Below are 72089 nucleotides of genomic sequence, written 5' to 3' on the forward strand. Positions count from 1 at the left end.
GGGACTCGAGGGACGACCATGCCGTAGCAAACCGAGCTAGGCTCTCGGAAGCGTCCCTCAGGTTCCGGGAATGTTCTTCCCCGAGGGCGCCTTGGCGGCGTACCTCCATGCTTAAACTCGCTATGCGAGCGGCCAAGGAATCGGCTACGTCATCTGTGTCGGCTGGGTTCATGTTTTGGCCAGATCGTACTGTTACGGGCCAAGACGGGGTGAACTCAAACGCACGGCACAAATGACAACAGGACGAGATTGGTAGTAATTAACCAGTTTATTGCAACACAGAGGAGAATGTTCGTGGGGATCCGGAGTCCGCTGACCGGGTTGTCTGAACCGGAGTTGGTGGGTCAGGTAGATTGCCGAACAGGTAGTCACCCTCGATGGTTCGGAGGAACTGGTATTCCGGCAGGAGAGCAGAGTCGAATGACGGACGTAATTACGATGACAGGTAAGTATAGCTGACGATCTGGCGACGAATGGTTGAATGACTGGGGAAGATATGCAGGTGGATGTGATTGGTGATGATGGTCAGGTGCGGGTGATCAGCGTGGCTGGGTCGGGGAGTTGAGCAGGCCACGCCCCCGTACCTGAAACAGAACATGACGACAGAGACAGACAAGACTAACAGAAAACCAGTGGCAGCTAGGATCCGGTGGGAGAGACCGTGACAGTAGCGTTGTTATGCTCATATACCTTGTAATGTATGATTAGAATGAGGATTATAATCACAAGCAGACAGCAAGCCAACATTATCCGATGCACCAAGATCGCAAGATGAAAGTTGGACTCTAGAATCAGACAATCAACAATCGGGCATCATGAATCTGTAGAGATCATATTCTTTATGTTATCCGTACCATTACATTCAGAGTATTGCATTTGGAATTCAATTTTTCGCATACAACCTCAATCTCGCCCTTATATTCACATGTAATTATATTATGTATCTATTGTCTTCTTAATTCAATATTTAGCAGATAAACTGGATGCAGGAAATATAATATGTTAACCTGTTATGTCCAGCGTAGTTCCACTTCCAAACACAACTTCCCCACATGCTGCCAGGGCACAGTAGTAAGTCCCAGCATCAGAGGAGTCTGCATTGTTCTTGGGGAGAGTGTAGACACAGCTCTGTGGAGCAGACAGAGTACCAGAACCTTTCTGCCACCACTCCGGTTTCCGTTCATGTAAAAGGCAGCAGGGTGAGATAGTCCTGATCCAGATCTGAACCAGTACACCCTGGGTTCCCCTTGGCACTGATTACTGTGGTTTGTCCTCTGGGAGGTAATAGAGCACTGGAGAGCCACAGGGTCTCCCAGCTGAACTGATGCCGTCACAGGAGGTTGGACCAGTCTGGGAGACAAACTTATGGTTATTGGTATCTTTAAATTAAAATGCACCTATCATCTTAAAGTTCTTGAAATGGTTCTCATGATATTGAATATGAACAATGAAAAAGATTGATCTTACCTTTGACAGACAGAAAGGTGAAATGATGTCACTTGTCACCTAAGTATTGTTGACAGAAATAGTTTGCTTCATCACCTTTACTTACGTTTTGAATAATCAGATTAAAGACTGAAGCACCTTCTTCCTGTGTCATAATTAAAGTTACGTGGGGTTTCATTGTTTTTGATTCATACACTCTCGAAGCAACCATTTCGGGAAAATATCCAGGAGATTGCTTGTACCAGTATAAATAATTGCTATCCATTTGTTTAACGTCACAATGAAGGGTAACAGTGTCTCCAAGTCCTGCTGATTCCACAAATATTGAACAAATATGGATAGCGAGGACTCTCCTGAGCCAGAACCAGCACTAATAAATAAAAAGATAGATAAGAACGATGTTTAATTGGTCTTCAACATTCATACTTTAGGCTTTAGGTTGGTAAATTCATTCAAAGAAATAGGCATATGCTGCAATGCAAGTTAAATTCTCGCCAAACCCTTCTCGATCATTTTGGATTAAGTTACATGAAATAGAGAGAAATGGAATTTGAGAGGGAATTTACTTACGTGATGCACTCAACATCATCACGGCTACATTGTGATGGTTTGGCACTGAAGCTGAACTAGCGCTGTACTCACTCTCATGAAAGATGTGGACTGTGTGATGACCCCACCACTCCACTAGGGGCCTCTGTGTTCTTTGCTGCTTTGCTCTCCCTTTGCAGGTTCCAGGTCATGGGAGGGTCATCTTCTTGATGAGACACCTGGGCTGGTGTGGTGTCTATATAAGGCTCACTCTTCTGCAGACCTGGGGCTGGCCCTTGCTGCTGCAACCATTGCTTTTGTTCTATTTGTTTGCCACACACTCACACACATGCTTACACTACTGATTGCTGACATTAATATATATTTTCTGTTGTTTATAGTCTTGGGTTGTGAATAAATGTTTAAGATAATTTCACTCTATAGTCTGGTCTCCCATCTTTGCCACAGTCAAGAGCCGGGCTGTGACAACTGAAAATACATAATTTACATACCATACACCAACTGTGATTGGCTGCAACATAGAGACACTGAATAAAGCAAGCAAATGACCAACCTAGTTTTCTGTGAGCTGCGGTTTGAGTTAGGTTTTTATTGTGGCTGGTGGAAACAAAGGTTTGACAGGAAACACAGAACCAAGCCATCACTTATCAGAGTGTGCGTCAGGGTCAGGGATTGTCGACCCAACGAGCCAATAAACTGAGCTCATTGTGGTCCTCACCCTGCCAGGTTAACCACCAGCTGAGCCAGGCTCCTAAAAGCTCACAGACAGGTCTCTGTGGTATGCCAGCAACCTGGGTAAGGTGCTTGCTCCTTCCCACCTGCCTGCTGCTCCTGTGGTCACCATTTGCCCCTCCAGCTAACCGTTTACCCCTCAGATTAACGGTTTGCCCCACCAGCTGGGCTCCTTCATGACTTTGACATGTCCTTCCACACTTAAACTTCGGGGGACGGAGGGGGGGCGGGAAGGAATCTTTTTTTTTCCACAGCAATCCCTTGTCAGGTACTCGTTTTATTATTGTGTTTATTTGCTGCAGCTAGCAGTTGTAACCTTTTTGATATGTTGGCCACTAAAGGATTAATGTGTTAGAGGAAATAAAGACACAGTGTGTTCTAGAAAAAAATAATATTGTGTGGCCTTGTCTTGTTTAGATACGAAAACAACTTTAAGGGTCACCTCCTTTCTTGCTATTTTTTTTTACCACTGGGTTGGAAACAAAGCGCAAGGGCTCAAGCAGCAGATGAGCTGAGAGGCGGGGGCTGTGGTTGGCCTTGGTTTGACACACACCACCAAAACACGCGAGCATACATAGATCAGACTGCAGGTATCAACAGGATGTGCTGCAGCAGTTCTGCAGAAACCAACATTGAAATGGACATACATTTCGCATCACTGACTGAACCTAAACGGCGATATTTGTGTATGTGAACAGAGAATTTTCACTTGATTCACTTGCAATATTCATATAATTTTTTTTCAAAAGAGTAAGGTTAATTAATTCAGTACTTCAACAATTGTTACAATATTATAACAATGGTTGATTCAATTTAATACAGAGATTTGAAATCTCATCTTGCCGAAGATTCATCTTCGGCAGCAGGGAGCATCAGATGCAACATCAGTCCATTATACATCACCAATCCTTCATACACAACCACTGATGTCTGGTCAGTTGTTATGTGCATCACATGCACCCTTTGTTCATTTCCTTTTTTGGATTTGTCAGTTATCTTAGCCGTGATTGGTTTTACATATGGTCCCTATTTACCAGCCATTTCAAAGTGTGGCTCTTTGTGAAATCATGTAAGTGGGAGTTTCTACTCAGATGTTTGAAAGACAGACTCAGTTATGCCGACCAGTCTCTGCAGTCCAGTAGTCCACTCCTCCCTGCCGACTGGACACTCCCATATTGTGATGTAACAAAGGGATACATTCTGATATGATTCATCAACATGAAACCTTGTAGTAAAATAGGAACCCTTTATGTTCACGGATGCGCACCAACTCTGAACCTTTTCCTCCCCCCCCCCCCATGTATAATTTAACACATGCATAAGTAAGTAACACTTTTCATGAGTACAATATAAACACAACTGGTATATCTTTGACTCAATGAAAATGTGCGGCCAATATAGTGTCTAGCCACATGATCTACTGCTGTGACCGTTAGGCCTGTGGTTTTAGCTGCAAACCAGCACTTACCTTGTAAGGAATGTGTATCCTGTGTTAGTTGGGTCAGTACTGTGTTTAAAAAGCAGAAATGTACTGAACCAGAGGTCTCTAAATATCTCTCACTATGTCCCAATCAGTGTAAGTGTCTTCAGAGTCAGAGTCGGTGGGTCGATTCTCATCTTTTTTGCTCACTTCTCAGAATTTTTTATTTCGAAATAAATATATTTTAGGCATCAATATATGATTAATGTAAGAAATATATTCAGGGGTAAATCTGGCTACACACCAAAATAGGCTGGACAAAATACAGTACCACAAATGATGAGCAATTCAATGTTTATGATCCAAACAAAGCAACATTACTAAACATTCAAAACAATATACAAATGCTCTTGAGAATATACAAGTCTGTAACAATACTACCATTATCACCTCCTTCAGCCTCATGAGGTGACACAAACTCCCAGGTTGATGGACTTCACTGGCAGGTTTATCTCACAGCAGAATACAAACTCTCCTGAGTCCTTTCACTGTTCTTCTTTCCTCCTTTGGTATTCTGCCATTGAACTCCAACGCTGCATAGTTCAAACTATCTGTTTTAACACAACAACAGTTTTTTCTAACAATCTGTTTTCCTGTCCTACAACAGAGAACTGTGTATCACTACCAAACATCTGAGAGGATTCACAGTTGACACCACATGATATGTTTTAAAAGTCAACGAACAACCACTAATGCTCATGCACATACTTTTAATATTGTTCCAAATATATAAATATCTCTAGGCCTACTATAACTATTAAAATGAAATAATCCAAATTAGAATTTACTTCCAAATCAAAACTTCTCCATCAAAGCACTAGGAATGCTCTTAAACCTGTCCTGATATGAGTTATTGTGTTGAATGTGCTGTAGCGTTATTATGCTCACAAACCTGTAATGTATGATTAGAATGAGGATTATAATCACAAGCAGACAGCAAGCCAACATTATCCGATGCACCAAGATCGCAAGATGAAAGTTGGACTCTAGAATCAGACAATCAACAATGGGGCATCATGAATCTTTAGAGATCATATTCTTTATGTTATCTGTACCGTTACATTCACAGTATTGCATGTGGAATTCAATGTTTCGAATACAATCTCAATCACGCCCTCAGTATTCCATATACTTACATGTAATTATATTATGTATCTATTGTCTTCTTAATTCAATATCTAGCAGATAAACTGGAAGCAGGAAATATAATATGTTAACCTGCTATGTCCAGCGTAGTTCCACTTCCAAACACAACTTCCCCACATGCTGCCAGGGCACAGTAGTAGGTCCCAGCATCAGAGGAGTCTGCATTGTTCTTGGGGAGAGTGTAGACACAGCTCTGTGAGGCAGACGGAGGTCCAGAACTATTCTGACATCCACGCCACATTCTGACAACAGACAATAAATAAGTACATACACTTGTTCTCTGTGTTTATATGTTCTCCATTTGCTCACTCTTCAATTGGTCACCCCACTTAACTTAAGAAGGTATTATTGTAGCAAAAGTCGTTAGCACCTGTAACTGCAGATTTTGCATGCGTACACTAAAGTCACAAATGTGTAACAGTAAATGTGAAGCCTAGCTTCCAATTAAATAAGTTTTTGATTTGAACTATATCATGTGTCCTGAGTGTCTCTCTGCACCAGGGTCTCCGTACTAGAACTGTTACAATAGCAGCAGCAGTAGTAGATGTACTACTAGTCTTTCTAGCACAAACTTTATTAACTTTATTAATGATAATAACTGAATTCACACAGCACATATAATAAAGCACATTACAATTGAGGTAGGGTAGAATTTTAAAAACGGAGATAAACATTGAAAATCAGGTGTAGAAAGGCCCCTCTCTGTGATCTAGGACAGATGTTATAGAATTAGTTTGAATTTATGAGTACCATAATGTACCCCAGCTACAATGAGGTGGATGGTACATAATCACCAGTGTAAAGTGTTAATACAACAAGCCCAGGAAACATAACACTGAAAGTGTTGCTTCGTTTCATCTTTCCCCCTAGAGTGTGCGTGCTATTAACACTGCTGAGAGAGCGGCAGAAAGTTGAGAGGCGGGGGTGAAGGGAGGTCATGTCTTTGTTTTTGACATACCAACATCAACTCTGAACCATAAATGGAGCTGACGGTAGGTACAACAATAAGGTCAACAGGATGTGTTGCTAAGGCTCTGGAGGAACAAACCCTGAGGTTTTTATAGATCCCCATCACTGACTGGGCCTGAATAGTGTTTGTTTAGTGAACAGAGAAAATTTTAAATTTTATTCAATTATTTTTGTTTATATGTGCTTTTTTAATGAGTAAAGTAAAGTAGTGAAATTAGGTGTTCGCAACAATTTTGATGACAATCTTTATTAAATGTTTGGTTCATTTTGATTCAGAGATACAAATATCTTAATATTAATTTGGAATCCTATTGCACTGCAGTGACCAGCAGATGCAATATCAGCCATTTAGGAGCAACATTCTGACCTTTCGTACAAAACATATACAAGAATATATTGTCTCTGGCTTGTCTTAAATTCAGGGCATGCACTTGTTTGCGCCATGTTTGTTGTCCCCCCCCTTTTCTCTCTGGAGTTATCTCTCTACACAGATCCACACACCCACAAGGTTGGCATGTTTCAGGACAGCAAATCCCCAGCAACCATCAATACGGATTTATGTACGTATTTATCTACTGTATGTATGCATGTTTGAATTTCTGTTGAAAACCTGATGACAGTAGAGTAGAAAATTAGAGCAGAGAAGAGTCAAGTAGAGTCCTAGAGATCTTTATCATTAAACTAACCATGTATTTCTTATAGGCCTGCCGTGTTTTGTTATCCCTCCATGGGGAAGGACTAGGTAAATTACACCTTTATGTGTTTTTCGTTAAATAGATTTCTCCCTTTATACATCATTAGGCTAGAGGTGTGTACTGTCTGCTGTACTTTTGTGTGTATTATATGCAATTACAGAAGTAAGGGTTTTTGTTAACTTTTTAAATGAATACAATTTTCAAAGTTAGCCTTGTTTTGTAAAGTTTCTCAATCTTTCGTACAGGTGTTGACAAGCCATTTTAAAATCTAATTTCATGAAGCGGGAGGATTCACACTGATGTGCAGACGGATCAACTCAAGCCTACCAGCCGATGCAGTCCACCAGTCAACTCCTCCCAACACGGTGGAAACTCCCACATTGTTGTGTCACAAATGGAAATATTCTTATATGGCCCATCAACAGGAAACCTTGTGATAAAACGGGCCATTAATGTTTGTGAATTGGCACCACTTTCTGCCCTTTGCCCTGTTCCCATCCTAGATTGTCCTTGTTATTGTAAAATCGATACCAAGCAAAAAACAATGGTCTCTAAACATTTACATTTTATAGCTGTTTGTCTCATTTAGATTTGTGTAACATAAACATTCATCTTTACTTCCTTCCAACAACCAAGACAGCCATGGGGATTGTAACTTGAAACATGCATTTCAATAATCACGGCTGTGTTCATTATAAAGTAGAAACAAATATTTCCAAGCATTATTTTTAGTAGTTGAATTTATTTTTCATTGCAAATTTTCCAAAAAGCATTACATCTAGCCGAGTTGTTTGGAGCATTGGAGCTAATGTCGTCAAGGTCACAAGTTCCTTTTCCATTCCAAATAATATCAGTTAACACATTCTTGAAACAATTACACACTTAAGAGTACTAAGTCAGTATAAACTTAAAAGAAACTAATGTAAACACAAGTCGATCAAAGTTATTTGATCTCATAAAATGTAGGATTTTACTGAAAGATGCGCACAATGCAGGTGTATTAGGATTGTTTGCAATGACTGAAAATATCTACACCTGCTCGTCTCCATTAGTGCAAGCTGTGTCAGTACTGTGGTTTAAAAAGCAGACATGAACTGAACCAGGTCTTTAAGTATCGTTCATGCTTTTCTCTTCGTGTTTTACCTCGTTTTCTAGATATTGTTAGTTTGTATCTTATTTGATTCATTTCCTGTGCACATCAGACTTTCCATTCTCCTCTTTCATTCTTCCTATTTCACTCACTTCATCGTCTCTTCTTTTTTCTTTTGCGAAGTATAATTTTAGGATTCAAGATTATTTTAACGGCTTGGTTTGTTCCTTCATGGCCAAATCCTGCTGGGCATCAACCAAGATAGGTTTCACAAAATACGTCACAAATTATGAGCAATTAAATGTTTATCTTCCAACCGAATCAACATCACTAAACATTAGACAATCGACAAGTTCTCATGACAATATACAAGACCTGATCAATACCACCATCACTGCCTCCTTCAGCCTCATGAGGTGACACAAACTCCCAGGTTGATGGACTTCAGTGGCAGGTTTCTCTCACAGCAGAATACAAACTCTCCTCATTCCTTTCACTGTTCTTCTTCTGTCCTTTGGTTTTCCTGCCAGAGAACTCCAATGCTGCGTAGTTTAAGGAATATGTTTCCCCATCCTACAACAGAGAGCTGTATTACTACTAAACATCTGGGAGGATTCACAACTTTAGTAGACACCACATCTTCTGGATTGAAAGTCAAAACTACAATCATAATAGTGTATCGCAGTGTAATCATATACTGAGGTCTAGAATATGATGGTGTCTCACAATAACCAAACGCTAGAATTGTTAATTTTACCAAGTAGATACAATTTGTGCAGGAAGGTGGTCCGATATTGCAAAAAAATTACAAACTATTAAACGTCATTACAATACTTTTTTGCAAATCCTCATTTTAACCGTTCCGATAAGGATATAAATTGACATATGTGCCTCATTCTTTAAATACATTTTTTAATTATATATTTTTCCATTAAATAAGCAAACAACATTTCCGCTCGATAACGATTGATTTGAAGAATTGAAAAATCGATTAAACGAAGCGTGGTAAGTCAATGTCTACCCATGCAAAACAGATTTTAAACAGATTTACTTGTTGTTCCTGATTCCCTGAGTCATGTGGAACTTGGTTGGAAGCACTCAGTGTTCCTGAGAATATGGACAGAAGAATACACATTTTCCGATTTCAAACAAAAGATACATACAACTTTATATGTCTGTAAAAACACAATATCTCACTGAATAAATTCTGGAGAATGTACTGTACCTTCGCGATGATCACAAACATACTTTTTATTTCTTGTTAGAAACAGGATTATAATCACAGCAAGACAGCAAGCCAACAGTATTCCAAGCACCATGGTAACTAGACGCCAGTTGGTTTCTAGAATCAGATAATCAACATTTGGTCATCAGAAAGTCTTGTCACTTCTTTTCCCGGCAATTTCCCCTGGAATGGGCCTCTTTAATCATAAGATGTATAGCCATAAAAATAAACATATAGAGTTCTTGTAAATCTATATATAATTAGATTTTGTATTTGCATCATACTTTTCGATGATTTTTGTACTTTGAATTTTTCTATGTTTGTTCTGCCGATAAAAAGTAAAAAAGACTGCACTGCAGGGCTATAATGTGCACAGGCTGTTCACTTCCTCTTCTGAAATGATGGTTGCGAAAAATAATGCCAGAAATTTGTCCATTCCCTCATTCACTCCATCTAAAAAAAACACCAATATATTAACCTGTTATGTCCAGCTGGGTTCCACTTCCAAACACAACTTCCCCACATGCTGCCAGGGCACAGTAGTAAGTCCCAGCATCAGATGTGTCTGCATTGTTCTTGGGGAGAGTGTAGACACAGCTCTGTGAGGCAGACGAAGGTCCAGAACTATTCTGACATCCACTCCACCGGTTTACATTTATGTAAATGGCAGCAGGGTGTGATGGTCCTGATCCAGATCTGAACCAGTACACACTTCGTTCCCTTTGGCACTGGTTACTGTGGTTTGTCCTCTGCAAAGTAATAGAGCACTGGAGAGCCACAGGGTCTCCTAGCTGCACTGATGCCGTAACAGGCTGTTTGACTACAGTCTGTGAGACAAACCTATGGTTATTGGGATCTAGGAATGAAAATACAGCTATCATCTAAAGGTTCTTGAAATGCTTCTCATGATATTGAATATGAACAATGAAAAAGATGGATCTTACCTTTGACAGACAGAAAGGTGAAATTATTCCACTTGAAACGTGAGTATTGTTGACAGAAATAGTTTGCTTCATCACCTTTAGTTACGTTTGCAATGATCAGATGAAAGACAGAAACACCTTCTTCCTCTGTCAATGTTAAATTAATGTGGGACTTCAAGGTAATTGATTTAAACAATTTTGAAGCGACCATTTCAGGAAAACATCCAGGAGATTGCTTATACCAGTATAAAGTACTGCATTCCGGATCTTCAGATTCACAATGAAGGGTTACAGTATCTCCAAGTCCTGCTGATTCCACAAAGACCAAAGGAGGATACTCTTTGGCCTGAATCAACCCTAAATAAAAAAGAACAAATAAGATCAATGAATTATTGGTCTTGAACATTCATACTTTAATTTGAGGCTTGAAAGTTTGTGATAACACTGATAAAGAAATATACCTATTCTGCAATGCAAGTTATATTATAACGAAACACCTCTTGCTGATTTAAATGAGTTATACAATTAAAATAAATGGAATTAGAGAAGGTATTTACTTACTTGCTGTACTCAGGATTATCATTGCAAAATACATTGTCACGTTTTGGCGCTGAAGCTGAACTAGCACTGTTTTCGCTCTAATGAAAGACTTGGACTTAAAAGACACCATTTACATAGCATAGACCAACTGTGATTGGCTGCAGCATAGAGACACTGAATGAAAAAAAACAATGATCCACTTTGTTTTCTGTGGGTTGCAGTTGATGCTGATATTATTGTGGCACGTGGAAACAACGGTTTCACAGGAAACCCAGAACTAAGCCATCAGTTATCAGAGTGTTGGACTGGGTAAAAGATTATCAAACCCAACAATCCAATGAACTGAGCTCATTGGGGTCCTGATCCTGCCAGGTTAACCGCCAGCCATGGGTCCGGCTCATACCAGCTCACAGGCAGGTCTCGGGGGCATGCCCGCAGCCTGGGTAAGGTGCCTGCTCCATCCCACCTGACCACTGCTCCTGTGTTCACACAAGGCGCCCCGGATGTCAGATGGCTTGATGGCCCTCCTGTTCCCCGTTTGCTCTCCAGCTGTGGTTTGCCCCTCCGGCTAACCGTTTACCCCTCACGCTAATGGTTTGCCCAACTAGTTGGGCTCCTTCATGACTTTGACATGTCCTTCCACACTTGAACTTCGGGGGACGGGAAGGAAATATTATGTTCATAGTAATCCCTTGTTAGGATGTTGTTCTAATATTTGTGTTAATTGCTGCAATACCAGATGTGACCTTTTTGATATATTGCCCATTTGAGGATTAACGTGTTAGAGGAAAGAAAGACGCTGTGTGTTCAAGCCCAAATTAATATTGCGTGTCCTCGTCCTGTTTAGATTCAACAACTACTTTCAGAGTCACTTCTTTTTTTAAAATTTACTTTACCACTGAGTTGGAATCAAAGCGCAAGGGCTCAAGCAGCAGAGGAGCTGAGAGGCGAGGGCTGTGGTTGGCCTTGTCTCTGTTTGACACACACCACCAAAACGCATGAGCATTTATGGACCTGGCTGCAGGTATCAACAGGATGTGCTGCAGCAGTTCGGCAGAAACCAACAATGAAATGGACTTACATTTCCCATCACTGACTGTACCTGAACGGCGATATTTGTGTATCTGAACAGAGACAGTTGACTTGATTTATTTGTAATATTCTTTTAATTTTCTTCAAAAGAGTAAAGATAATTAATTCAGTAATTTAACAATTGTTACAATCTTATAACAATGGTTGATTCAATTTAATTCCGAGATTTGAAATGTCTTTCACATGGGTCATATTGGGCAGCAGGGAGCATCAGATGCAAAGTCAGTCCATTATACATCACCAATCCTTCATACACAACCACTGATCAATAATAATAATAATAATCAACCGTCTGGTCAATTATTATGTGCATCACATGCACCCTTTGTTCATTTACTTTTTAGATTTGTCAGTTATCTTAGCCGTGATTGGTTCTACATATGGTCCCTATTTACCAGCCATTTCAAAGTGTAGCTCTTTGTGATATCATGTAAGTGGGAGTTTATACTCAGAAGTTTGAAAGACAGGCTCAGTTATGCCAACCAGTCTCTGCAGTCCAGTAGTCCACTCCTCCCTGCCGAGTGGACACACCCATATTGTGATGTAACGAAGGGATACATTCTGATATGGCTCAACATGAAACCTTGTAGTAAAATAGGGACCATTTATGTTCATGGATGCGCACCGAATCGGAACCTTTTTCTCCCCCCATGTGTAAGAAAGCTTACACACATGCATATAAGTAAGTAACAGTTTTTATGAGTAAAAGATAAATATAACTGGTATATCTTTGTCTCCATGAAAATGTGCGGCCTCTGTAGTGTGTAGCCACATGATCTACTGCTGTGACCGTTAGGCCTGTGGTTTTAGCTGCAAACCAGCAGTTACCTTGTAAGGAATGCTTATCCTGGGTTAGTTGGGTCAGTACTGTGGTTTAAAAAGCAGAAATGTAGTGAACCAGAGGTCTCTAAATATCTCTGATTTTGTTCCAATCAGTGTAAGTGTCTTCAGAGTCGGAGTCAGTGGGTCCATTCTCATCATTTTTACTCACATCTCAATGTTTCTTGAATTTTTTATTTAGAAAGAAATATTTTAGGCATCGATACATGATTAATGTAAGAAATATATTCAAGGGTAAATATGCCTGCACAAGAAGCTAGGCTGGACTAAAGACAGCATCACAAACAATGAGTAATTCAATGTTAATGATCCAAACAAAAGAACATTAGTAAACATGTACAAATGCAGATACAATAAACAAATGCTTCTTACAATATACAAGTCCTCCAACAATAACACCATTATCACCTTCTTCCGCCTCATGAGGTGACACAAACTTCCAGGTTGATGGACTTCACTGGCAGCCTTATCTCACAGCAGAATACACACACTCCTGAGTCCTTTCACTGTTCTTCTTCCCTCCTTTGGTATTCTGCCATTGAACTCCAACGCTGCATAGTTCAAACTATGTCCTACAACAGAGAACTGTGTATCACTACCAAACATCTGAGAGGATTCACAGTTGACACCACATGATATGTTTTAATAGTCATCGAACAACCATTAATGCTTATGTAAATAGTTTAAATTTGGTTCCAAATGTATAAATATCTCTTGGCCTACTATAACTATTAAAATGAAATAATCAAAATTACAATGTACTTCCAATAATCCAATATGGGAGATCTTGCACACTGAAACTTCTCCATCAAAGCGGTGGGGATGCTCTTAAACCTGTAGTGATATTTGTTTTTGTGTCGAATGTGCTGTAGCGTTATAATGCTCACATACCTTGTAATGTATGATTAGAATGAGGATTATAATCACAAGCAGACAGCAAGCCAACATTATCCGATGCACCAAGATCACAAGATGACAGTTAGGCTCTAGAATCAGACAATCAACAATTGGGCATCATGAATCTGTAGAGATCATATTCTTCATGTTATCTGTACCATTACATTCAGAGTATTGCATGTGGAATTCAATTTTTCGCATACAATCTCAATCACGCCGTCAGTAATACATATATTCACATGTAATTATATTATGTATCTATTGTCTTCTTAATTCAATATTTAGCAGATAAACTGGAAGCAGGAAACCAATATATTCACGTGTTATGTCCAGCATAGTTCCGCTTCCAAACACAACTTCCCCACATGCTGCCAGGGCACAGTAGTAGGTCACAGCATCAGAGGAGTCTGCATTGTTCTTGGGGAGAGTGTAGACACAGCTCTGTGGAGCAGACAGAGTACAAGAACCTTTCTGACACCACTCCGGTTTCCGTTCATGTAAATGGCAGCAGGGTGAGATGGTCCTGATCCAGATCTGAACCAGTACACACTGGGTTCCCTTTGCCCCAGGTTACTGTGGTTTGTCCTCTGGGAGGTAATAGAGCACTGGACAGCCACAGCGTCTCCCAGCTGAACTGATGCCGTCACAGGAGGTTGGACTAGTCTGGGAGACAAACGTATGGTCATTGGTATCTAATTAAAATGCAGCTATCATCTAAAAGTTATTGAAATGGTTCTCATGATATTGAATATGAACAATGAAAAAGATTGATCTTACCTTTGACAGACAGAAAGGTGAAATGATGTCACTTGTCACCTAAGTATTGTTCACAGAAATAGTTTGCTTTATCACCTTTAGTTATGTTTTGAATGATCAGATGAAAGAAACAATGTCATAGCCAAAGCTGTGGTGCTGTGTGTTCGCCCCTGTTTCGGCCACACCCCCTGTCTGTCTCTTTGCTTTGCCTGCCACTCTCAACTGCTTACAGCTGGCCTGCATCAGCTCATCAACTCCCCTTCAAACACACCTGGTTTCCCTGCAGTCTTCGCCAGATCGTACTTCAATATACCGTGGTAGTTATTTGTACCTGACTCCAGTATCTACACTTTCTAGTTGTTTCTCCTGCTGAAATCTCGTGCCTCACCTTTTTTCTCTTTTGCTCATAGTTTTGTGGATCTACACCTCCAGCCTGCTTCACTCCCTCCAGCCTGATGCGCCCCACTCTCCAACCTGCCCCACTCCTGGTTACACTAAATAAACCTGTTCACCTTCACTCCAACTCCTGTCCTGTGTCTGTGTTCTTCTCTTGGTTCCAGCAGCTATCACCCCCTAACACTATGGAAGAAATTAACCCCTACATTTTATGCAAACTATGATTATTATCAGGCCTATATATCATATAAATACATTAATAGTGGAAATAAGGCAATCACCTATCCCCTATAAGTGAGATTTGACATGGGATCAATTGAGAAGAAAATATTTAAAATATTGTTGCAAGTGGCCTGTATGCATCGCCTTCACATGGTCTTGCAAAAGATATTGATGTAGATGGTTCCAACATTCCCATCTATTCTTGTTTTTTACATTTCTCACAGTGCAAATATGTTTTTGATTGAGTTTCTGAAAGTGGTGTTTTAAGATGGGACATATGTAATTATAATTTGTAAGCCCATGTAGCAAATATAATATAATATAATAGTGTGGACTATATGGAAATAATACAATTCCAGGTCTTCTGGAAATGTTTTTGGTCGCTGTGGCATAATTCAGCTTAATATTTAACATATTGTTGCTTGTGGTCCTCACCCTGCCAGGTTAGCCGCCAGCGGGGCCCGGCTCCTACCAGCTCACAGACAGGTCTCGGGGGTATGCCAGCAGCCTGCGTAGGGTGCCTGCTCCTTCCCACCTGCCCGCTGCTCCTCACACAAGACGCCCCGGGGTTTAGAGTGCTTGTCCCTCCTGCTAACCGTTAGCCTCTTTAGCAATCGTTTGCCCCTCCAGCTAACTGTTTAACCCTCACACTAATGGTTTGGCTTCATGACTTTGACACGTCCTTCCACACTTCAACTTCGGGGGACGGAGGGTGAAGGAAATATGTTTTAACAGTAATCCCCTGTTAGGAGGTTGTTTTACTATTTGTGCTTATTTCCTGCAATAGCAGTTGTGACCTTTTTGCTATGCTGGCCACTGTTAGGATGAACATGTTAGTGGAAATAAAGACGCTGTGTGTTCTAGGCATAATTAATATTGAGTTTCCTTTTCCATCTTACATAAAACCACAACTTTTAGCGTCACTTCCTTTCTTGCTATTTCTTTAACCACTTGGTTGGAAACAAAGCGCAAGGGCTCAAGCAGCAGATGAGCTGAGAGGCGAGGCCTGTGGTTGACCTTGTGTCTTTGCACACACCACCAAAACTCGTGAGCATATATAGACCAGGCTGCAGGTATTAACAGGATGTACTGCAGAGGTTCTGCAGAAACCAACCATGAAATGGACATTCATTTCCCATCACTCAATGAACCTTAACTGTGATATTTATGCATCTTGTTAATTGTTAAGTGCAGTGCATGCACCCTTTTTCATGTACTTTTTAGATTTGTCAGTTATCTTAGCCGTGTTTGGTTCTACATAGGGTCCCTATTTACCAGCCATTTCTAAGTGAGGCTCTTTCTGACATCCTGTTGAGTGGGAGTTTCTACTCAGATGTTTGAAAGACAGACTCAGTTATGCTTACCAGTCAATGCAGTCCACTCCTGCTTTCACAATGATACATTCTGAAATGCAACATGAAACTGTGTGGTAAAATAGGGAACCTTTATGTTCACGAATGCGTAGTAACTCTGAACCCCCCCCCCCCCCCTCCCTGATAGCCACAAAGCCCCAGATAAAGACTTGAAAAAGCCCCAGATAAATACCCATGCTTGTTTGAGAGGTGCGCAGGTGAAATTGGTCCCACCAGAAACATGGGTTCCATTTTGTCTGTGCCTGTGTCGGCTTGTTCTCTCTGCCCCCTTCAGGCCTGGAGTTCCTCCACAGATGCTGGTCTGAAAGCTCAACCTTGTTTGACGCAACACCTCCCACTAGACCTCCTGGTTCTTGAACCCAAGGAGGTCACACCACCTTAGTGTTGGGCAGTAGTGATGGGAATTTCGGCTCTTTTTAGGGAGCATTTGAATCAGCTCACCAACAAGAGCAGGCTTGTTCGGCTCCCAGATAGCTGTTCATATTACCACTTGTACCTTTTATAATTCAGCCAAATGTAGCCCGTTTTGACTTATAATTTGTATGTGTAGGCCTATCTATCACTTAAATTATTCAATACATCCTATTATTATTCAAAAGTAAATTTTTGCGTCGTTTTTTTATTATTATTCAAAAGTAAAAGTTTCCGGCCTTTTAACACCCAGGCTCTGCTTCGCATCCGGAGTAGTGTGTCCGCTTTTTCTTCATGGTTTGCATCGTGGGATTCTTGAGCTAGAAGTGTGGACATCCATGCATCATATGGTATAATTGGTACTGTAGTTTTGTCCTCATTAAAGATTTGGAATCATCCTCCACAGAGCAAAAGTACAGTGTCTTCCTCCTTGTACATGACAAGTCTGTTCAGTGTGGTGTCTGGAAAGGTTACACCTTCTTGAGCCTCAAGGAATAGATCTCGGAGTGCATCTTCACATTCTGCAATGGTGAGTACAGCTTCTTTAGCTTGGGACATTATCTGTGGTGTTGAAGGAATTGCTAGAGACTGAGGTCTTTGTCAGTAGTGTTCTCCACTTCTTTACAGCTCTCCATAGCCAGGCAATGACTCTGGTCAGCTTGGTCAAATTGCTGAACTTCCTGACGTTGAGGATTCTCTCCATTGCAGAACCAGCTGGCACTCTCTGGAATTGGTTCTTGGGTTAATTTCCACCAGGGCCACTTTGCTGTGCATCTTCCTGGTCACTCATCACTTGAATTGAGACTGGAGACTTTGGCATTGCAGTAAAAGATAGGACATCACTTTGTTTTTTAACCTGTGCTCTGGTCAGTGCTGCTGTAAAAGACTTCCTTTGGAGCTGGTCTATACCTTCTTTGGCAAATGCAGCGACTTTTTTGGCCACTCTTCCTTCTGGCCAGACTTTTTCTGAAAGTCTGGCCCGTTCTGCCACACAGAATTCTCTTTAAGGTCTTCTGGCCTTGCTCCTCTTGTTACGAGGTCAGCAATGTTCAGGTCTCCTGAGATCCACCACCAGTCCTCGACAGAGGTGGATTTCTGGATCTCTCCAACTCTGTTTTCGAGGAATGTTTGGTATCCATAGCCGTCACTGGTCAGGGCTTTGCCTCCAGCTTCTTGACATGAAAAATTATCATTTAAATCCACAAACATATGTTTAATCCGGGGCATACAAAGACTGGGACCAGAAGATAATTACTTTCTCTCCATTGAAACCCATACATATTTTTAGATCTCATAGGTCCCATTGGCTCTACCGGAAGGGGCGTGACTTCACTCTATGCGCAACCAGATAGGAATTTCTGCTGTTTTTAGTGAGCCGAATCATTTGGATCAGCTCACCAACAAGACCCTGCTCTTTTGGCTCCCAAACGGCTCTTCATATTACTACTTATATTTCAGCCAAATGTAGCCCGTTCTGACTTATGATTAGTATGTGTAGGCCAGTAATCACCTAAATAATTCAATACACTCTTTATACTGAAGTATTCAAAAGTAAAAATTATATTTTCGAATATCAATAAATTGCTGTAGCCGATTGTTTTCATTGCATTTACAACATCTTTGTCATTAAAAGTTGTCAAGGTAAGATGTGCTCTCGTGAAGTGCTGTCCCAATCCCATATATACCTATCTGAGGCCATGTGGCCTCACACACTCGCTCACTTAGCACCTGAGATCAATTAAGTCCATGAGTTCTTACTCCTTAGTTCTCAGGGCTCACTTTAGGATTGGGCCAATGCATCCTCCTCTCCTTGTGGACCGTGTGGAGGCATACTTCTTGTCCAGGTAAGTAGGCTTCCTTTCAGGCTTTTCTCTCACACCAAGCTGCTCTAGTCTCTCAAGAATTTCCTCCTGGGTCTTCAGGAATCCAAGAAGGCTGTCGAAGTGAGTGTCTGATGTCACTCCATTTCTTGGGTTGACCATGAATACAAGCCAGTCTCTCTTCATATCGTCTGGCAGCTTGCTCTCTATGGATCTGATCACCAGAGGATTCTTTATGGCCCCAGTGTTTCTGAGCTCTGTGAGATCGTTCAGGGTCTTCTCAATGGTTTGAATCATGTCCATGACTTTCCTTGGCTGGTTCTCTCTTAAAGCAGGAAATTCTTCAATTATCTCCAGCGCAATTGTAGACTTGTTTCCATACCTGATCTCCAGCACTGAACATATCTTCAGCAGTGATGTAAGTAGACAGGCACAGGTCCCGGCAAATTCACTCCTCAACGCTGTCCAGGAGTTAAAACTTCTTTGCCTCTACTGAGCCGGTCGGCTCCCCCTGCCTTTGCAGGTTCTCCCAGTACTTTCTCCATCTATGGAAATTCCTTTTGAATCCGTCAAACTTGGGTAGACTGGTTGGTTTTATCCCTACTATTGGTTGATGAGCTTACACAGGCAGTGGTGGTGCTCTTCGTCTTCTTTCTTCTTCTGTTATTCTTTGTTCTGTGAGAAATTCTGCTCTCCTCGCTTCAAAGCTGGTGTTTAGAACTTTCAGCTCCTTCAGACTTGCCTTCTGTGACGCTGGAATCCACATCTCCCACTTTGATAGGCGTGTTTAGAGCCGATATTGTAATGCGTTTTTACGCTGTGGACCAACGCACTTTTTCTACAATCTGGTGTGAGACTGGGTTTAAGGGACGTGGTTAGTTTCAGTTTTTGAGGGGGTCTGATGAAAAAATCAGATAATTGGATTGTTGTTTTCATGAATCCTGCGCAGCCCGCCCCGCCTTCTGAAGTCTAAAATAATCTCCAGATTGAAATCCATTGGTTTAATATTGAATTAATTAAATATACAAATATACATTATAAATAAATTATACAAATATTTAGTTCTAATATTATAAGTAGACATGGGATCCTGGGCGCCGCAAGGAACATTACAGTGGAGGTGGACGGAGTGGCTATTCGCCTTGCTCCAGATTACAGCACACAAACTTCCAGACGCAGACTAACCTTCTCTGACTCAATGGATGCTTTGCAGAGACTTGGCTTCCGCACCTTTCTCCTTTATCCTGCTAGGCTGAAAGCAACACGTGGAGGGTCAAGCCACTTCTTCAACGCTCCAGAAGAGGCTAAGGATTTCATGGAGTCTCTCAACTCTGACTTAGAGCTGTATTTGTCTTTCGCTCTTCATTAAGAGTAAGGTATTTTTTCATTTACTACATGACTCTGACATACGTCCTAATTTGGGATTGGATTGACTCTATGCCATGAGCAGAAATAGACATTCATCTAGTGAGTTGACATGGCAAAAACATGTTCATTGTTTTTCTTTTGTTTCTTTTATTTTCATAACTACTCTTCATTAGAATCTTTTTCCATTGCCTTTTGACCAAAATATGTGTTTTATTTTTATACTGTGTATCCGATGTCTATATTGGGGAATGGGGGCTGCAAGCATTTGGGGATGTTGTTCTACTCAAGGATTACGGGTCCAACGTTTAGGGATACGACACACTCCTTAAGAGTGGTTTCTAATGGGGGGGTTTGTTATAGTCTTAAAAAGTGTGTGTGTGTGTGTGTGTGTTTTCAGGCTCTCTCCTGTTCCTTGGAGAGGGCTGGAGTTATGGCGACAGGGTTAGTAGGGTTGGTATGGATCTCTCTCTTTCTTTTTCTACTTCCTAGATCTTTTACACTTGGATTGTTGCAATGCTTGACATATTGTATATTATTGTTATTATAATTAATTTTTATTTTCAATCTCATATGCAATATTTTATCTTCTGACATAGCTAAACATGGCTGATATACATGTTATTAGCTGGAATGTTATTGGGCTGAATGGCCCAATTAAGCAAACTGCTTGCTTAGATTTCCAACGGAGGCAACTTGTAGATATTGCCTTCATACAAGAATCCCATTTAAGGACTGCAGACGCTCATCGCTTCGCAAACAAGCACTACTATGTCGCGGCCTCTGCATCCCTGAATGCCAAAACTAGGGGAGCATTAATAGTACTCAAACGCAATCTCTCATTAAATATACTATATAAGTTTGGCAGTGATGATGGCAGGGTTTGCATACATTAAACGGTCATCTCAGGACGGAAATTTGCATTTATCTCCATTTATGCTCCTTCTCAATACAAATCTGATTTTTTTCTCCAATGTTATTACAGTTTTATCACACCTCCAGGATTACTCACTAATCATAGTTGCAGATATGAACACCTGCATTAACTTAGCACTAGATAAATCTGCTCAACACTCTACCTCCACACAAATACATGCCTCTAGGGCAGGGCTCTAGGTTAACTTATTTTTTCAGGAGCACTCAAGCCCCTAAATTAAAAATTTAGGAGCACAGAAAAAAAATGGGGGCCCAATATCTTTTTGTTTAGAACATTTATTAGCATGCAGAAATTGCGATTGGGGGGGAATCATCGGCCCAAGGACTGATCGGATATATGGCTACTCAAATTCTGAGTACCCTGGGTGGGATTTAGCGTGAATATTCATTACGGATGTTGTAGCACACAATACAATGGAAAGATTTCAAATGACAGAGTTGGAAAATGTAGCCCTTTATTATACAGAAATTTGCTGTTGGTGTATTAGCCTAGGACAGGGGTGTCAAATTCAAACTTACTGAGGGCCATGTGGAGGGCTGTGAATAAAATCAGGGGCCAGACAGTTTTTCCATGAGTGTGGGTAATTCTTATCAGCATAACTGATTAATAAAGCAAAATAGTATTTATCAAGTGCTGAACAATGTTTTTGTATGGATAACTGCACAATTAAACTAACCAGATTTGCATCACAGTACTTTTGGCTAACAAAACAACAAAAAAGATATTTTTTTACCAGCAAAACTGATTAAAAAAGCAAAATAGTATTTATCAAATGCTGAACTATTTTTTGCATGAAATAACTTCTCAATTAAACAAAACACATTTGCATCACAGTACTTTTGTCTTTAACAAAACAAGAAATATCTTTGTTACCAGCAAAACTGATTAATAAAGCAAAATAGTCAATGCAACAAGTCGCATCTCAAATTGTATGGCTTACTTTGGAAACTTGAAAGGACAACAATAGGGCCTATAATGCCAAACCTAAGCAAAATAGGCACTGTGCTTGCTATTTAGTTAAACTCTTACCAGACACTGCACCTTTTCTTAGAAATGATCTTGTCTATTCTAAGCTTAATGTCATTTGCTATGGCCACTTTCAATATCGAGACCAGATGCTGGTCTATGAGGCGGGATCTGTGGGATGTCTTGTTCAGTTTCATTACTGAGAACATCTGTTCGCACGAGTAGGTGCTTTCAAACAGACATGATGCGTGCAGCCTGAAGGCGACCTGTGGCATTGATTCAGGGAGTAGAGGTGCAAACTCAGCAGCCCCAACTGACTGGTACTGGGTCTTCAGAGCACCGTTACATTGCAATTCAATGAGTTCCAACTGCAAGTGCTCAGGTGCAGTGTCAACATCAATTGCACATGGATTTGCGAACAGATCAAGGTTGAATTTCAAAATCAGCAAATCTCCTGCTGAATTCCGCTTTGAGTGTGTTCAGTTTGTCAGCATACACTTTGGTCGGGAATGGGATGGTGACTGTGTCACTGACTGACTGGAAAGTAGGAAAGTGAGCCAAGTTGCCTTGGCGCATCTGGCCCTCCCATAGACCCAGTTTCATTTGAAACGCCTTTACTGAGTCTCGCATTTCAGTGATCAGCTGCTTTCGACCCTGGAGTTTTACATTCAGGGCATTGAGGTGCTCCGTTACGTCACACATAAACGCCAAGTCGCTCAGCCACTTTCCATCCTCAAGCTCGGGGATGACCTTTTGTTTGCTTTCCATGAAACGAGCGATCTCAACGCGGTTATCATAAAATCTTCGCAACACTTTCCCCCGACTCAACCAGCGCACCTCCGTGTGGTATGGCACATCCTCGTACAGGGTTTTCCTCCTCTAAAAGTGCCCTGAAATGCCGGTGATTCAAGCCCCGTGAACGAATAAAGTTCACCGTTTTGGTTACAACTGTCATTACATGTCCCATGCCCAACACCTCTCCACAGAGGGCTTCCTGGTGGATGATGCAGTGGTAGACTGTCAAGTTTCCTCCCGTGTGCCCCATCTTCTCTCGAACCAAACCAACCAAACCACGGACCTCCCCGCACATCGCAGGTGCACCATCCGTTGTCAGCTCAACAAGTTTATTCCATTGCAATTCTGATTGGTTGACGCGCTTTTCCACTTGTGCGAAAATTTCCTGTCCAGTAGTTGTCCCATAAATCGATTTTAAATCCAAAAGTTCCTCAGTGACGGAAAACTGAGCATCCACCCCCCGGATGAATATGGAAAGCTGGGCAATGTCCGTCCTGTCTGTACTCTCATCTGCAGCCAATGAATAAGAAACAAATTCCTTGGCTTTAGTTTTTAGCTGGATCTGTAGGTCGGAGGCCAGCTCATCCACCCGACTAGCCACAGTATTTCGGGAGAGGCTGATATCTGCAAATGCCTGCTTCTTGTCGGGGCATACAACATCGCATACCTTTTCAATGCAATTTTTAATAAACTCTCCCTCTGTGAACGGCTTGCATGCTCTTGCTATTCCCTCCGCTATTATAAAGCTTGCCTTCACAGCTCCCTCAGACTGACTGTTGATGCGAGTAAACATTTTTTTCTGTTGTTGAAGGTTGCATTTTAATTCTTTGACTTTTTGCAGCCGCTGTTCCATGTCCATGTTTCCATAATGCTCATGCTTCGTTTCGAAATGCCTCCGAAGGTTATACTCTTTGAAAGCTGCCAATGCCTCTTGACATACGAGACACATTGGCTTTTTTTTAAATTCACAAAATAAATATTCTGTTTCCCATCTTTCTTGAAATTGTCGATATTCATTGTCCACTTTTCCTTTTTGGGCCATTGTTTATGCTAGCTAGCTACCTTTGGAAAGGCAGATAGCATTTACGTTGTTTGTTTTGTCTCTGCGTGAGAGTGTGAGAGTGGAGCGCGGGAGTGGAGCATGGCAGCGGAGCGCTGCAGCGCCTCCTGTGTTTCAATGTTGTATTGTCATGGACCTAAATTTAAACACCAGCGCACGGGCCACATTAGATTGATTGTCAGAATTTATTGGCGGGCCTGATTAAAAGTCGCGGAGGGCCATGTCTGGCCCGCGGGCCTTGATATTGACATGTGGCCTAGGACAACACCCTTGCCAGATTATTTATCTAAATAGCCCTATGTTGTTAAAATTTACTAACTTTATGCAAGGTCTACGTTCGTGCAGTAGGCCTACTCGGCGGTGACTCTGTCCTAAAAATACAATATTATTGTAAATTATATCACATCAAAAAAGCGGTAGCTAACGTTAGTTGAATCAAGCAAACAAATAGCTGTTGTTTTTGCTCCAAAAAGCTTGACTTCCCTCAAATTTAACATTAAGATTGTTCCTTCAAATTAGGGCTGTACGGTATGGACTAAAATGTATATCACGGTATGATTTGAGGCATGGATGGCAACGGTATTATATCACGATACTTATGTTAATTGTATCTTCTAATTTTGATATAAATGCTTCTGAAGGGGTAAAATACTGGTAAGGCAGCAAAACTGCATACATTTTTTCAAGTTACATCTCTGAAAAACACTGTTTAATAGTATGGATTTGTTTCACCACATGCTTGCGGACCTTGCCGTATAGTTTTGGCATCTCAATTTGGCTGAAGTGTGTGCGGGAAGGTAACGCGTACCTGGGATTGAGTGTTTTGACCATCTCTTTGAACCCCTTTCTATCGACATTTTGAAAGGGAACCATGTCCTTACACAGGTTAACAGTGACAGCGTTTGTTATCTCGTTCCACTGCTGGCATTTTGTCGTAGGGACTGGCTTTGGAAAATGCCTGCAGAAGCAATGTCAGATATGCAGAGACAGCTTCACGCAACCAGCGTCTGTCTCGTACGCTGTGGAATGAGAGCTTGTGAAGGGACTATTGCGCCTGCGTGCTTGCTGTGCGCCTGCGTGCTTGCGCAATACCATGCTGCCTGAGAAGGCAGTATCGCTGTCAAATCTCAAATCAAATTGAAAAAGTGTGTTATCAAAAAATATGGTATCAAAAAATATATTATAATATTTCCAGAAGTTGCACGTAACTAAAAGTAGTTAGGTTACTGTACTAACGCATTACTTAGCGTTAGAAGTCACTCGCACGCGTGCCCCGGTTTTGTTTTTCTCGTTCGCACGCCGAAATATTCACTCGCAAATGCGAGTGAAATGGGCGCACTGTAGAGCCCTGCTCTAGGGACTTGCGAGAATTTTTGTCATCTCTTAATTTAACAGACCTATACTGTACAATTAATCCTACTTTCAAACAGTACACCTTCTACTCAGCCAGACATATGACCTACTCCAGAATATATTATTTATCAGCTTCACCTACCACTTTCTCTGAAATACATAATGTTTAAATTAAACCCTGCTCACTATCAGACCATAGTATAGTCTCGTCTTACACCTCAGGGCACCGCGCTGGCATTTCAACAGCACACTCCTCAAAAATGAAGAGTTCTGTGCCTTCTTCAGTAATGCAATAGCAACTCTTATGGAACTTAATACAGGATCAGTGGGGGACCCTAGAATCCTATGGGATGCCATTAAGGGCTCAATAAGAAATTCATCAATCTCAATCTCATCTTATCTTAAAAAAAACAGACTTCTTAAAATAACTGAACTGGAGGATATCCTTTCGCAACTTGAGGCCAAACAACAAAGCGCATAAACTGATGTCTTATTAGGTGGAATTTCTGCAACAAGAACTGAGTTAAACTCCTTACTAAGGCAGAGGGCAGAGTTCTTGATGCATAGAACCAGGAGAACTTATTATTTCAATGGGCCTAGACCAGGTCACCTGTTAGCTCTAAGACTAAAACATAATGAAAAATGTTCTAACATTTTGGCCATTAAATCTCCCAGTCACACTTTAACTGAACCTGGTGAAATTAATTCTGCATTTAAAACGTTCTATTCTACACTTTATAAATCTGAAGTAACACTAAACCCAAACACTTGTAACAACTTTGTCCATGGTCTGGATGTGCCTTCTCTCTCAAGTCAAGAAGCAAAGGGACTAGATTCTCCCATCTCCTTAACGGAGTTAAGAGAGGCCCTTGTAAATATGAAGAAGGGCAAGTCCCCAGGTTGGGATTGTATTCCCCCAGAACTATATCTTGCTTTTTGGGGCACACTTGGCCCACCACTGCTGGATATGAGTAATAAGGCGATTAGTGAAGGTGCATTCAGCTTGGGGGTAATACAGCTATAATCACAGTACTTCCTAAGCCAAACAAAGACCCTTCCCAGTGCAGTTACTATAGACCTCTGTCTCTTCTCAATGGGGATGTCAAACTCTTTGCTAAGGTACTTGCCACACGCCTAGAACAATATCTGACAAAACTGATACACAATGACCAAACTGGATTTATTAAGACACGATTAGCGTCTGACCACATGTGCCGCCTTCTACATATTATCCATGCGACAAGTACAATTGATCTTCCCTGCTCCGTCCTGTCGCTAGATGCTGAAAAAGCCTTTGACAGACTGGATTGGGATTATCTGTGGGCCACTTTGGACACCTTTGGGCTAGTAATAAGGCGATGCATATGCATATGTGTATGCGTGCGCATGTGTGTTTATACGCCTGGGTGTGCAAGCGTGTTAATGTGTGTGTGTGTGTGTGTGTGCCAGCAGTGCTTCATTTGTAAAGTGTGGGGTCCTGGAGCGCAGAGCGGGGTTGGATCCGGTGACTCAAAACGGAAAAAAAATGATGAAGCCTACGTGACTTCTCTGAATAAAAAAACCTAAACAACACTGTGTGTACATCAGGGCAATGTTTATTTTAATTTTATAACATGTAAACATAATACATACAAAAAATAATACACTGCAACACTCGTTTTCACCAGCAACAATTATCAATCACTATTAAATTAACAAAAAAAACCACTGGATGAGACAAACACTCCATCATGTAACCATGACCATGTCAACAGCAACAGCCTACTTGTGGGACTTACGATTCAAATATACACATATAATAAAACCATATATAGTAGGCTATATATTGCAATGATGACCACCCAATAATCAATAATCAACACGACAAGGCAAAGGAAGAGTAGTGAGGGGATGGTAGAGGGAAGAAGAGACGTCTTTTGCTTGTTTGGGATCCATTTACATGCATGTGTGTGTGTGTTTATATATGTGTGTGAGTGTTCACGTGTGTCCTCAGACCGAGAGATGAGGAGACAGAGAGCGAGAGACTATAACTTACACAGAGAAGCTTTGGAACCAGCTGTGAAGGGTGAAGGGGACCCACACAACATAAACCCAGGGAGGAGGTCCTCCTGGGTGAAGGTGGACTGGAAGGTGTGGAGGTGTGTCAGTGTGTCTGAGGACCCTCCTACATCTGGGGACACTCTGTAGAAGGACAGAGTGCCAGCAGGCCGGTCCAGATACACTCCTACTCTGGTAGAGCCAGCGGGGCGGACACGTATGTCTGTTTTAATATCGTTGTGCCAGGCAGTGTAATCACCATCATCACAATAAAGACTCCTGGACTTGTTGTTCTCTGAGAGGCTTTCCCCCCATCCTCTCCTTGAGATTCCTCTGTGTGTCACTGCTATCTGAACTTCTCCTTTCCACTCTACCTCCCAGTAACAGCGTCCAGTCAGAGCCTCTCTACACAACACCTGGTACTGGGATTTAAATCTCTCTGGGTGATCAGGGTACGACTGGTCCCATCCAGACACCTCCACCTTTCTGTTGTCCTCAGAGAGAGAGAGTCGTCTGTAGGCTGTGTTTGGGTCCAGTGTGAGTTCACAGGCATCTGACGGAGAGAACAAGACATGATGAGCTGCTGAACCATTCATCATCATCATCATCATCATCATTATCATCAACATAGAAAGACTAAATCATATCAGATGATAGCTACTATAGTGGACTAGTAAGGTATAGTTAGAGGAATAGTAGTGAATATTGTTTTGAAGATCATTTAAGTTAAATGTAAATCCCATGTGTGTGAGTGTCCCAGTCAAAACATTGAAGTGTAGAAATCTATAAATGTATGGAGAGATAGTGAGACAGCAGAGAGTGAGGTCATGCTTCCCGAAGCTCCGCTAGGCAGTGGCAAAAATGACTTAATTCATCGTTCAGTTTTACTTTATTTTATTTTATTTCATGATCATAATACTTAAGAATATATAGTTTGTTTTCGTCAACCTCCGTTGCTTGTTTCAATGATACATTTTGGCCGTAAATCAATTTTTTATGTCTACCAAATTAAGCTGCAGCTAAAGCCTTGGACTTTCCTAATGCCATCATGCCTCTGTATGCGGGTGTCTCAGGCAGGGAGACTGGGAAATGCACAGACTGCACCAAACTGCAACAGACAGTGGCTTTATTAGAAATGTGGCTAGCAGCATTAGAAATATGCAAAAGACTCCTTCAGGATACAGTGCCGATTGGTGAGTTAGCTGAGCTAGCTCAGACAAATACACAACCAGACGATGATCAAAGCTACACTCTATCCTTCCTGAAACTGGACAAGAGAGAGAGACAGTTCCAGCTGATGAAGTGAGTTAAAAGCGATCCTGATTCAATTACCTTTTTTAAAAGAACACTACATTTCCGCTCTGGCCACAGTACAGAAACAGCCTTAGACAGGGTCACCCATCCTGATGGTGACCCCCTCCTGATGGCAGCAGACACCACATCCGTGCCTACAATTTAGACTTAAGAAGTGCTAGAGAAACATTTTTCTCCATTATCATTAAAACCAATAGTAATAATGCACAAACCGTATTTGCAACTGTTGACAGACCAATCCCCCCCCCCCCCCCAAAAAAAAAAAAAAAATACCACTTGATCTCCATTCCACGTAGAAAAGCAATGATTTTTCAATTGTTTATACTGATAAAATAGAAGGCATTAGACGCACCATCAATATCTCCCCTTCAAACTTCAAAATGTTGGACTACCACCCTGTTCAGGCAAAAGTAACGTGGCAATGATGATATACTTTAATGTCATAGACTCTAAAACTCTTGTGGAAAGCTACAAGGGTTGTGGGACAGGAATCCCACAGGTTTGATCTTAGGACCCTCTTTATTCAACATCTACATGCTCTCACTAGGGCAAATCATGCAAAATAACAATGTTGACCATCATTGCTATGCCGATGATACGCAAATCTATGTAGCGTCCTGCTAAATAGATCTGCTGTGCTAGTGCATTGAGCAAGTCAAAGACTGGATGTGCCAACATGTTCTTCAACTAAATGAGGACAAAACCGATTTAGCGCTAAAACAGAAAAGCTTAAAGTAACCCTTCACACTCTGTCCCTGAAAACCTCCATCAAAGCCAGAAATCTAGGTTTATCATGGATTCAGATTTACATTTCGACAGTCACATCAAATCAGTTACAAAATCTTCCTATTATCACCTTAGAAAAGTAGCAAGAGGGCTTATTTCTTTTCAAGACTTACAAAAACTTGTACATGCCTTCATCACTAGTAAGCTTGATTACTGCAATGGTCTCCTTACAGGTATCCCAAAAAAAACCTCTAAGGCAACTACAGCTTGTTCAGAACGCTCTGTTCTAACAAAGACCAAAAAAATTAAACACATTACACCAATTATTCAATCGTTACATTGGCTCCCTGTATGTCAGATATTGATTGATTTTAAAAGAATGCTGCTCACCTATAAATCCCTACATGGTTTAGGGCCAAAGTATATAACTGATATTCTTCCGCTACATAAGCTTTCTAGACCACCCAAATCTTCTGAGACCAACCTATAAATTATCCCCAGAGTAAACCCGGAACATGGGAAAGCAAGAATTAGTTACAATGCAACAAATAACTCCCTGAGGATTTAAGACTTTCCCAAAGTCTGACAACTTTTAAAACAAGACTGCAGACTTTTACGTTTGCTTTAGCTTTATGCTAAATCTTAAATACACTGCACTTTCAACAATGCATTATTAAACTTTGCCTTTGTTTTCTATTACTAATCTATTTTATTTTATTATTTCATTTTAATGTATGCTCTTTTTTACTTTCCTTTGTTGTCTTTTACTTATCTATTTTATTTTATTATTTATTTTTATTGTATGTGAGGCACTCTGAGTCTGCCTCATGTATGAAAAGTGATGCATAAATAAAGTTGCCTTCCCTTGCCTCTCTATAATCTGAAATATTTAAGATATAGTCTACATACTTCTCAAGATATTAGACTTTGAAAAGTTCCAATACACATCCATTGTAACCCAACTGTGTAAACAACATACTGAACCAGCTGAACTGTTGATACCATATAACTGGTTCATACATGTACTATACATGCATAGACATGTACAAATACGTACACGCACCTACACAAACATGCTAGACATACATAAACACAGGGTAACATAGCTATACATACGTATAGTCCACATTTGAATGAACGGACGTGACCTCCTGCTGTATGGATGGACTTTCCATCTCAATAGTTAGTGTGTTGTGATTGATCAAATTAAACAAACACTTACACTTCTTTAGAGCTGGTTTCAGCCTCCACACTCCACCGTGCTCCACACTGGGGGGGAACAAAGTGAGAGCAGCATGTTAAAACATTCACCTTCATCATCTGCTGTCTCATCACTTTCTACACAACATGAGCAGCAGCTGCCTTTTCAAACTACTTCATCTAGCAGTGGCTTGAATCCTTGAGGGGAGACTTTGTCCCTGACTGGTGAGCTGCCCTCTCCATACCTGAGAGTGTCCATTCCAGCAGAGAGCAGCGCAGCTCCTGAGTCTCCTGGGTGATTGTAGCTCAGGTCCAGCTCTCTCAGATGGGAGGGGTTGGAGCTCAGAGCTGAGGCCAGAGAAGCACAGCCTTCCTTTGTGACCAGGCAGCCAGACAAGCTACACACACACACACACACACACACACACACACACACACACACACACACACACACACACACACACACACACACACACGTGTGTAAAATCCTATTTTTGTCGGCCAACCGGTTTGTGAACGTCCTAAACCAAACTCAAGTGGCGTTGTTTTGGTGACGTAGAAGTGCCTTTTACGAAGCACTCCTGGTCCCACTGAAGGGACACCGGCAGCGAGGTGTCTGGGGATGTGTGGAGCTCCGTCTGGCCAGTGGTTGATGATGACGAAAGCATCTCAGACATAATACGCTAGGTTTTCTAAACCACACCATATTTCGATTGGGACCATTTGCAACAGCGCCATCCGTGGAAGAAGGCCTTACTGGAAACAAGCCGATATTCAAAGGCAACATAATACATCAGTATTGTAGTGCCCCAACCCCTAGTCTCTATTCCGCTGTGTAGCGAGGTCCACTTAGAGGACAGGACTTTTGGCTTCTTTATATTTCACATGATTAAAGTATCACCTTTACGGTTAGATTGTACAACCATCTAGATTATAGATTGAATCAGGGAAACCACTAATATGATCAAAAGTATTATAATCAGGGGTGCAAACTGGTGATGGCCCAAAAAGGTGACGACATTTCAACGTCAGAAAACAAATCAAATGATCACTGCACGGCGCCAAGGCTCCTTCCTGTGATTCATGCTCCATTTTACGGTTTACGGTTTAAGTCACTCATATAAGCTGTATGAAGCAGTGCTCACAACAACTGAGTCGCATCTGTTAGAATTTAAAATGTATTTATGTTGAATTTAAAATACATTTAAGATAAGTGACTTACAATAACCCCTCCCCCCACACACACACACACACTTCCTCTTCTGAGCAGCTATGTGCCTCACTTTGGCTTCCTGTCTCCACTGTATTCTTCCTGCTTTGCTATTTATATTTGAATTATTAAATTCAGAACAAGTTTAGAAATTATTTATACTTTAAATAGAATATAGAATAGAATATCCACCTAAAAGACAAGGTTTAACATTTCCAATGATACCAAAGTCATGAATGTGGTCATCACAGATACTGAGTTATAAGCTCAAGCTGAGTTAAATAACTGTCCTCTGATGTGGAACTTGCAGTGTAACTGTTTGACCATTGAGTAAAACTGACCTGAGCGTTTCCAGTGTACAGTGTGGACTCCCCAGTCCAGCAGAGAGCAACTTCACTCCTGAATCCTGCAGATCATTGTTACTCAGGTCCAGCTCTCTCAGACTAGAAGAGTTGGAGCTGAGAACTGAGGCCAGAGCTTCACAGCATCTCTCTGACAGTTGACAGCCATTCAGCCTTTACACACAATAAACAGAAAATGTTAGGAACACTGATTAATGTTTTATTTTAAATTGTTATTAGCCATTTTTATTATCTTAACTTAATGCCAAAACAGAGGATCTTTCAAACATACCAAGAGGTCAGATAACTACAGTTTCAACAAAACTCCTGAAAATGTCCCTTAAAATACCTCACTTATTCAACTTTACTAAACAACTGTAAAGTTTACCTTACTGTTTGACTACATGATTATGAGTATAATAGGAATGTAATGCAACATACACATTTTAACATCAACAAACTGAATCCAACATACACCTTTTACTGTCATGGCAACCCAAATAGCATGAGATTGAGGTCTTGTGTTTCATAAAATGAGTGGTAATGGCGCTGCGATGCACGCAAACTGCCAAGGTTCAGTTCAGTGCTGGGAGTTAAAGCGCGGCTGCATTGCGGCGCTGGTGTGGTCGCTCTATTGGGAAAGACGACCCACTTAAGTTCCATTGAAGACACACTGCTTTGATCAGAAAACTAAAACAGGTGGTTTGTACTTTGTGCAAAGTTTCAATGAAATGTCATTGAAGCACTAGAGCTATTCAAGAGCATTTGAAGAAATGCACTATTCTGGGTGACAGAGAGAATAAAATACATCCTAATTTGAGTATATTATTCAATCAGCAGCCGTTTATTTTTAATAGGTATTTGATTGAGGAGGAGGAGGATGAAGAGTTGGTTGGTGAGGAAAGAGATGTCGAGGCACTGGCGGTAAAAACAGAAAAAGACCCCCTATGCAATCAAAACATTAACAACTTATTTGAAGTGAGTGAATCTGTTTACATGAATGGACACAGATGGATGGTAGGTGACCAAGGACATCTTCACAACTAATAAAGGGGTGCGACCACATTTGTTAGGGTGCCACCAAATGAAAAAGTTAGTGGCATCTGTGCCACCAGTAGAAAATGTGTCTTGAGCCCTGAGAGGACATATTCTACATATTTATTTAGACCTGTTCACTTTATGGAGGTAAATCTGTTCAACGTCCTCTGATGTGTAACTTGTGGTGTAACTGTTTGACCATTGAGTAAAAGGGACCTGAACGTTTCCAGTGTACAGTGTGGACTTCCCAGTCCAGCAGAGAGCAGCTTCACTCCTGAATCCTGCAGATCATTGGTACTCAAGTCCAGCTCTCTCAGACTAGAGGAGTTGGAGCTGAGAACTGAGGCCAGAGCTTCACAGCATCTCTCTGACAGATGACAGCTATCCAGCCTTCACACAAATAAACAGAACATGTAGGAACTGTGATTACAATTATTATTTTTATGACTTTTTCATTAACCATTAATTAATTTAATCGTTCATTTTTAATCAATCTTTTACTTTAAACAGTTAAACAGACTTGTGTTGAAATCTATAACTAGAGATATTTTCTCAATTTAACTAATATATAGTGGTCAATACATTAGATCCTTTTTTTTATTCAATATTGACTGTAAAATGTATAATATTGAATAGTGTTTTTGTAGTGTTTGAAAATGGTTTACTTGAAGTGAGTGAATCTGTTCACATAAATGGACGCAGCTGTATGGTAGGTGACCAAGGACATTTTCAAGTCTAATAAAGGGGTGTGGCCACATTTGTTAGGGTGCCACCAAATGAAAAAGTTAGTGGCACCAGTACCATGAGTAGAAAATGTGTCTTGAGCCCTGAGAGGACATATTGTACTTATTTATTTAGACCTGTTAACTTTCTGGAAGTAAATCTGTTCAAAGTCCTATGATGTGGAACTTGTAGTGTTACTGTTTGACCATTGAGTAAAACTGACCTGAGTGTTTCCAGTGTACAGTGTGGACTTCCCAGTCCAGCAGAGAGCAGCTTCACTCCTGAATCCTGCAGATCATTGAAACTCAGGTCCAGCTCTCTCAGACTAGAGGAGTTGGAGCTGAGAACTGAGGCCAGAGCTTCACAGCATCCCTCTGACAGATGACAGCTATCCAGCCTTCACACAAAATAAACAGAACACGTAGGAACTGTGATTAACATATTTTCTTTATCACTTTTTCATTAATCATTAATTAATTTAATCGTTCAATTTTAATCAATCTTTTGCTTTTAACTTTTAAACAGACTTGTGTTGAAATCTTTATCTAGAGATGTTTTCTCAATTGAACTAATAATATACTGGCCAATACATTAGATCCTTATTTTTATTCAATATTGACTGTAAAATATATAATATTGAACAGTGTTTTTGTAGTGTTTGAAAATGGTTTTGTTCATTAATATTACTTTTTATTGTAGTACTATGTATATTGTGTATTGTATTCTAATACATGTTATAGTACTTCTGCAGAGATGTTTTGAATGTTCTAAAATGTTATAGCCAATATTATGTATATTGAGTAGAGAAAAAAATGTATCAGAGCGAGCAGGAAAACACTTTGCAACAACAACTTGTGCGCACGTGGGCGTCCGTTGTGTGCTGCGTCCCTTTAAGAGCGAGCTCAATGAATTGTTTGAGCCTCACAGGTTTATCGTTTCTCTCGCGATCAGAGAACTGCTGAGCACGAGGGCAGTTACGGTGTTTTCAGTCATGATTTGTGTGCATGGATGTGTTAGTTGTCCGCGTCAAGTCACTTTTGGTCGCGACTTTTGTCAATGATTTATCGCCATGAATGTGATGTACGGGCTCAGTGTCACAACACGATAGACTATTTACTTTTAACTCAACCAAAACAAAGTCCCGATACCGTTATAGGAGAGGAGATGACGGAAGAAGAAACTAAAATCCTGGAAGGATTGCCCACTATCTTAAATAATGGGTTACTTTTCATTAATAATGAACGTATATTGATAAATGCATCCTTATCAATATTTACTTATTTATACTGATAGCTATATATTTGACAGATGTATTTAACTCTTAATACAATTTTCCCCCTAGTTACACAATATAACATTGTGTCTATTGCGATACATGTTATAAGTAAATCTTGAAAGATTTATATGCCACTATTCGATATATTGTGTTCTGTATTGTAATGCATTATTATAAGTGAACCTACAGAGATGTATTGTATATAATTATGACTTATTTTATAGTGTTGTGTGTATTGTAATAAATGTCATTAGTGAACCTACAGAGAAGTTTTGGAGGCTTTGACCACTGGCAGCAGCCTCAGAAGGCCCTCCTCTGTAGCAGAGTATTGCTTCAGGTCAAACACGTCCAGCTCCTCTTCTGATGACAGTAAGATGAAGACCAGAGCTGACCACTGAGCAGGAGAGAGCGATTTTATTGAGAGACTCCCTGATGTCAGGAACTGTTGGATCTCCTCGACTAGAGAACGGTCGTTCAACTCATTTAGACAGTGGAACAGATTGATGCTTCTCTCTGGAGAAAGTTTACCACCGATCTTCTCCTTGATGTAAGACACGGTTTCCTTGTTGGTCTGTGAGCTACTTGTCTTTCTCAGCAGATCTTGTTTCATCTGAGTGAACAGTGATCTACTTTGTGTCTGTCCCAGGAGACCTCGTAGGACAATCTGATTGGTCTCCAGAGAAAGGCCCAGGAGGAAGCGGAGGAACAAGTCCAGGTGTCCATTCTCACTCTGTAAGGCCTTGTCCACAGCATTCATGTAGAGGACAAGTATATCTTTCCTGGAGGTTGGTTGTTCTTCTGATAGCAGATTGACACCAGTGTGGATGAAGGACCAAAATACATAAATGGCAGCCAGAAACTCCTGGACGCTCAGATGGACAAAGCAGAACACCTTGCCCTGGTACAGCCCAGACTCCTCTTTAAAAATCTGGGTGCACACTCCTGAGTACACTGAGGCTTCGTTGATATATTCTTTACACTCTGCCAGGTCATCCTCGTAGAAGATCAGGTTGCCACTATCCAGCTGGTTAAAAGCCAGTTTTCCCAGAGAAACAATGATCTCCCTGCTCTGTGAACTCCAGTGTTGATCTGTTTCAGCTATCGAACGATACTTCCTGTCCCCTTGTATCGACTGAACCCTCAGGAAGTGGCTGTACATCTGAGTCAAGGTCTTGGGCGTCTCTTCACCTATCTGGGATGCTTTGAAGAAGTCCTCCAGAACTGTAGCAGAGATCCAACAGAAGACTGGGATGTGACACATGATGTGGAGGCTGCGTGATTTCTTTACGTGGGAGATGATTGTTTTGGCCAGCTTCTCATCTTTGAATATCTTACTGAAATACTCCTCCTTCTGTGGGTCAGTGAACCCTCTCACCTCTGTCACCATGTCAACGCACTCAGCAGGGATCTGATTGGCTGCAGCAGGGCGTGTGGTTATCCAGATGCAAGCGGAGGGAAGCAGGTTGCCACTGATGAGGTTTGTCAGCAGCACTTCCACCTTGGTGGACTTTGTGACATCAGTCCATATTGGGTTGTTCTGGAAGTCCAGAGGAAGTCGACACTCATCCAGACCATCCAAAATGAAGACAACTTGGAACTGGTCGTATCTGCATATTCCTGCTTCTTTGGTCTCAATAAAGAAGTGATGAAGAAGTTCCACCAAGCTAAACTCTTTCCCTTTTAGTAAATTCAGCTCTCTGAAAGTAAAGGGAAATGTGAAGTGTATGTCACGGTTGGCTTCACCTTCAGCCCAGTCCAGAGTGAACTTGTATGTTAAGATGGTTTTCCCAACGCCGGCCACTCCGGTTGTCATTATTGTCCTGATTTGTTTATCTTGTCCAGGTAAGGGTTTAAAAATGTCTCCACATCTGATTGGTGTTTCCTCCTTGACTGGTTTCCTGGAAGCTGTTTCAATCAGTCTGACCTCATGTTCCTTGTTGACCTCTCCAATGTCTCTCTCTGTGATGAAAATCTCTGTGTAGAAGTCATTCAGAGGTTCTGATTTTCCTGCTTTAGCGATTCCCTGAAACACACCTTTCATGAACTTCTTCTTCAAACGAGACTGGATTTTATGTTGGCACTCGACAGCAGCAGATCCTAAATGGGAAAACAAAAGAAGACATCAGTTAGTGGATGGTGACATCAGTGGAACCAGGTCAATATTTCCTGTTAAATGATCAACTTCATGATATTTAGTTGCTTCATAACTTGTTTTTGGAGAAGCTGGTTGTGACCAAGTCTGAATGTTATAGATTAAAAATGTTCAGGACTATTTTGTTTTTCCACAGCAATATGTGTAAAGTGAAATGCTGATACAACAAGATAGTGTTCTCTACCACTGAGTTATTCTACTGTTGATCAACAGTTTAAGTTTAATATTATTAATAATAATAATAACACACAATCATTTTATCTCAAGGCGCCTCTCATAACACCCACGGTTGCCTTACAATCAAGAGTGAAAAACAGCAAGAGCTGCATCGCCAACAGCATGATCAGAACAAGACATGAGGTTGGAGACCCAGGTAGAAGGGGGTAAGAACAGCAGTGAGGAGACCCAGGTAGAAGGGGGTAAGAACAGCAATAAGGAGACCCAGGTAGGAGGGGGTATGAACAGCAATGAGGAGACCCAGGTAGGAGGGGGTACGAACAGCAGTGAGGAGGATACAAGTAGGGGGTCATTACAGCGAGCAGGTCAGTGGGAACACATGTGTTTTGAGGAGAGATTTGAATGTTGTCAGGGTGTCTCCAAAGCCTGGGAGCAATGCAGCTCAGAGCCCTAGCACCCACAGTGCTGAGAGCCCTAGCACCCACGGTGCTGAGACCCCTAGCACCCACAGTGCTCAGAGCCCTAGCACCCACGGTGCTGAGAGCCCTAGCACCCACGGTGCTCAGAGCCCTAGCATCCACTGTGCTGAGGTGGGAGTTCGGGACGGTGAAGACCAGCTGAGGATGATGAAGGCAGAAGCAGGACCTGTCCTCCTAAAGGAGGTCGGGGAGATAACTGGGGGCCAAGTTGTGGAAGGCTTTGTCAGTGAGCAAAGGGTTTTAAGGTCAATCCGGTGTTGGACAGGGAGCGAGTATAGTTCAGACTGCACACTAGTTCAGTTCAGTGTGTAGGATAAGAATGGGGGTGATGTAGTCGGATGATTTGGTGCTGTTAATGATGATGTTTAACATTCTTTAACCTCATACCCCCACAATAACCCTACATATCTGGTTCAAACCATTTAACACATTTAAGTCTCACATTTTGACATTTAGTCTGAAAAGAACAAATAATTATCTCCTACTGCTCTTCAAAATGTGTATTCCTTCTTCTGTTTTCAAGATAAGAGTCTCTTACCGCTCAATAGTTTGTCGGCCAGTCCCTTCTCGTTCATCTCCATCAGGCAGAGCATTGTGATGTTCAACACTCCCTCTATGGCAAGCCTCCTCTGCTCCTCGCTCTCACCATCCACCTCCTCCTCCCTCCGACTCTCTGAGCATTGTGGGTAATCTGAGAAGAGATCCCTCCAGAGCTTCTTCAGCTCCTTGTCTAGAAAAGCGTGTGCATTCTCCTCAGCCCTCTGGAACAGAACAAACATCAAGGAGAACTTTACTCTGATCTAACTGAGGACATCAGAAGCATCTGTCCTGGATTAACGCCGGCTGGTCTACAGAGGGAAGCCTGGAGGCTATAACCACCACAAGAGATGCTTTCTAATGTTCATGGAGAGCTAAAGTCAAATGTCTTGGTCGACATTTACACACCTTGATCAGCTCTGTTGGATGCTGCTGTACAGACTGAGCACCGGTAACGTTTGACCTCTCCTGGTGTAGTCTGTGGAGAACACACATACACACACATGTGATGGGACATTGGCACTGCTAAGACACAGAGGAACTGTCCTTACGAGGCTTCTGTCGGGATAAAAAACATGTCAGCAAAATAAAGAATACGTTGGCGTTTTTGCACTGATAAATAGTTACTCGCGTTTTTAGCATACACTCCGACGTGAACCCATTCTTGCATGTGGGCATCTTCATTCTTAAAAAAGGCCATGAAGAACGGGGGATTTTAGCCCCTCGGTTTCACACAGGCAAGGTGGTGAAATTGCTGGGTGTGCCAAGCCGCGACCAACACACAGGCTTTTGTCCTGCTCTACTGAACTGATATTTCACACTCCTCATCTAAATGTCGAGGTTCATTGTCTAACTTTTGCCTTCCCAACGTTAACCTCTTTTGAGTCCAAAAGCTTTGCCACAGCAGAGGCAGACGTTGGCCCATGCACAGAGAGGGCGGGTCCTGGGGGCGGGGCTAACTGGACAGAAGGGGTTCCTATTGGAGGAAATTAAACTAGCTCTCAATCTTGCTCAGAAACAGCTTCCTTCTGGGGGTAATTGATCCCGATTGATTTTATTCTGATCAATGGTCGGCGGGCCGGATCAAGATGATCCGCGGGTCGCCAGTTGAACAGCCCTGATGTATTGGCTGAATTCTCACCTTTCCTTAGAAGGTTGGTGATTTCCATCTTTAAAGTTAACAGGTTGTTCCATAAAGTGGTCACTCTTCATGGAGACACAGCTGGGTCCAGGGGAGTCTGCGCTCTCCTGCTGGACTCTTCAAGAAAAACAAGTGTTTATGGATGTAGGATAGACACTGTATTTCTATAATATCTGATAAACTCTTACCTTTGTGTATGAATTGTCTTATTTTTTCTGAACAGGTTACATATGCGCTTCAGGGAGATACGCCTGGGTCCAGGGGAGAAAGGTCTCTCCTGCTGCTCTGGGCTTCAACACAACACACACAGCTGTTCTCAGACTAATGATGGAGTCATGATATATCACTGCTGAGCTCTGAGATTGACAACAGTCACAGACATTGAGGGATCCTCTTCTTACCTCTTAGCTTTGCTCTGGTGGCCATGTTCCCCAGACAGAGTGGTTTTAGAGGTAGGACCCCCCTCCTCTTTCTCCTCATCCATAGTAGATTGGAGACCTGGACACAAACACAACTCATCCATCACTTAATTTGCCTTTTCAACTTTAACTGTTAATGGATCATGTGTCTACATCACACTAAAGCGTTAAAGACGTCATAGACCATCCATATGAACCCCACAACATAACCACACTGACCTAACTACAGTACAGATGTGAACAGCACATGAGATGATTAATCACCTTGGAGACTTTAAATGTGCTTAAACTTTAAATGTGCTTATAATAGACTTGAAACATTTATTGTGTTACAATGAAAAGTAAAGAAAGTTTGTATAATTTTCCCACTGGAATGAAGTCTGGAAATCACTTTACTGAACCATAGATTAATATAACACATATCATATTAATATATAAATCAACTAGTGAAACATATCGATATGGTGTCCTCTAATTATCGTGAAATAATCGTTTATTTAGCATCAGGAGGAGGCGTGACCAACGAGTCTCTTTCTCTCCCTCTAGGGCTCCAGCTGTGGTTTAAACCACAGCTAGATCTCGAGGAACCCCCCTGTGAAAGTGGTACAGTCCAGCATCATGTTATTAGGAGGATTTCTAAAACTGGAAATCCCCAGTTGCTACGCACAAATATTTAACTTGTGATTTAAATATCAGGACATTCACAGGAATTCTGTCTCATCCTTCTTTTAATTTTGAGCGTCAAGACAAACTAATCACTTGAATATTGAACTCAGTGTTCAATTTATCACAGGTTAGTAAAGCAACAGTTACAGTGAAACATTAACTAACGTTGCATTCTCTAAAGTAAACTCTGTCTTTAATTGATACGTGATGAGATCATTATTATATACCAGTAACCTAAAGACACTATAAACGTTAGTAAACTGGTTGATAATTATTATATACCAGTAACCTAAAGACACTATAAACGTTAGTAAACTGGTTGATAATTATTATATACCAGTAACCTAAAGACACTATAAACGTTAGTAAACTGGTTGATAATTATTATATACCAGTAACCTAAAGACGATATAAACAGTAGTAAACTGTCGACCTACCTTATCTATTCCAGGATAAAAATGCGGCCCACATGGTATCAAATTATAAAAGTATAAATCTAAGGGAAGAAACAGAGGTTGAAGTGTTCTTGAAACAAGTTTTTCTGGGAAATCAAAAGGAATCAATGTATTAATTATTAATATATTCAAGTGGATCTAGAGAAAGATCTTCATGGCCGCTCACTGAGAAAGACTGAGGTTCAGATGAGGAAGTCGTTTGAACTTCTCAGGGAGGAAGCGATGTTATGTCATCTGGCATCATGTGATTTCAGGTAAAGAGAATGTTTGAGACCTCAGATATGCACACATGCATGCACATACACACACTGATGCACACACACATGCACACACGCACATACAAACACACACACTCAAACTCACACCACTCACACAATCACACACACACAATTACACACACACACAATTACACACACACACACACACACACACACTCACACACAAGTCGAGCAGCGGCATTTTGCACAAGCTGGGGACTTTTCTTGGTGAGTGGGTTAAACCAGAGATCAGCGCATTATGTCATCTAGTGCAGACGATGCATGGAGGAGCGTCTCTGCCTCCGCTGTGGTTGACTGACGTTGACTGCGATCAACGTCTCTCAGATGAGAGAAGGCAGTTCTGGTGATCCTTCTTACATGTTGATCATAAGAAAGCATTGGGCCCAACAGGACGCCCAGACTCTGGACCCAGCACCTCTGGGAGACAGCAGAGCCGTCACAGTGTGACATCACCCTCCCCCCTCAGCTCCCCGCCGTCAGGGCAACCAAACTAGAAGTATGTGGAGGCATTCTAATTCATGCTACATGTAGTTACACCATTCATGGAGGATCTGTTGAATGAGGGGGTAAGGGTTCAGAGACCCAGGCCGCATCTGCAATGCTGTGAAATCCAGAAGCGAAAACAGGAGTCAAATCCCAGGGTTCAGATCCCACCGTCTTCATTGAAACAGTCGTTGACAGTTCCGCTCTGTTCCAAGCGCACAGCTCACTCTCTTGGTGACGCTGAAGGGCCTGTTGGTACACTGATGGACGTCCGGACCTAGCAACACCGGCGGCGAGGTGTGTGTGGATGTGTGGAGCTATGTGTGGGCAGCTGTGGATCTCCAGGGGCTGTGGCGCATTTCACCTGCAACATCAAACGCTATAACGCTCACAGACGATGACGGCCATGGAAGCATATCGCCTGCAGGAAACAGACATGATCCCGGTTAGATCCCGGTTCTGCTCTCGTTAAGATGCTGCTTCATCAGAGAAATCCCATTCTACTGAAGACCTTCAACCAGAAGCCCTGGACCAGTGTAACTATGTTGTTCCTCTGATCCACCTCTTCACCATGACTTGGAGGAGAACCTTCCGCTGCCTGGTGAACTTGTGGACGGCCTCCCTTCTTACTGGGAGTATGAACAACACTTTCTCACCTCTGTCGTGGTGGTGGATGATGTGATGAGCCACGCTGAGGATGACAAACCTTGATCCAGGCATTGACACCGTTCAGACATCATGGTAGATATCTATCAGTGATCCTGTGCTACTCGTTCTCCACCGAGGTAAGTTCAGCAGGAATGTCTCCCTGACCGCCATCGAGCACAACCTGTTCAACAGCATGTGGACGTGACGCAGGCTGAAACCTCAGCGCATCCAATGTTCCCCACGCAGAAGAACTCTTCTCCGCAAGCTCATCAAGACACCGCCCAGGCCTGGCACGGCTGTAACGGCGGGAACGAGAGTCAGGGGTTCGCCTAAAGGTGAGGATGAAGAACGATCCATCCACACACACACACACACACGCACATACCATACACACACAACATAGACACACACACACACACACACACACACACACACACATACCATACGCACACACACATCCATTTGTCGTGTTCTTGAAGAAAGTAGTTCAATCCAGGTCGCTTTTAACTCACTTTATTTGTTAAAGTATTTCGGTATGGTTACTATGAAGCAGAAGGAGGGAATTGTATTTAACACGCGTGGAGAGAAATATCGCAGAGCTATCTTCCAGCCCTGTGGCCTATGTGAAGTAGGCGTGGCCTATTTGACGTATTGGCTCTGCATCTGTGGCTGGAGTAGTTATTGCAGCTTATGTTGGTCCTGCTCCCCTTGTGGCTATGTATATTAATTACAGCTTATATGTGTGATCCTGCTTCCTTGTGGCTATGTGGGGGCAGCTTATTTGCTTAAAATACGTAACAATCCCTCCTTGGTCATCTCAGATGACCATTCTATAAGATTTTAAGCCATAAGCACCATTTACCACACCGAAAACATGGTCAAAATAGGAAAAAATCATCAACACCACCGACCGAGGTGGAAAACTCCATAGGAGAGATAAAACCACAACGCGTCTCCCTAATTCTGAAACGACATTCACCTTGGTGGGTCTCAAAGGCAATACAGGTCATTGTCAACAATACAACAATAAGCATATTACCTGGTTGTCATACAATAATAGTCATAAGGGCACGTAGATAAATGCATTCATAGAAATCCAAACTAATACTTCTGGTTATATGTGACAAAGTTATACATTTTCAGCACGCATTAAAAGTGAAAGGTAAAAACTAGGTGACATAAATTTACAGCATGAATTGAAAGTGAAAAATACAAAAATAAATGACATAACAATAAAAATTTAAACAATTAAGATTGTCTGTAGGCTGGCATCGATTTGAATCGCTCAGGTGATCTTCATGTATTGGAGCGCCGCTACATGTGGGGGGTTTTGGACATTGTTGTAGTCGCAGCTCTTGTTTCCTCTGTCGTCATCAGCACCTGTAATTCATGAACCCAACATCCGTTCCTCCTTGTCAAGGGCGCGGCTCACATAGAGAGGTTACTAGCACATCATGTGAGCCTCCTTCAGGCGTTCAGTCGTCTACTCAGACGTGTCAGCAGCAAAAAACATGTAAACTGACTCAAAGAAATTCAACAGTCCCATTATCAGTGCAGTGGTACAGAAATAACATGTTGCACTCGCAACCAAACAATACTACACATTAACAAACATAACCCGCATTGGTCGTTTAATAATTTGCCATTCAATTAAATCCGGGATATTGATTATCTTAGATACAGGCGTTACTACTGGTGTTGACTATACTACATACTGCAGCTGGATAGGGTCGGGCCCCTCAGGTGATATCTCGTCCACGTTCACCGGATCATATCTGATCCCCATGTAAGCCTGAATGGCACCTGGCGCTTCTGTGGCGCCCACTGCTGAGGTGATCAGTCAATTCAGTAGCCCCCGCGCGCAGGGAATACAACGGTAGCCGACCACAATTAACACGTCACTGCCACTATTCCCGCGATGGGTACTGACTGGATCATGCCTTTCCACCTCCCAAACATGTTCTCCATCCATCCTGTGAAAGGGTCATTAATGCCGGAATTCTCTGCCAATTCAAACCCGAGGGATTGTAATCTTGCCAGCGCCCTGGCCACCAACCCACCCGGAGCTGTGTTATTGGCGATAAAAGTACAACATGTTGTGCCTATCATCCCATACACCCCTCCTTGCTCTGCCAATAACATATCCATATCTATATAGCCCTTTAACCTTATCCGTGGTAAACTGTACAAACTGTTGCTGATTATGTTATATGTAATTCATCTGATCAACATTTTTGCTAATGGTGGACCACCAAAACAGAACCGATTCAAATCCTGCCGTTATTTGGTTGCCTCGTGTGGCTGTTGCTCCTTGCTCGGCTGGGTCTGATCCTGACGTAGTTGGTAGGCTCTGGGTGTGTCTGCATCTGGCTCGGGAACTTTGTGTTTCTCTTATTGGAATACAAACTTATGTACATCAGTTAGTTGTTCAAGCATATTTTGGTTAATTCTATTTTTAATTGATCTAATGGAAGTCCCTTATGGGATCCTTGAAATGTAGGGGAAGGCATGAATCTAACCGTAAGCATTTCATGCAAAGTTAGCTGTGTCATTCTATTAACTTGCATGTAATAAAGAAGTAGTGCTATAGATAGTGCATCTACCTGATTCTATTTAGTGCTTGTGTGGCATACAGAGCCATCAGTGGGTTAATATACCTACATTATTATTATTATTTACATGTTTAATATGATTTCCATTTAGCACAACTCATGTTCAGAGTGTGGTAATTATTGTCTGTGTGTTTATGGTGAGAAAAGAGTGGTTTATTGTCTGAAAAATGTAGTTTCCTAGCAGTATGCAGTATCTAACTCCGACCAGCAGAGGGCGCGTTCGCTACACGGTGTGTTCAGGAATAAGGAAGTCACGCGTGAATCTGTTCAGCGAATGAGAACACACACTTGAGTCGGAAGTTAATAGGTGTGTGTGGCGAACTGTGTTGATAAAATACCTATTTTTGCTCTTTGCAGGTAAGAAGGGAGAGTTAGAACTGTGTAACGAGTGGGTGAATGTGTTATGTGCTGGTTTATTATCCCGTTCGGACGTTATGTATTGTTGTTATAGACGTTACTCAGCCAATGTACCGTACGGAAAACGGCTAGCCTGTAGTTAGCACTGGTAGCGTAGTTACCGCGAGCAACAGGAAAACTATGAGCCGGTCAGCCCGGACTGTTCGTGTAGTTCATAAATAAATACATAAATAGGTTAAAATAGATACATGATGAAACTGGTTAAGAATATTGATACAGCAGTCACATGATTTATTGTTTTGAATGTTGGTACAGATGTTCATGATTTTTTTGTGTTAAAACAGTGAATCTGTTCAGTGAATGAGAACACACACTTGAGTCGGAAGTTAATAGGTGTGTGTGGCGAACTGTGTTGATAAAATACCTATTTTTGCTCTTTGCAGAACAAAGTAAACAACTTTCAAATTAAATGTGTAGTGGAGGGTCGCTTCACTCTGCACCACGCTACACTTGCACAGATTTTAGATTTTGGTTTAGCCAAGTGTGTGTGTAATGGGTACACATCAGGGCGAATACCCTGTGTGTGTGTGTGGGGGCGGATGATGTGGCGTATCCAAAAGTAACTTATCAGAGTTAAAAATATCATAGTATATAAATGCTAACATTTTAGCAAAGCATTAGTTAATTAGCAGTAGTGGCATTTGAAGGGTAAACCCACTACGTCTGAATCTAAATTGAGAACCTAGCATGTAGGATCCCTTCCCAGCAGATGTAGCGCTAATCCATCTGTTGTCCTTAACCAAAGAGATGTAAAAAGAAAAATCACAATATTAAAATTTGCATGTTCAATAACACTTCAGTGTTAACCGTTTCTGATAATAACAATTCCCTTCATTATTCTACCAGATTGTCCTACACTAACTATTAAATTGGATGACTTAATCCTCTTTTATTCTACCTATTGCTCGCATTTGTTGTTGTCCAAACTTTGATTCACTCCATGTACCCAACACATCCCTCCGTGTTGTCCTTATTCGCTCTACCTTTTGCATACCACATCAAACGTGCATACGACTTGTTCTAGTAAAGTAAAACCCAGTTTTATCTTTGCGTTGTGGAAATTGCATTAAATGAAGGATACAATTTCGCACGTTGAGCACACAGTTATGTGACTCGTTTATTTAGTTTTTGAAAACAGGAATCAAAACATGCTGCAAGAGAACATATGCCGCATCGGGCTCCGCGTCATGAGAAGCTCGTAATCCTTAAAGGGACAGCGATCCCTGAAACACAGAGACAGTAAAAGACATGCCTAACAAAATACTGTAGGGGAATTATGTAACACTCACTACACATGTCCCCCCAGAATTCACCATCAGGAGAAAACAAAAACAAAACAGTCATCGCGGGGGCGGGCGTATTAACCGGCCACAACGGCTGCGTCGTACAGGAGGTCGAGGAGCCACAACTGTGGCAGGCGTCCCGCCATGACACGGGTATGAGGCCTGGAGTGTGGGAGTCCCGGGAGGGAGGGGAGCAGGGGGCAGGGGCAGAGCTGGAGGTCGTCCGCGTCGTGGGGGCTGAGCCAATTCAATGGGCCTGGCCACGTCCAAGTGAGCTGGCTTGAGGTGGTCAATGGAGAGTCGCTCCGGCCTGCCGCCCATGTCCACCACAAAATGTTTGTCCCCCGTCTCCAAAACCCGGAACGGGCCCTCGTAGGGGGGGCGTAACGGTCCCCTGTGGGCGTCGTGGCGAATGAAAACGTAGTCAGCCGTCCGAAGCCCAGCGGGGATGTGCGACTGAGGGAGGCCGTGACGGGAAGTGGGGACAGGTGCGAAAAGCCTTGCATTGTCCAGTAGCGTGGACCGCTGGAGAGTGGCAGACCAAGGAACGGTGGTGCCAGGGACAAAATCCCCTGGAACCCGCAGCGGCTGGCCATACACAAGCTCTGCGGAGGAGGACTGTAGGTCTTCCTTTGGTGCAGTCCTGATGCCAAGCAGTACCCATGGGAGCTTGTCGACCCGGTTGCTGTCTTTGAGGCTGGCACGAAGAGCAGCCTTCATCGACCTATGAAATCGCTCACAGAGTCCGTTAGCCTGTGGGTGATATGCGGTCGTGTGGTGGAGTTTCACTCCGAGGCTCTGTGCGACAGCGTTCCACAGCTCAGAAGTAAACTGCGCGCCCCGGTCAGAGGATATGTCAGAAGGAGTGCCGAAACGGGCAACCCAGGTGCTGATAAACGCCCGTGTCATTTCGACCGACGCTAGCGACGTCAGTGGCACAGCCTCAGGCCAACGGGTGGTCCTGTCAACCATGGTCAACAGGTAGGTGAAACCGTGAGAGGAGGGCAGAGGGCCGACCAGATCCACGTTCACATGGTCAAACCGTCTCTCCGGCACCGGGAACAACTCCAACGGGGCTTTAGTGTGGCGGTGCACTTTGGCCCGCTGGCACTCAAGACAGGTGTTAGCCCAGTCCCTAACGTCCTTCTTGAGGCCGTGCCAAACAAACTTAGCCGCAACCAATCTCTGTGACGCTTTCGAACCTGGGTGGGAAAGCCATGGATGGCATCAAAAACTTTTCGTCTCCATCCCGTGGGAATGATTGGGCGAGGACTGCCTGTGGAGACGTCACACAGGAGCGTGGTGCCGGCATCGCTAAAAACCACATCCTCTATTTTCAGCCCTGTTGTCGAGGTCCTCAGGAGTTGCACGTCTGGGTCTGTGGTCTGGTCCGCTGCAATGCGGTTGTAATCCAAACCAAGATGGACTGCTCCTACCACAGCCCGTGACAGGCAGTCCGCCACCTGGTTGTCCTTACCGGCAGCGTGTTGTAAATCTGTGGTGAACTCGGAAATGTAGGACAGATGACGTTGCTGGCGGGCGGACCACGGCTCAGCCACCTTGGCCATGGCGAAAGTCAGCGGCTTGTGGTCGACAAAAGCGGTGAAGTGTCGACTCTCCAACAGGGAACGAAAGTGTCTGATGGCGAGGTAGAGACCAAGCAGCTCCCGGTCGAAAGTGCTGTACTTCTGCTCGTTGGGACGCAACTGACGGCTGAAGAAGGCAAGTGGCTGCCAGGCCCCGCCCACCCACTGCTCGTAGACGGCACCGACAGCGTAGTCCGAGGCATCCGAGGTGATGGCGATGGAGGCTGTGGGAGAAGGGTGTGCCAGCATGGTGGCGTTCGCCAGGGCTGCCTTAGTGGCAACAAAAGCCTTGTCCCTGCCCTCAGTCCACTCTACAGCGTGCTTGGGCTTACCTTGCAAGGCCTCATGCAAGGGTCGCATGAGCTGGGCGGCTCGAGGGATGAAACGGTGGTGAAAATTCACCATGCCGAGGAACTCCTGCAGGGACTTGACAGTGAGCGGGCGTGGGAACTGTGCGACCGCCTCCACCTTTGATGGGAGAGGGGCTGCACCGTCCTTAGTGACTCTGTGTCCCAGGAAATCGATGGTGGAGAGACCAAACTGGCACTTGGCGGGGTTGACAATTAGCCCATGTTGGCTGAGCCGCTCAAAAAGCGTCCGGAGGTGCGCCAGGTGCTGGGATTTGGACGTGCTCGCCACTAGGATGTCATCCAAGTACACAAAAAGAAAAGGCAGCTCCCGCAAAACAGAGCCCATGAGGCGTTGAAAAGATTGAGCTGCGTTTTTAAGGCCAAACGGCATCCGCAGGAACTCAAACAGACCAAACGGCGTGATCACTGCTGTTTTGGGAACGTCCAGTGAGTGTACAGGCACCTGATGATATCCCCGGACAAGGTCCACCTTGGAAAAAATCACCATACCAGCCAGGTGGGCCGAAAAATCCTGAATATTCGGCACTGGGTACCGGTCAGGCGTCGTTGCCTCATTTAGCCGCCGGTAGTCGCCACACGGGCGCCAGCCGCCGCCGGGTTTGGGGACTATGTGGAGGGGTGAGGCCCACGGGCTGTCGGACCGGCGGACTATACCCAGGCGCTCCATGTTCGCAAACTCAGCCTTCGCAACGGCAAGCTTGGTCGGGTCGAGGCGCCGAGCACGGGCGTAGACGGGTGGACCAGTAGTGGCGAGATGGTGCTCCACACCATGCTTCACGGCAGACGCAGAGAAAGTAGGCTGAGTGAGGGCTGGGAAACCGGCAAGTAGATGGTGGAAGTCATCCGAGGTGGAGAGCATGCTAGACAGTCGTATGGAGTCAGCCCCGCTGAGCGTGCACGCATAGGAACAAAACGTGACGGCGTCAATCAAACGGCGGTTCTTTACATCCACCAACAGTCCATGCGCACACAAAAAATCGGCGCCGAGGAGGGGAACGGAGACCTTTGCTGTAATAAAGTCCCAGCCAAACCGGTGGCCTCCGAAACACAACTCAATATACCTCGTTCCATAGGTACGGATGGGGCTACCATTAGCAGCTTCCATAGGGGGGCCGTGGCCATCGGTCACCATGTCCAAACGGGAAGCAGGAAGGACGCTCCTCTGTGCTCCCGTGTCGCACAGGAATCGCCGTCCGGAGATGCTGTCGCGGATGAAAAGCAGCCTGCCAGCACGGCCGACGCTCATGGCCACTACCGAGCGCCGGCCCTGGTGTTTCCCAACCCGCCGTAACTGCATGGCGGACGGCATTTAAGAGCCTTCGGTCCAAACTTTGCATGGTAGAAACACATGCCTGAAGACTGCTGCGGGCCTGAAGACTGCTAGGGGTCAGAAGACAGCTGCCGACGAGAAGTGGTGGCAGCGATGAGCGTGGAGTCGTCCAGTGTCACAGGACCGATGTGCGCGGGAAAAATCGCGGCCACACAGTGCCCTTGACCCGCCAGGAAAAATTTATCAGCCTCCTCAGCCAGCCTCCGACAGTCAGTGATCATGGTGTTGGCCAAAGCAGCCCTCACTTGGGAAGGCAGCTGACGCAGGAAAAGCTGAACAAAAAGAAAATCGGGTTCGTGCTCACCCATTAGATCCAGCATACGGTCCATGAGCTCAGACGGTTTGCTGTCGCCGAGCCCTTGAAGTGAGAAAAGCCTGCTGGCTCTCTCAGCGTCCGACAGTTCAAATGTCTTTAACAGGTGGGCTTTGAGTGCCGCATACTTCTCCCTTGCCGGAGGATTTTTAAGGAGGCTCACCACTCTGGATGCTGTCGAATTTCCAAGAGCTGACACAACGTAGTAGTACCTCGTCGTATCCGCGGTGATCTCCCGCAACGCGAACTGCGCTTCGGTCTGGGCGAACCATGCCGACGCCGACGATTCCCAGAATTCGGGGAGCTTGAGAGTAACAGCGTTCGCGGTCATGGTCGTGTCGTGTCCCTGGATACGTCCAGCAGACTAACGTCGGGGTCACCAGTGTGGAAATTGCATTAAATGAAGGATACAATTTCGCACGTTGAGCACACAGTTATGTGACTCGTTTATTTAGTTTTTGAAAACAGGAATCAAAACGTACTGCAAGAGAACATATGCCGCATCGGGCTCCGCATCATGAGAAGCTCGTAATCCTTAAAGGGACAGCGATCCCTGAAACACAGAGACAGTAAAAGACATGCCTAACACAGTGTAAAGAACAACACATAACAAAATACTGTAGGGGAATTATGTAACACTCACTACAGCGTATTCATAGCTATGCATGTCCCATATTCATTACTATTTCCAAAACTGCTTCTTTAGCTATGCAAGTCTCTGACCTGCCTATACCATACATAAACAGTATTTATTATTATATTTACTGTTGCGTTCTTGAAGAAAGTAGTCTAATCCGGATCGCTTTTAACTCACTTTATTTGTTAAAGTATTTCGGTATGGTAACTATGAAGCAAAAGGAGGGGAATTGTATGGACACGCGTGTGAGCGACAAACAGCAGGCCTCTCTGCCTAACTCCCTAGCATGGACTGCCGGTTGTTTCTGATCTCGTTGGCTTCAGGCCCTGCTTTAATACCGAGTAGGCGTGGCCTATATGACGTATTGGTTTCGCCCTTGCAATGTTTTTCTTGGAAAGAGGGGTCGAATCCAAAGGAATAGCTTTAACGAGACTTTATTTGTATAAAGTATTTTCGGTATGGTAAACTGATGCTCTGAAGTAAAGAGAGATTGGAGATGTGCCTTAGCACGTGCGAGAGTGTTCTCCTAGCTGATCCTAACCACAAACCCACGTATGGTAATCGCTGCCGGGAGAGTTCTAAAGGTTTTGTGGCCAGGTGGTCTTCTTTATGGACTCAGCGAGGACCGGAAGACTCGGAGAGAAACCGGTGTGACGTAATCCTCGGTTTTCCTCGCCTGGTCTGTGATGCTGCCCTCTGTGGCTAAGTGTAGTATTTACGGCTTATATATTTGGTCCTACCCCCTATTGGTTAAGTGAGGGAAATACAGCTTGTGTTCCTAAAATACGTAACAGTCCCTCCTTGGTCATCTTAGATGACCATACAATAATATTTTAAATTATAAACACCATTTACCACACCGAAAACATAGTCAAAGTAGAATCTATCATCAACACCATCAACCGTCATGGAAGAACCTCTTGAAGAGAGGGGAAAAACCACTACGCGTCCCCATAATACTGAGACGGCATTCACGTTGTGGGTCTTGTTGAAAATACAGGTCATTATTTAACAATACAACAATGAACATGAATCTTGTTATCATACAATCACATGGCCAAACAGCACACAAACAAAACTATCAATAGAAATCCTGAGCTAATACTTTTGGTCATGTGCTACAAGGTCATAAAATATTCAACAGGTGCGAAAGTAACGTAAAAATTGATGGTCATAACACAATTTTAAAATTTCAAAATGATTGATAGACTAAAATGGATTTGGGGGTTCAGGTGATCTTCGTGTATTGGTGCGCCGGTTCATGTGGGTGGTTTGGGCATGGATTTGGGGAGTTCAAGTGATCTTCGTGTATTGGTGTGCCGGTTCCTGTGGGTGGTTTGGGCATGGATTTGGGGAGTTCAAGTGATCTTTCTGTCGCCGTCGGGTCTGTAATTCATGAACCCAAGACTCGTCCCTCCTTGTCAAGGGCTCATCTCAGAGAGGTTACTCCTACACCATGGGAGCCTCCTCACAAGTTCTCCGTCGTCGTGTCAGCAACAGGTGGCCTGTAAAACAATCGTCTCAAGGAAGATCAACAGTACCATTATCAATGCAGCGAGAGAGAGAGAGAGAGAGAGAGAGAGAGAGAGAGAGAGAGAGAGAGAGAGAGAGAGAGAGAGAGAGAAGAGAGAGAGAGAAGAGAGAGAGAGGGGGAGAGAGAGGGGGAGAGAGAGGGGGAGAGAGAGAGGGGGAGAGAGGGGGAGAGAGAGAGGGAGAGAGAGAGGGGGAGAGAGAGGGGGAGAGAGAGAGGGGGAGAGAGAGGGGGAGAGAGAGGGGGAGAGAGAGAGGGGGAGAGAGAGAGGGGGAGAGAGAGAGAGAGAGAGAGAGGATGTAACACTTAAGTCGAGGCCCCCTGTTGCTCTTGAGCAATGGCGTTTGTTTCAGAAAGGGCTCCGACTACAAAGACTGTGGAGGTACGAACAAAGGAAACGCACGTTTCCAAGACGCGTTGTCCCTTTAAATCGTACACCACGTGGTACATCCAAAATGCTGCAGAAACAAACTAGTTTTGGATCTCTATAAGAAGTATGAGATTCCAGCAAGTTTGTCCCCACGGCGGGTTAGCGAGGGACTTGATAGCAGATGGGTTGTACTGCGTAAGTGCTACCTCTACGGCTGCGTTTTATACTAACCAAAATTGCACATTAGATGTTACATGAACCGGGCTGTGAGGAATCAATTAGATTTGAACTCCTTGGCTAACGCCGGCCAAGCCTCCGTCCGGTTCAATATGCAACTAAGCTAGATTAACGTTAAAAACCTGACCTTTCCTCGCCCCGCCGTAAGAGTTCGGAAGTTTATGGCCGGTAATAAATATACCTTATGGTGGCCCGGCTGAACTCGAAGCTTATCACCAAATAAATAACACTTAACCACAGGTAATACGTCTCCCACGTTGGTACAAACATTTAGATCTAATCAGGATTGGATACAGTCTATCTACAAACCCATATAAAACACACTCCGAGCCCTTTACTTCGTGAGCTCGTTATTCAATTTCAATCTGTTAGCGTATCCTAGGCCGTTCGTCTAACCGGCTGTATGAATTTAAACCAGTCCGAGATTACACGTCCCCGCAACCAGTCGAAGGCAGTACAAGCTATTCACCTAATGTTACTAATCTAACTATACAGAGTTTAGTCATTGACAACAGGTTCTGTTTACCTTTCTTGTGGCGCCTGTAAGTAGCTTGTACTGCTCCCGACGGCCCCGCGGTCGCAAGTCTCGGTCCGGAACTTTCCAATCACGTCAGGGTCACCAAATTGCAATGTTTTTCTTGGAAAGAGGGGTCGAATCCAAAGGAATAGCTTTAACGAGACTTTATTTGTATAAAGTATTTTCGGTATGGTAAACTGATGCTCTGAAGTAAAGAGAGATTGGAGATGTGCCTTAGCACGTGCGAGAGTGTTCTCCTAGCTGATCCTAACCACAAACCCACGTATGGTAATCGCTGCCGGGAGAGTTCTAAAGGTTTTGTGGCCAGGTGGTCTTCTTTATGGACTCAGCGAGGACCGGAAGACTCGGAGAGAAACCGGTGTGACGTAATCCTCGGTTTTCCTCGCCTGGTCTGTGATGCTGCCCTCTGTGGCTAAGTGTAGTATTTACGGCTTATATATTTGGTCCTACCCCCTATTGGTTAAGTGAGGGAAATACAGCTTGTGTTCCTAAAATACGTAACACCCTCCTCACCTGTCTAAAGTTGCTGCCCTCTATGGCTGGAATAGTTATTGCAGCTTAAAATGTCGGGTCCTGCTTCCTAGTGGCTATGTATGGTAATTACGGCCTGTGTTCGATCCTACTTCCTAGTGGCTATGTATGGTAATTACGGCCTATGTGTTCAATCCTACTTCCTAGTGGCTATGTATGGTAATTACGGCCTATGTGTTCGATCCTACTTCCTAGTGGCTATGTGTGGGTAGCTTTATGTGTTTAAAATACGTAACATTACCTAATTTTTTGTTGGTCAACATCAAATCGATACATTATTTCCATTTTCTAATCATGACTGACTTGAATTCTCACCGTATGAACCTGTGATCGTCCACTCTCCCGGAGCCCCCCACGAGCCCCACGTCACCTCTCCAGAACCCGCAGGAACGATCAGTCAGTCGACGTGTGGCTCGGAGGCTCCTGAGGAGTGCCGCAATCCTACTTCTGACACCAAGTTTGTGGGGGGAATTCTGAGCCAGGTCAATCAAAACTGTCTAAACTAGGTAGAATAAAGAGTCATCCAAACTCACAACAATTATGCTCATACATCTGGGTATTAAGTTACGGTGATATACAATAAACAAAACAAAAACTGAACCTAAAGAAAAAATTCAAAAGTTAGTCATTGGTCGACACAAATTTTATCGTAATCAATTATAATAAAGACTATTTCCTAATTAACCTCATTGTTTTATCTGAAGTATGCTTTCAATATCCCCTCGTGTAGTCCATCAGGGGAGTGACCTCCATTGTCTCAGTGGCCCTGACCCACACAAGAAGACATGCACACACGGTATATTTATCTTCTATTTGTGTTATATTTTATTTATATTTATTTTTATTTTATTGAATTATTATACAGGCATTCTGTACAATAATTTGTGGTCTCAGGTGGGAGTTCGCCCTGCGTCTGAGTGGCTAAGGTCAGGAGATCTTATAAACTTAGATTGGGTTCTTGAGGGCGGCTGTCCCCCAATAAACCAAAACCTTGTTAACCAGATGGTAATCTATCAATTTAAGTTCCTTAGGATGTCATAAATAAGTGGTCGCGGCCATGCCATGTCACATGCGTCTCTGCGCTCCCCAGGGGAAAGGAAAACAGGCCCAAACCAACAGAAAATAACACAGGAACAGAGTGAGAACGGATTGCATCACCAACCACGAAGGTTTACATTTTAGATGACCCTGCAGAATAACGTCATCTAAAATGTGACGTTATTCTGCAGTTTTGTATACACGGAATAGTATACAAAACATAAGTTCATAAAGAAAAACGTAACATGAAGATTCTCCATCTCACTCAGGAGAGATTTTGGATAAACAATTTTCATACTTATTTAGTCTAATTGTAAGTTTTGCCGATTATTATCTCTAGATTATACGATCACTTTTAATAAAATGTCTGTTATTACAGTTATCCCTCAGGAAATATCTAATTTGTGTTGTAATTTTTTGGTACTCAAAAATTGTCAGGTCTGTTGAACTGTGCATTTCTGCCGCGCTTCCTCAGAGTCCTGTAAAGGGGGGGGGTATTCCAGTCCCTCATTTGTGAGGCGGGATTACCCCAGAATTCTTTAACAAGAATCCCCAGCGCTGGTTACCCCTGGACTTCTGTGGACGAGCGGTATGCATGCTATGGACAACTTTAAAGGCAAATTGTTGATGTTATGGAGTCTGGATAATTTTCCCTAAATCCTGTGATCACCATGTAACTCTTATACTCCAATACAGGGATCTCCCTTGATTTATTACCCCTGGGTCGGCCCCTCCCTTGGTAGGTCCTCTCCTGGTTCTGGAATCCGGCTGTTCTAATTATTGAATACAAGATCATGCATGCATAATGGTGGTACGATATTGTATCTATTGCAATCGCTCAAACGGAGGCAATAGTTGACCCGTGAACATGTCATGCAATGTTATTCTGATGTTTGTATGTAGCAGCTGATTAGTGCAGAAATTTACACAATTAGGTTCAATATTGTCAAAAAATGTATTTTAATTGAATTACAGTAGTTGAGCTCCTAACTCCCTCCTTGTGCACCGGTGAAAACCATTTGCATTATTTATTAATTGAACTTTTATTTTAGTAGTTAATCCCCGTGTCTATTTTAACCATCCTGGTTCTCTAATAGTAATATTCATAACACAACCAGTGTCTAGTGCACTCCTGTCATGATACACAAAACACACGAAAACAGACAGACGGGTCCAGCAATCTAGAAAAAAGTAATGTTTGTGGGTGTTAGGCATTCTTCACTGCTTATACCGCCACTTGCTGAAGAGAGAGAGAGAATATTTAGAATAATGTAAACAATTAAAATGATGAGTGTTGGGCATCCTTCACTGCTTATATTGCCACTTCCTGAAGAGAAAAGAGAATAAATTTTGAAAAAAAAATACATGCCTGTTCTACAAATATTAACTAGGGAATGGCTCCCCTTATCTCGGCACTCACACACACACTCAAACACACAAACAAATACAAAAAAGATATATCTGGTCCTATTACGTAGCCAGGTGTTTAGGGTGGAAGGGAGTGAGGGGAAGAGAGAAGAAAAAACCTTCAACTTTACTAACAATAGAAAGTGGATCGGCCTCCTTCTTTCAACTAAATGAATACTACTATTATCAAGAGAGTGTCTGAGGGTACAAACTAGGTGTGTAAGGGTGGTGCTCCCTAAGTCGCAGGCCAGCGTGATCTGCAGGGAACCCATCAGGTCCCCGACTAATAGGTTGATGGGGAATGGGGGGCGTATAGGAACGAATGAGATCCTATCTGTTCCAGTATGTATGTTAAAGTCAAGTGTGGTTCTGAACGGCTGTTCCATGGGTATAGATTTACGAGGACGATCTGGCGAGAGGAGGGGTAGTGGGTGGGGCGGTTCACGAAGAGGAAGAAGGTGAAAAGGTGAAGATTAGTTTTACGGTCTGGGCCCAGATGGCGAGGAGAGGGGAGTGAGAGGAGAGGGATGTGGGGAGGAGATATACGGGGTAAGGGGTTTAGGAGGGGGGGGGGGGGGGGGGGGGGGGGTCTACGAGCGTAAAGGCTCTGGTGGGGGGAGACTCGTACTTTAGTAATTCATCGTCTTTAATAACAAAATTCCAATAGACCTGAATGTAAAATGTAGGCATACAGTCTAGTGTGGTATCAGCGGATTGGCAGATAAGATAATAGCCACTCTGAACGTCAGCTATGGAGCTACTGCTTAGGAAAACAGACCGTGTCGGCCTCAGGAAAGGACGGAGGAATGGGAGAAAAGAAAGATGGTGGCGGCAGAGTGGAGGCATCAGGACCAGAGGGGAAGATATGCGAGCTATGTGAAGGGAGGCAGGGATACATAGCCTGCCTATCTCCAGAGAGAGAGAGAGACAGAGAGAGAGAAGATAATATAACGTTAATTACTTTCCTTAATCCCACATTGAAACATTGACACGCTGCACAACATTCTCTTTTGTTGCCCAAAAATGTATGCATGTATATACACAAAAAATATTTACACATATCTCTATATGTATACATAAATATTATTCTCCCAAAGCTGTCGAATGTTATACGTTGCAACGTTATAGACTAAATATTATATTATGCGTTCAGAAATGTGTTACATTATCGAATGGGGTTTCCAACTTATTGCTATGGGTTTACTTAAAACTAGAGGTTGAGTGCGCACAATGTGCGTGCTGAAACTGTAGTCATGATAATAATCAAAATATTGCTATTTAAAGCAAACTCAAACTAAATTCATGTAGTTATGATGCTCTTGCCTCTGAAGTTTATCTTTATTTTTTATTTTTTATACGTTTTATTTAACTTTGTAAGAGCTTGCCATAAACTATGAGTCTCACAAGGTCTTAGGTGTGATGGGGGAGGGGGGGGACACTAACAAAGTCCAGCCATGTCATTAATCCAGACCTCAAGAGTGGTGGCCTGGGTAATGTCATACAACCAACCTATAACAAACAGATAAAAGTAGGGAACCAGGTATCTGGTAACATTGGCACAAAAAATATTGGAATGAATGAAATATACAAATTAAATATGATAGTTCACCTGCTGATTTGTCAAATGTGCTAATTATAGTTGCACTTTTGGCTTAATAAGTTGCTGCCAACACATTACTATGGCTTGAAACTGCAATGGATCTTTAGGTGAATATATCTATATAGAGGCATATATACACAGAGAGGGAGAGGGAGAGGAAGAGAGGGAGAGGAAGAGAGAGGGAAAGAGAGAGAGGGAGACAGAGAGAGAGAGGGAGGGGGGGGGTCGGGGTATCAACACCTCAACAAGGTTGTCTGGTTCCATTGTTCCAGATAAGAGACTATGCTGTGGAGTGCGGTAAATGACGAGACAAGAGACGGAGATGGGTCGAGTCAGCTTTACTCTCCACTTAAAACTAAACAAGTTACTCCAGCATGAGTTCAAAACGTAACAGCCGTAAACCAGAACACCCTTTTACCCGAACTGTCGTAAACCCAAACTGTTATCCCAAAAGCCTTTTCCTTAAAGGAAGCGTCCCTTGGTGAATGTCTTTATTATGTTGTTGTGGGTCACCACACAGGCCCCCCCAGAATTCACCCAAACCAACAGGTCCAGACCCGACAGGGAACCTACAGAGAACATCGGACACCCGCTAGTGTTAAACAGAACATAGCAGCATATAACAGCCCCCAGAAAGGGCAAAAGGCAGGAGCAGGTGCTGAGGCCGCCGCAGGGCCAGGTGTTGAGGCCGCTGCAGGGCCAGGTGTCGAGGGTGCCGCAGGGCCAGGTGTCGAGGGTGCCGCAGGCGGGCGCCCCCCGCCGCGGGGGCTGAGCCAGCTGGAACATCCACATGAGCAGGCTTGAGCCGGTCTATAGCCACCCGCTCAGGCCTGCCCCCCATATCCACAACAAAGTTCTTAGGCCCACCCTCCAAGACGCGGAAGGGGCCATCATAGGGGGGCCGCAGCGGGGTACGGTGGCCGTCGTGGCGGACGAAAACGTACTTGGCTGACGGTAAATCCCTGGGAACGTAGGACCGGGGGAGACCATGGTGAGACGTTGGAATGGGAACGAAAGCGTCCGCAATGTCCCGGGACGCAGCACGATGGGAGGCAGCCGACCACGGGGCCGTGGCAACCGGAAAAAACTCCCCAGGGACGCGCAGGGGCTGGCCGTACACTAGCTCTGCCGACGAGGCCTGAAGATCGTCCTTGGGGGCGGAGCGAAGGCCCAGCATAACCCATGGGAGGCGGTCAGCCCAGTCACTGCCCGTAAGGCTGGCCCTGAGCGCGGCCTTCATGTCTCGATGAAACCGCTCGCAAAGCCCATTGCCCTGTGGGTTATAGGCTGTGGTACGGTGGACCTTCACCCCCAGGACCTCGGCGACCGCAGTCCAAAGCTCCGACGTGAACTGCGGCCCCCGGTCCGAGGAAAGGTCAGACGGTGTGCAGAAACGGGCCACCCAAGCCATAACGAACACCCGGGCCACCTCAGCCGCTGTAGTGGAAGACAGGGGAACCACCTCTGGCCACCTGGTGGTCCTGTCCACCATGGTGAGGAGGTAGGTGTAACCACGGGAGGGTGAAAGCGGGCCCACCAGGTCCACATTCACATGGTCGAAACGCCTCTCCGGCACTTTGAAGAGAGCCAAGGGGGCTTTGGTATGCCGAGTCACCTTAGCACGCTGGCACGCCACACAGACAGCGGCCCAGGCCCTGACGTCCTTCCGCAGGCCCGGCCAGACGAACTTGGCCCCCACCAGCTTGGCAGAGGCCTTCACCCCCGGGTGTGAAAGGCCGTGGATCGTTTCAAAGACCCTACGCCGCCAGCCAGCAGGCACCATGGGGCGCGGTTGGCCAGTGGAGACGTCGCAGAGGAGCGTAGTGTTGGCCGTGCCAAATACCACATCCTCCATGAGGAGCGCCATGGGGGCCGCCCTGTAGGCCTGTACCTCAGAGTCCGTAGCCTGATCCCCAGCCATAGCTGCGTAGTCGAGGCCCAAGTGGACGGAACCAATAACCACCCGAGAGAGGCAGTCGGCTACAAAATTGTCCTTGCCGGCCACATGCTGAATGTCCGTGGTGTACTCAGAGATGGCGGAGAGCTGACGCTGCTGCCGACCAGACCATGGCTCCGAAGACTTGGCCATGGCAAACGTCAGCGGCTTGTGGTCAACGAAAGCCGTGAACCGACGGCCCTCCAACAGGAAACGGAAATGACGGGTGGCGAGGAAAAGAGCCAGGAGCTCCCTGTCAAAGGCGCTGCATTTCCTCTCGGTGTCACGGAGCTTCCTGCTGAAAAAGGCCAGCGGCTGCCAGGCTCCGCCCACCCACTGCTCACACACAGCCCCTACGGTGTAATCAGAGGCGTCCGTAGTAGGAGCAACAGGGGCGGTCGGAGACGGGTGCGCCAGCAGAGCAGCGTTGGCCAACGTGGTCTTGGCAGCATCGAAAGCAGCCGTCATCTCTGTGGACCAATCCAACACGTCTGCCGGCCTCCTGCCCCGCAAGGCGTTGTACAAGGGTCGCATGAGCTGGGCCGCATGGGGGAGGAAACGGTTGTAGAAGTTCACCATGCCCAGGAACTCCTGCAGGGACTTCACATTGCGGGGGCGTGGGAAACTGGCGATGGCGTCCACCTTGGCCGGGAGGGGAACCGCCCCTGCGGGGTGACGTGGTGGCCGAGGAAAGTGATGGAGGACCGGCCAAACTCGCACTTGGCCGGGTTGACAATGAGACCATGCTCACTGAGCCGACCGAACAGCTGCCGTAGATGCGTCAGGTGGTCGTCTGCAGACGCACTGGCAACGAGAATGTCGTCCAAGTAGACGAACAGGAACGGCATGTCCCGCAGCACAGAGTCCATGAGGCGCTGAAACGTCTGTGCTGCGCCCTTGAGGCCGAAAGGCATCCTCAGAAACTCAAACAGCCCAAAGGGCGTGATGACCGCCATCTTGGGGACATCCTGCGGGCGGACGGGCACCTGATGGTAACCGCGTACCAGGTCCACCTTTGAAAAGATGGCGGCGCCGGCCAGGTGGGCGGAGAAGTCCTGAATGTGCGGTACCGGGTACCGGTCAGGGGTGGTGGCGTTGTTCAGGCGACGGAAATCACCACAGGGCCGCCAACCGCCATCAGCCTTGGTCACCATGTGCAGGGGGGAGGCCCACGGACTGTTGGAACGGCGTACGATGCTGAGGCGCTCCATGGTGGCGAACTCCTCCCTGGCGATCGCGAGCTTGGCAGAGTCGAGGCGCCGGGCCCGTGCATAGACTGGGGGGCCAACCGTGGTGATGTAGTGCTCCACACCATGCTTAGCCACAGCCGATGAAAACGTGGGCGTGGTGATGTCGGGAAACTCAGCCAGCAGGTGTTGATACAGATCCCCGGTGGCGAACGTGTTCGCAAGACAAAGCCCCCCCACACCCCCCAGCATGCAGGGGTACAAAGCAAAAGAGAGGGCGTCGATCAGGCGGCAGTTCGTTACATCCACCAGCAGCCTGTAGGCGCAGAGGAAATCCGCCCCCAGGAGTGGCGTAGACACGGCAGCCATGACGAAATCCCAGCCGAAACGCCGGCCGCCGAAACACACCTCCACATACCTCGTGCCATAGGTTCGAATGGGTGTGCCGTTGGCGGCGTCCATCGGGGGCCATGGCCGCCAGCCACAGCGTCTACAGGCGTCGCCGGCAGGATGCTGCGCTGAGCCCCAGAATCGACCAGCAGCCGCCGGCCGGACAAGGCGTCAGTGATGAACAACAGCTTGCAGTCCCGACCAGTGCTCAAAGCTGTTAACGAGCGCTGGCCCGGACGTTTCCCGGGGCCCCAAAACTGCAAGGCTGGCGACAGTGCTTGGCCTTGGCCCCAAACCTGGCATGGTAGTAACAACACCCGTCGTCACGCTGTCGGCGGGCTGTCACAGCGGCTGCGGTGTCCGGGTCGTACCCCGGGGGCGGAAGCGGGGCCGACGTATGCTGGGGGGGCAGAAGCGCATGGACAAACTGCTGCCTGCTGGCGAGGAAAATCCTGTCGGCCTCCACAGCCACTGCCCGGTAGTCCTTGGAGGCAAAGAGGGGGGAGCTGGCCAGAGCGGTGCGCACGGGTGCTGGAAGCTGCCGCAGGAATATGTGGGCGAAAAGGAAGGAGCGGGCCCAGCACGGCCAGCATCCTCTCCATCAACTCGGACGGCTTTCCGTCACCCAGGCCGTTCAGGGAAAGCAGGCGGTCCGCCTTCTCCAGCTCCGACAGTTCAAAAAGGCCCACGAGGAACGTCTTGAGTGCGTCGTACTTGCCGACAGCTGGAGGAGCCTCCAACCGCGCCATAGACCTGGCCGTCGTCGCGGCATCTAAGGCTGCTACCACGTGGAAATATTTCGTGACGTCCTGCGTTATTCCTCTCAGCTGGAACTGGGCTTCGATGTGTTGGAACCACGACCGTGGGCTGTGCTGCCAAAAGTCCGGTAACTTGACGGTGGCAGCATAGATAGCGCCGGCGTTAGCCGCGCCGCCAGCGGCGGCCGGCGCCACAGCGGGCGTGTTGTTATCACCGTCGATGTGCAACATAATCAAGCCATATCCAACTCGCGTCGGGGGTCACCAATTGTGGAGTGCGGTAAATGACGAGACAAGAGACGGAGATGGGTTGAGTCAGCTTTACTCTCCACTTAAAACTAAAGAAGTTACTCCAGCATGAGTTCAAAACGTAACAGCCGTAAACCAGAACACCCTTTTACCCGAACTGTCGTAAACCCAAACTGTTATCCCAAAAGCCTTTTTCTTAAAGGAACAGTCCCTTGGTGAATGTCTTTATTATGTTGTTGTGGGGCACCACAATGCAGTCTTTACAGAACACATTATGGCGCCTATGGACAAAACCGAGTACTTTGCAGATCTTTTCCAGTTAGTACTTAGATAAACACATTGCGTTGAATTCCTGTGGGGAAAAAAAACAAAAACGGTTATTATTATTATCCACAGAGCGTCAGTGGGGCATGTACTGCAACTATAACCTGCAACTACAGGAAAAATCAGTGATGTGCAGCCTTTAGCCTTGCCTGAGGGAATAAGGTTATTTACAAAAAGCATTATGAATCATGCACATTGGCTTTCACCCTTGGTGTTAGAGGTTTATATTGCATTCACTACCTCCAGAGATGTGAATCTCAAACTAATGCCAGAAGATGTGACCGGGGATACAACGGGGAAGGCAATAGCCTATTTATTCTAGACCGGAGGCACTCGCGGTCTGCCGTATCGTTTGGTAACGGCGTTTAACTTAAATGATCAGAGCAGTAATGTATTCGTGGTTATTATATCCCGTCACGATACAATATAGTCGTGGTTGTAATATCTCCTCACGACACATAAACAAAAAAAATGGTCGTGGTTGTAATATCTCTTCGCGGTCCAAAAAACAAAATAAACTGGTCGTGTTTGTAATATCTCCTCACAATCCAAAAAATAACCATAAGTTTTATGTCTCCTCACGGTACAAACATTAGGCCTATATGGGATGGACACAGTCTATCCACAATCCCATTAATACAATTCTGGCCCTTTGCTTCTTCAATATGATTATTTTAATTAAATCTCCTTCAGAGTTCTCCGCGACCGTTTAACTACTTCTGTTATGCTTTTGGTAATCCCCAGGCCGGGACTGCGGAGTGCCGCGACCGGACGGTGGCTCAAACAACTCTTACACCTAAGTGTTCCTATAACTAATCCTATGCAGATTCAGTCTTTATGACAATAGGTTCTGCTTATCTGATTTGTGGTGCCTGTGGAAGAGTTGGTGAGCGTCGCGGTGGCCGTTCGGCCTTTCTCAGAATCACGTACGGGGTCACCAAATTGTCGCGTTCTTGAAGAAAGTAGTTTAATCCGGGTCGCTTTTAACTCACTTTATTTGTTTAAGTAGTTTGGTATGGTAATTATGAAGCAAAAGGAGGGAATTGTATTTAACACGCGTGGAGAGAAATACCGCAGCACTATCTTCCAGCCCCGTGGGGCTTCCCCCGGGGCTCTCAATGGGGCTGCCATTAGTCTCTGACCTCATCTGACTCCCGCTCCCCGTTTATATGAAGTAGGCGTGGCCTATGTGAAGTAGGCGTGGCCTATGTGACGTGTTGGCTCCGGCTTCCTCACCTGTCTGAAGGTGCTGCTATCTGTGGCTGGAGTAATTATTGCAGCTTATGTTGGTCCTGCTCCCCTTGTGGCTATGTATAGTAATTACAGCTTATATGTTTGATCCTGCTTCCCTGTAGCTATGTGGGGGCAGCTTATGTGCTTAAAATACGTAACACATCCACACACACACACACACCATAGACACACACACACACACACACATACCATACACACACACACACACACACACACACACACAAAACATAGACATACACCATATACACACACACACACACTGTCTGTCCGTGGTCGTATCTCTTAAAGAGGACCACTTGTCTGGACAACAGATTGTGTTTGACTCAACATGGCCGCTCTGATGCCCGTATCAGAAAGACTTCACCACAGCGACTAAAGTGCCACCCAAGACCACCAACAAACCATACCGATCCACATGTTGTACTGGTCCTTGAATTACTCTTTTACTGTACCCGCCCACTGCACAATGTGTCGTCGGAGTGACGTCTTTTCTGTGTCATTATTGGACGTCAAATTACGGTCCACTGAAGGGGTTGTTTTGTAACGCAAGTCAACGTCTTTTTTTCAACGTCTACCAAACGTCAAATGTTGACGTCCGTTGGACCTCTGTGTAAGGGCTATTTATAGTCCAAATGTGGTAGTTTGTGGACGTCCGTGGGACCTCTGTGTAAGGGCTATTTATAATATAATACTTTCCTCGAACCAACTGCAGAACCTCTTCATCCAGTTCTGCATCTCAAAGACGGTCCACCTGGGAGAGAAAATAGCCCTTTAATTCAAAGAGTATTTGCATTTCACTACACAACTTCTGACACGGATAACAACAACAGCAATGTTAACGTCGGCAGCTTCAGTAGAAAGTACACCTTGGTAAAGTAGCAGTTGGAATGCTAAATACTAAGATCTCACTTGAAATACATGGTTAATAGTTCAATGTGTTATCCTGAAGAAATACATGTGTTTCAATCCTCAATAATGAACTGAACCAAAATATTCGTTTTGTACGGAGCCTGGGGTCGCATGGTTGAAAAAATGTGTTATCCTGAAGAAATACATGTGTTTCAATCCTCAATAATGAACTGAACCAAAATATTTGTTTTGTACGGAGCCTGGGGTCGCATGGTTGAAAAAATACCTTCATGTGCAAATCCATGAGAAGGGATTTGTAAACCATGAACACAGATTTGGTTTGTTCTACACAGCAGGGATTCCTCATGAGCATTGTGACGGCGAACGCACTATAACTTATGGGAGCTTCATGGTACTGAAACTATCCGCACACGTGGATAGTAGGTGATAGAATACATGTTTACATGTGTGTGGAAAGGTTCAGAATCATGACGGATAACGTTAGGCCACTAGTCACACATTGAAGCTCCTGGAATGAGTATAGCTCCTAGTATGAGTGATTAGTTAAAGAGATTGATCAGTCAGTCAGTCAGTCACTCGGTCCTGGTCTGATTCTGTGGTACGCTGGCCTGCGGGCCCTCTCCCACGCGCACCCAGGCAAAGAAGGAGAGGTTCCTTCTTCTTCAGCTCAGCACCACCGCCTCAAACACAGACCTCTGTGTGTCTCAACATGGATGCTCAGGGTCCTGTTAGACACCACGGGGGAGGTGGTGCATCAACCGGCCTGCAAGGCTCATCTCTGGAGAGACGCCAGTAAATGGGGTCTGTTTTCTGTCGGGTTGCTTCTAAAATTCTCTCCATATTCTGTCCGTCATCGGGCATATGAGTCTGATGTGGAAATGCACTTGCTGGTATCCTGATTATTATTGTTGGTGTAGACAAAGCTGTGGTGGGAATTTTGAGCCAAGTCAATCGTTTCTGTCTAAACTGTTCGAGAATAAAGAGTCATCCGAATTTATAACAATTAGTCTAATTTATTAAGGTAATAAAACAGTCATCAAAAACAGAAAAAAGAAAAAGAAAACAATGCTACCTTTTAAAACATTTCTAAACACAAATATACTCTTCATTGTGGAATGGTGGCACATATTCAGGAGCGTGTGGCTCCATAGATACTTCAGCAAGAGTGTGCGATACTGCTTTATCAATTGACCGCATTAACATTCCTCTGGCACAGGGAATTATACAACATCCACAGAAGGTAAGAAGCGCGATTACGGTGACCAAAGACACAAGGAAGGATGCTACCTCTGTACTCCATTGGCCAAACCAACCTGTTAGGGAAGTATCTACTCCTGAGTTCTCTGCCAGCTCATCGCTTAGTGATTTCAGACCTGCCAGTGGCTTGGTCACCGAACCATCCAGTGTTATTGGTAATGAACGTTCAACAAGCATCTCAGAACATTACGCAAACACCTCTGTCCGCTAATAACATGTCCAATGCCATTCTATTCTGCCATGCCATCAAAGAGGTGGCATCTAGTTGTTCTGCCAGCCCCTTAATGGCTTTGTGTGTGTGGTTGACGAAACGCTGTTTATAATAGTAGATATAATTTATCCAATCCACATTTTTATTGATTGTAGGCCAAAGGAATATGGATTCAAAACCTGCTGCAATTTGATTACGTGCCTTGAACTCATCTGGAACCCCCCGTGGAACTCCAATATTATCAAGATGAATTTTGTCATCAAATGAGACAAAAAAAGCCTATTTTCCCTGCCCCCGCGTGCCTGGTTTAAGGTCAATGTGTCTATCAGGATTTTAATCTGCCAATTGTGATGGGCAGAATTATCATCACCGGAATGCAGGTTCCTGTCCAATTGTGTGGCACTGTCTGAACCATTCTCTCACTAATGTCGCATGCCCACCAGATCTCAGCTCTTGGTCGGGCATCGGGTTTAAACAAAGTTAGACTAGGCCTGAACGTCGATGACATTATGGCGGAGCTATTGTTACCCAGAAAGGTAACCGTACCATTCTCGAACATGGTTGATGTGGATTCACAGTATGGAAATCTACCTCTCTTGACTGCTTCGTATGATCTTTGAGCAGTAAAACACTCGTAGCTACCCTTTGCGAATCTAGACGGTGGTGGTACCCACTGCGCAATGTGTCGTCGGAGTGACGTCTTTTCTGTGTCATTGTTGGTCGTCAAATTTTGGTCCACTGAAGGGGTTGTTTTGTAACGCCAGGCGACTAAAAAAAAAAAAAAAAAGTATTGTCACTAATGGTCACTTACATGATACCATGTCCAGTATTCAGAATTCAAAGCATTTATTCACAAATATTACTTGTTGCCAAGCAGCGCCAGCCAGTCCTGAGTGTGTATGCAAATTAGTCCTGTTCGCCAAACAGAAGAAAGACGTAATGTTAAAAAGTCATACTAAAAACAGCTAGCAAGCGAAAGCTAAACCAGAGCTTATCACTGACACTTTCTTGGTTAGAAGAATCTGCATTGTGTATGTGTTCAATGATGTATCTGTCTGATTGTATTGTAGGTGGATGGTTAAATAATATCCCACGATCGGTCATACTGCAGGCTGTCATAAACATTCACAACTGCGTCGGTACTTACATAGGATGCTGCATTGGCTAAAGTTTGTCAGTTGCATTGGCTAAAGTTTGTCAGCCTCCTATGATAGGAGGCTGACAAACTTTAGCCAATGACCAATGAGGTCCATCCAGGGCTACCGTAACACTTTTTATGAGTACAAGATAAATAGAACTGGCATATCTTTAACTCCATAAAAATGTACGGCCTATATAGTGTCTAGCCACATGATCTACTGCTGTAACCGTTGGTTTTAGCTGCAAACCAGCACTTACCTTGTAAGGAATGCTTATCCTGTGTTAGTTGGGTCAGTACTGTGGTTTGAAAAGCAGAAATATACTGAACCAGAGGTCTCTAAATATCTCTCATTATGTCCCAATCAGTGTAAGTGTCTTCCGAGTTGGAGTCAGTGGGTCCATTCTCATCTGTTTTACTAACTTCTCAAAGTTTCTTGAATTTTATATTTCAAAGTTAATATATTTTAGTACCTTTAGAACCTTTTTCCCTGATGTCTGGTGACATCAGGGAAAAAGAAAATCTGTTTTCCCGACTTAGTGATCTGTTTTCCCGACTTATTAATCTGAGGCCACAATTTAATAAATTGTGGGAACGAGATAATTAATTTGTGGCCACAGTTTAACAATTCGTGGGAACAAGATAATTATTTTGTGGCCACAGTTTAATAATTCGTGGGAACAAGATAATTATTTTGTGGCCACAGTTTAATAATTTGTGGGAACAGTTCATTGCTAGCCAGAACTGACATGACATCTGGATCACTGCTGGTGTATGCCGCTTTAAGCCAAATTTTATGGGAAAAGCCGTCTATGCAACCATTGATTCAGATTTCATATGGTTTTAATTTATCATATGAATCGGTATGTCAGATATAATTAGGTCCTTCAGCAAAATACATCCTGCGGTTTAATCGCCTGGAACAGCGCATGGCTGAGGAGTCAGGATCAAGAGGTGCAAGAATTAAACGCACATCTTCCTTTTTTGCACGGATGCCACGTTTCATGCATTTGCTCTACATCCATCTGTATCCATGCAGGTTTCCATTTCCCTTCAGCTGTTGCATGATAAAGTCTATCACGTTACAGAGGTCATCATATTGTCTTCGGCTGTACCTGTGCATTTTAAGCAGCCTAATTGCCTCTTACTTATAATAAGTCCTTGCCTAACAGCAAGTGACTTTAGAATGTCATTGTCATTCATTCCGAGGTTAAAATAGAATGATATCTCTTCTATCTTGTCCATAGCCGACATGCGTCTAACCCCTGCTGCAACAATAGACAACACAGCCACACTCTTTTATAATTGTTAATTCGTGGCCGCAACATAAGTGTCTCGTTCCCACGAATTATTAAATTGTAGCCACAAAATAATTATCTAGTTCCCACGAATTATTAAACTGTGGCCACAAATTAATTATCTAGTTCCCGCAATTTATTAAATTGTGGCCACAGATTATTAAGTCATACAAACAGTCATGCATCACTAAATCGGGCAAACAGATTTTTTTTTTTTCCCAAATGTCACCAGAGGGGCTCCGTAGTATTTGACACCACATGATATGTTTTAAAAGTAATCAATCAACCATCAATGCCTATGTAAATAGTTTCAATTTGGTTCCCAAAATATAAATATCTCTAGGCCTACTATGACTATTAAAGTGAAATAATCCAAATAAGAATGTTCTTCCAAGTCAACGTAAGAGATCTTGCGCACTGAAACTTCTTCATCAAAGCGGTGGGGATGCTCTTAAAACTGTACTGATATGAGTTCTTGTGTTAAATATGCTGTAGCGTTATTATGCTCACAAACCGGTAATGTATGATTAAAATAAGGTTTATACTCACAAGCAGACAGCAAGACAACATTATCCGATGCACCAAGACCGCAAGATGACAGTTGGGCTCTAGAATCAGACAATCAACAATGGGGCATCATGAATCTGTAGAGATCATATTCTTTATGTTATCTGTACCACTACATTCACAGTATTGCATGTGGAATTCAATTTTTTCGCATACAATCTCAGTCACGCCCTCAGTACTACATATATTCACATGTTATTATATTATGTATCTATTGTCTTCTTAATTCAATACTTAGCAGTTAATCCAATATATTAACCTGTTATGTCCAGTGTGGTTCCACTTCCAAACACAACTTCACCGCATGCTGCCAGGGCACAGTAGTAGGTCCCAGCATCAGAGGAGTCTACATTGTTCTTGGGGAGAGTGTAGACACAGCTCTGTGGAGCAGACAAAGGCCCAGAACTATTTTGACATTCAGTGTGGTAGAAAATTATCCGATTGTAATACTTGCACTTGGTTCTATGAACATCTTTACTGTACCGACAGCGATATATTGTTTCACTTCTTATGACAAATGTACTTATTGTAACAAATGCACTTCTTGTAAGTCGCTTTGGATAAAAGCGTCTGCTAAATGCCCTAAATGTAAATGTAAATGTAAATGTAAAATAACCGAGTTCTATCACTTCAACTAACTAAGAGAGCAAAGGAAATCGAGGGGTCCGGAGCAAGTATGACAAAAAGACTTTATCGTCAAAAAGGCAACAACAAAGCTGAGTAGTTTGCAAAGCACTGCCGGTTAACAGATCCCGGCCTCTTTATTATCTTCACGTACAAAGCTGTTTCTTGTTTGAGGTGTCCGCCCACGGCCACCCATGGCCGATCAGTCATAAATTCCTTTAAGCGAGTGGCCGGCAACACTAATCTAAAACACCAGGCTGAGGTCAGCACGCATTGACCCCATAGCCTGCCTTATCGTTTAGGCTCCCACCCTACGCTCTGCCCACAGACTCCCTGGCGCGGTGCCAAGTCTTAGATAAGAATCCAGAGGCGTTTTTCTGATGTTTTCTACCATTAGATATATAGGCCTAATTATAATCATGGTTTACCATACAATATAATCATTAATTTCTTCCATATCAGCAGCACTCCTGTTTCCATTCATGTAAATGGCAGCGTGAGATGGTCCTGATCCAGATTTGAAGCAGTAAACATTGGGTTCCCCTTGGCACTGGTTACTGTGGTCCGTCATCTGGGAGGTAATAGAGCACTGGAGAGCCACAGGGTCTCCCAGCTGAATTGATGCTGAAACAGGCTGTTGGACCACAGTCTGGGAAACAAACCTATGGTGATTGGGATGTATAAATCAAAATACAGCAATCATCTAGAGGTTCTTGAAATGCTACTCATGATATTGAATATGAACAATGAAAAAGATTGATCTTAACTTTGACAGACAGAAATGTGAAATTATTCCACTTGTCACGTGGGTATGGTTGACAGAAATAGTTTGCTTCATCACCTTTAGTTACGTTTTGAATGATCAGATGAAAGACACAAACACCTTCACCCTCTGTCAATGTTAAATGAATGTGGGGCTTCAAGGTAATTGAGTCATACAATTTCAAAGCGAGCATTTCGGGAAAACATCCAGGAGATTGTACCAGTATAAATTACTGCTATCCGTATTTTCAGATTCACAATGAAGTGTAACAGTATCTCCTAGTCCTTCTGATTCCAAAACGACCAAAGGAGGATACTCTTTGGCCTGAATCAACCCTAAATAAAAAAGAACGAATAAGATCAATTAATTATTGGTCTCGAATATTCATACTTTAATTTCAGGCTTGAAAGTTTTTGAATACTCTGATAAAGAAATAAACCTCTTCTGCAATGCAAGTAATATTATAACCAAACCTCTCTGATTTGAATGAGTTATAAAATAGAAAGAAATTTAATTTGAGATGGTTTTACTTACACGCTGTACTCAGGATTATCATAGCAAAATACATGGTCATGTTTTGGTGCTGAAGCTGAACTAGCGCTGTTCTCGCTCCAATGAACGATTTGAACATAAAAGACACCATTTACACACCATAGACCAACTGTGTTTAGCTGCAACCCAGAGACACTGAATGAAGCAAGCCAATGATCCACCTAGTTTTCTGTGAGGTGCAGTTCATGGTAATATATTGTGGCTGGTGGAAACAAAGGTTTGCCAGGAAACCCAAAACTAAGACATCAGTTATCAGAGTTTTGAACTGGGTCAAAGAATATCGACCCCAACAAACCAATGAACTGAGCTCATTGTGGTCCTGATCCTGCCAGGTTAACCACCAGCTGGGCATGGCTCCTTCCAGCTCACAGACAGGTCTCGTTGACCACCTTGACTAAGACAGTTTCTGGGGGAAACAATGGCCCCAACAAATCAATTACCTGAGCTCATTGTGGTCTTCACCCCGCAAGGTTAACCGCCACCTTGGCATGGCTCCTACCAGCTCACAGACGGTGGTATGCCAGCAACCTGC

The 72089-nt window shown here is 43.9% G+C and overlaps 1 protein-coding gene across 2 annotated transcripts; it reads right to left on the reverse strand.

Moving 5' to 3' along the window:
- Nucleotides 1–26653: 26653 nt before the first annotated feature.
- LOC307081814 (protein NLRC3-like) lies at nucleotides 26654–41124 on the reverse strand. 2 transcript variants are annotated; one of them, XM_079745154.1, is made up of 13 exons: nucleotides 40952–41124; nucleotides 39831–39927; nucleotides 39618–39719; nucleotides 39430–39546; nucleotides 38697–38766; nucleotides 38290–38512; nucleotides 35207–37040; nucleotides 33891–34064; nucleotides 33161–33334; nucleotides 31907–32080; nucleotides 30601–30753; nucleotides 30378–30424; nucleotides 26654–27668 (listed from the first exon to the last, which is right to left on the reverse strand). In XM_079745154.1, the coding sequence occupies exons 2-13, from the start codon at nucleotides 39911–39913 to the stop codon at nucleotides 27103–27105; spliced, it is 3717 nt and encodes a 1238-aa protein (XP_079601280.1). In that variant the 5' UTR covers nucleotides 39914–39927; nucleotides 40952–41124; the 3' UTR covers nucleotides 26654–27102. The 2 variants fall into 2 exon arrangements, with proteins under 2 accessions (XP_079601280.1, XP_079601281.1); XM_079745155.1 differs by lacking the exons at nucleotides 33161–33334; nucleotides 33891–34064.
- Nucleotides 41125–72089: the final 30965 nt, after the last annotated feature.

This window comes from Pollachius pollachius (genome assembly GCF_949987615.1).
Source record: "Pollachius pollachius genome assembly, chromosome: 10".
NCBI classification, from domain to species: Eukaryota; Metazoa; Chordata; class Actinopteri; order Gadiformes; family Gadidae; genus Pollachius; species Pollachius pollachius.

What these genes read in the sequence shown, in the direction of transcription:
- LOC307081814 (XM_079745154.1), bottom strand. Translation starts at nt 39,913, where the DNA reads ATGGATGAGGAGAAAGAGGAGGGGGGTCCTACCTCTAAAACCACTCTG. An exon ending in TGTACACTGGAAACGCTCAG is followed by an intron (nt 30,754 to 31,906) that starts GTCAGTTTTACT and finishes GTGTGTGTGTAG; the next exon opens with CTTGTCTGGCTGCCTGGTCA. An exon ending in GAAACCAGCTCTAAAGAAGT is followed by an intron (nt 27,669 to 30,377) that starts GTAAGTGTTTGT and finishes TCTCTCCGTCAG; the next exon opens with ATGCCTGTGAACTCACACTG.